Source organism: Gastrolobium bilobum, unplaced genomic scaffold, assembly GCF_033153095.1.
Source record: "Gastrolobium bilobum isolate Gb01-03AN ecotype WA unplaced genomic scaffold, APGP_CSIRO_Gbil_v1 utg4229, whole genome shotgun sequence".
In the NCBI taxonomy this organism is placed as follows: Eukaryota; Viridiplantae; Streptophyta; class Magnoliopsida; order Fabales; family Fabaceae; genus Gastrolobium; species Gastrolobium bilobum.
This window is the reverse complement of record NW_026898412.1, coordinates 1-72,089: the sequence shown is the minus strand read 5'-3', so window position 1 is coordinate 72,089 and position 72,089 is coordinate 1. Positions and strand designations below refer to the sequence as shown.

The 72,089-nt window shown below is 32.1% G+C and overlaps 4 protein-coding genes across 4 annotated transcripts; all 4 read left to right on the top strand.

Moving 5' to 3' along the window:
- Positions 1–3,335: 3,335 nt before the first annotated feature.
- Positions 3,336–5,593, top strand: LOC133315996 (peroxidase A2-like). The gene is made up of 4 exons (XM_061517681.1): positions 3,336–3,580; positions 3,757–3,948; positions 4,624–4,789; positions 4,888–5,593. The coding sequence occupies exons 1-4, from the start codon at positions 3,359–3,361 to the stop codon at positions 5,367–5,369; spliced, it is 1,062 nt and encodes a 353-aa protein (XP_061373665.1). The 5' UTR covers positions 3,336–3,358; the 3' UTR covers positions 5,370–5,593.
- Positions 5,594–16,708: 11,115 nt separating this feature from the next.
- LOC133315997 (peroxidase A2-like) lies at positions 16,709–18,594 on the top strand. The gene is made up of 4 exons (XM_061517682.1): positions 16,709–16,930; positions 17,113–17,304; positions 17,749–17,914; positions 18,009–18,594. The coding sequence occupies exons 1-4, from the start codon at positions 16,709–16,711 to the stop codon at positions 18,488–18,490; spliced, it is 1,062 nt and encodes a 353-aa protein (XP_061373666.1). The 3' UTR covers positions 18,491–18,594.
- Positions 18,595–36,720: 18,126 nt separating this feature from the next.
- Positions 36,721–40,840, top strand: LOC133315998 (peroxidase A2-like). The gene is made up of 4 exons (XM_061517683.1): positions 36,721–36,949; positions 38,051–38,242; positions 39,710–39,875; positions 40,238–40,840. The coding sequence occupies exons 1-4, from the start codon at positions 36,731–36,733 to the stop codon at positions 40,717–40,719; spliced, it is 1,059 nt and encodes a 352-aa protein (XP_061373667.1). The 5' UTR covers positions 36,721–36,730; the 3' UTR covers positions 40,720–40,840.
- A 20,996-nt stretch (positions 40,841–61,836) lies between these two features.
- On the top strand, positions 61,837–65,530 carry LOC133315999 (peroxidase A2-like). Its single transcript, XM_061517684.1, has 4 exons — positions 61,837–62,055; positions 64,238–64,429; positions 64,692–64,857; positions 65,043–65,530. Exons 1-4 carry the CDS (start codon positions 61,837–61,839, stop codon positions 65,528–65,530), a joined length of 1,065 nt encoding a protein of 354 aa, XP_061373668.1.
- The last annotated feature ends 6,559 nt before the right edge of the window (positions 65,531–72,089 follow it).

Sequence of the window (72,089 nt, the reverse complement as noted above, 5' to 3'; positions counted from 1 at the left end):
CATAATCAATATGGATCATTAAAATTACATATGATCTGGTGATGTAGAAATTTTATTTCTATTTCTTTTATTAATGATACTTATTTTTTTCTCATATTAAAATTTTAGATGACCTAGTCATGTGTCATAAATAGGATCACAAGGACCATTTAAGCAGAAATCTACCGACAATATAACAACTATAATTCGGATAATTCCAAATTCCTGTAATATAGAAAAATCTAGACAAATAATGTATCTTTATTCCCAGACTTAGAATTCATCCATGATTTCCTACGTAATTTGGCTCAGTGACAATTCTTAACATAATCAAACCTGTTAACTTTAACTTACAGCACATAATACAGATATCTAAAATACCTTATGTACTGAACTATGGCTATGCCAATACCCACATACATACTGAAATTCATAAGCATCATAAATAAATGTGCACAAGGTTATATATGCCTCTCAAAATAGATATCAAATATAAACATGCATGATCACTATTCATGCCTCAAAATAATTATATACAAGACACACATGTAGCTAAGTATATAATCCAGCTCCATCTCTAGTCACTATGCACATGCCTCTTGCCCTGAAATAATTGATCAATAGCTGCTAGAGTACCTGAAATGTAAATCTCCAAACGGGATGAGATTTTCACTATCTCAATAAATTCAAAATTTATATAAAAGTCTCTACCTATGAATTTACTTCCTACATGAAAAATTAGATACATACCATACATTATACAATCATAACGGGAGAGTGACCATTTTGCCACGTTTAGACAAAAAAATTACCAGAATGTCACGCCAACAGTAAATTTTGTCAAAATGCCACGCGGCATAATTCGCTACACAGTGTAGCGAATTATGTACGCAAGTAATTCGCTACACAGAGTAGCGAAATATGCCACGTCAGAGCCAAAAATGCCACATGTCAAATTTTGCAAAATTCGCTACCCTATGTAGCGAATTTTGCAAAATTTGACATGTGACATTTTTGGTTCTGTGCGTTCTGACGTGGTATATTTCGCTACACTGTGTAGCGAATTACTTGCATACATAATTCGTTACACTGTGTAGCGAATTATGACACGTGGTATTTTGACAAAATTTACTATTGACGTGACAGTCTGATAATTTTTTTGTCCAAACATGACACTTTAGTCACTGTTTCCAATCATAACTAATATCAGAGCATGTCAGACTTTATAACCCGCGTAGAAAATTGCTTTAACTTCTTGATATAATAAAAGCTTATTGTACACGGGCATAGCTTTTTTTAGTACTAGGCGTAGCTTTAGTTTAAAGCAGACCTTATCTTTGGTTGAATGCGACATACCATACCCACTAGGTCACTAGTCCACTACATAAACAAGTGAATAGTTTTTACTTTTTTATTTTTTATATATACATACCGGATGATACAAATGCAGAATTAATAACGTTAACTCCAATAAATTTTTTATCGAATAAAACAAATCTCGGTCCCGCCGCCTCCCACGTGCTGCTTCGTACGACACAATATTTATGTACATGTATTCATTCATATCGTTGAATGACAGCTGGCAAACAAGGACTGGACCGACAGGTCCAATTATGAAATTAAATCGTATATTTTTTTTCCGAAGTACTTATAATTGCTATGACTGAAGTACTTATAGGAACAAATCAGGGAAACTATTGTAATTTATTCCTTTCGGAAGTGCTTATGCTGAATTTTTCAAATTCAGGCTAAAGGATTTTAATTTTTTAAATTTTGTAAATAAATTCTTGGTAAAGTGATTAAACTAAAATTAATCACCATATAATTTACGGATGCGGATTAATATGCTTACTTTTACTTGGGAATTCGAAACGTACAAAAAAAAATGTTACTCAATACATAATAATAACATTTGTTGATGGGGATATTTAAAAATGGGTGCGAATTGCATTAAAAGTTAATGAGTGCTGATAAAGAACATATAGACAGGCTAACTATTCATTTATAGGCCATATATAACATAATCATTATAAATTTAAATTACAAATTCAAAATATAATATTATCACGATTCAATCAATTCTCTTAACACATTTGGCAGAACTAGCCAAAAAATATTAGCCATTACCAAAATCTTGCACCTTAAAATTCTAGCCCGTATCATTTTTTTTATTTGTTTTACATAGCTACTAAATTTTAATCCTTACCCATACTAAATTCTAAAAAATTAGAAAATTAGTTAGGGCCCCACAATATAGTAAACAACAAGACGACACTAACGAGTAACGACACTAATACATAACAAATGAGTGTCCTGTTCCTGACAAAGATTTGTTAAATAAATTGGCAAGTTGGTTAAGGGAAGGAATGTGAGAGACATCGATCATTATTTTAAGCCATTTAATAATCTAACTTTAGATGGAGTAATGAATTTTTTTTTACATAAGCTTTAAAAATCCTGAAGGTATATTCTTTGAATATGAAACTTAACTAACTATGTCTGTTTTTCCTATTTTAAGATAACAAACTCAACTTATATTATAAACCAGATTGCAGTTCAATTTAGGCTAAGTATATAAGATTAAATGGTGATGTCAGAAATTTAATCATTCACTCATAGTTGTTAAAATCTCGATTTATCACTATTATTTTACGTTTTCACGATTTTTTTTTATCAAAATGATTTTATCAATATTCCAAATGCTTTTATATTTTTATGATTTTTTACGATTTTTTTATATTACGATTTTACGTTTTACGATTTTTTAAACCCCTTCCAATTTTATTTAAAATCTCGATTTTAACAACATTACATTCACTCTGGTTTCAATTTCTCTCCGTATCTATATCTATCTGCTCGCGATTTATACATTCACCCCCCCCCCCCCCAATGGCATGATTGAATTTTATATTTTTTGTTATATTTTAATTTATTCATTTCTTCGCGACTAGATCGATTCAATATGCTTCCAGTGATTAAGATTTTAAATCCTTCCCAAAGACGATATTGAAAAGGATCAAACATATATTCTCACTCTGTCTGCTCAATTTTCTGACGCCAACTAAATTATTATCATTTATTCATGATTTAAAATTTTGAACCCCTAAGAAAGCGTTTGGTACAAGAATTTTGGCCGGATTTTCGAGAAACTGAATTTTTTTAAATTTTAAATTTTTGAATATTATCATAAACTGAATATAAAAATTATATTTTTGAAAATCAAGATTCTCGGTCAAAAAAAATATTTCTTGTCTAACATACTCCCCCTAAATGTAGGGACATTGCATTCATAGGCAATGTGTCTCTATAAATAGAAGCTCCTTATCTTTGGTGTATTGCAAGCGCCACAGGCTCGGAATTGAATATCAGAGACAAAGAAATGAACTCCCTTCGTTTCGAAGTGATAGCTCTGTGCTGTGTGGCGATTGTGCTTGGAGCACTACCCTTCTCCTCAGATGCACAACTAGATCCCTCGTTTTACAGTTCTACATGTCCGAATGTTCATTCCATTGTGCGTGATGTGATTAAAAATGTTTCAAAATCAGATCCGCGTATGCTTGCAAGTCTCATCAGGCTCCACTTTCATGACTGTTTCGTTCAAGTACGTTTGTTCACTTGATTATTTCTTCATCACTTTACCTTTAATTTGTTGTCATCATCAACTCTCTTTGTGTATATATATTCATTTTATAGCTAATAATTTCCCCTGTTTCACTTACTACAAAACAGAAACATTTTCCATTTAATTTGATTATATGTTATCCATGCTTGTGTCAGGGCTGTGACGGTTCACTTTTGTTGAACAACACCGCTACGATCGTGAGCGAACAAGGTGCTTTTGCAAATAACAACTCAATAAGAGGTTTGAATGTTGTGAACCAGATTAAGACAGCTGTTGAAAATGCTTGTCCTGGCGTAGTTTCTTGCGCTGATATTCTTGCCCTTGCTGCTGAAATATCTGTTGTTCTGGTATGTCCCATCCTAATCTATAGTACTGAAATCAATGTCTTGTAAAATGTTGAATGCCATTACTTTTCACTTTCTAGTTTATAAAATATAATACTCAAATCAAGATAAACTTTATCATGTTGGAGCGCGTGTTTTGTAATTGTTGATATTATCAAAATTGTAATCTTTCGTTACGGCAAATTGGTATATACATCGGAATCGATGTGCATGAAAGAAAGAACGCGTTCTCTTTAAAATATCACTTTCACTTTAGCTAATCGACAATGAGAGGTTTTCATGTTAAAAAGAAGAAGAGGGATTTCCTTTCAGTATACCTTTCTATTAGCATTTATAATTTGTGTCAACTTTGATTTTTAACTCACATAAGAAAGTAGCTTTTGCTTCTAAAGAATCACTTTTAGTTTCATCATTTTCAAAAATTCTCTGTTTTTATATATATATTTTTGGCCAATTTTAACACACATAAATTAATTGACTGTTTAAGAAGAGAGAAGATAAAAATGAGTTGATGAAATAGTTAAAACAAATCATTAGCAACTAGTAAGGAAAGTCCATTCGCAGCCATATGTGAAAATTAAATACTACTATATTCGTATAGGGTGTTGAATCAAAGTCTAAGTTGAAAAAGAGTTTTGCTTTTACATTATCCATTTTAAAATTTATAACTATTCGCAGGCAAATGGTCCTGATTGGAAAGTTCCTCTGGGAAGAAGGGATAGTTTAACAGCAAACCAAACTCTTGCTAATCAAAATCTTCCAGCTCCTTTCTTCAACCTAACTCAACTTAAATCCGCCTTTGCTGTTCAAGGCCTCAACACTACTGATCTAGTTGCACTCTCAGGTATGAAAAATTTGACCCTTCGGAAAATTAACCTCAATTCAAAAAAAAAAAAATGGTAACTCAATAAATATGTGATTGTTTATGCTTTATTTTTTCAGGTGCTCATACATTTGGCAGAGCTCACTGCAGCTTATTCGTTAGCCGATTATACAATTTCAGTGGCACTGGGAATCCTGATCCAACACTCAACACAACTTACTTGCAAACACTTCGTGCCATATGCCCCAATGGTGGACCTGGTACTAACCTTACCAATTTTGACCTAACCACACCTGATACATTCGACAAGAACTACTACTCCAATCTTCAGCTTCACAAGGGCTTGCTTCAAAGTGACCAAGAGCTATTCTCAACTTCAGGTGCAGATACCATTGACATTGTCAACAAATTCAATAGTAACCAAACTCTTTTCTTTCAGAGGTTTGCGGCATCAATGATAAAAATGGGTAATATTGGAGTGCTAACAGGATCTCAAGGACAAATTAGAAAACAATGTAACTTTGTTAATGGAAATTCTGCTGGACTTGCTACTCTGGCCACCAAAGAATCTTCAGAAGATGGCATGGTTAGCTCAATCTAATTGATCTAACAAATTAAAAGAATGTAACAAATTGCTGTCCATATATGCTGGATATGTAATGGAGAGATGAAAAGGTATCGAATAAAGAGTCGTTTAGGCACATACATGACATCTGCCTGTGGTGGATTGTGAGATGTTTGTACTTTGTACACCTTGGGTCACCTGTTACTACTCTGTTTGTAAGATTTGATTTCTTATGTTATGAGAATTATGTGACATATAATGTTGGGAAAAGATATATACTTTTTTTTTGTTTTGGTAAACAAAGATATATATACTTTTACTGGCATTTGACGAAGGAGAATTTTTTTTTTTTTATGGGAATATATTGAAAATTTGAATTTCATAGTAATATATGTTATTAAAAAATTATTTGGTAGACAAAAATATTTTAAAAAATGTGAGCTCAAGTTTCATGTTTTTACGTTTGGTTTATTGTCAATGATTCTCGAACATGTGAACTGATTTTATAAAGTTAACCTTTGATGAATTTAAAAAAAAAAAAAATTCTAATATGCCCCGTATGGGTGAAAACACAGTGTTGGAGATATATTAAACCCAAAATTTCGAAACCAATTCGACCGTTCTCAATTTTCCAAAATAGCTACGGCTTTAACAAGAGACAATATTTTAGTCATAAAAATATTAAAGCAGAGTTATTAATGTCTTACAAATTATTTAAAAAAAATTCACCAGATTTAAATTCAAGAATACCATCCACCTGGTGATTTTATTTCATGATATTCTTATTCATAATTTTAATTCCCAAAAATTTTATTTTCTTAGGAAAATTTTAAAGATTATTGTACCAAACGTCAACAACTAGAGTTCTTAATGCGAGTTTTTGTGAAATCTAAAATTTATCCCTTTATCAAATTTTCATTTAGTGGAAGCCTACGAAGCACCGACACTTCAAAATTTCTGACGTGTCGTGTCCGACATTTCCCGACACTCCGACACTTTCTAACACTCCAATACTCGTTGCAAAAACTAAAAAAAGATTCAAAAGTTATGTTGCGTATTATTTTGAGTTCAAATTATTAGATTTGTTATATTACGGTTACTATTTTATTGAGTTTAATATAAATATTTGAGATATCTTATGTTTCTTTACAAAATTGATGGGTATTATAAGTTTAGCTTAATTTTTTTATTAAATTATTGAATATTAAATATAATATACACTACATAAATTAAAAATATTATATAATATCAAAACGTGTCCTAACGTGTCGAAATTTAACATTTTTTAAAATTAACGTATCGAAGTATCCTATCGTGTCGTATCTCGTGTTCCGTGTCGGTGCAAGATAGGTGAAAGCTGCGCTATTTGATACCCTGCTGCGGACGAACTGTAACTACTAATTCGTATCACCAATCGTTATAATTTATATTGTTTTTTAATCTTTTGATAAGAACCGATATCACCTAATTATGGGGGTTAATAAAATATAATTCAAAAGCTTGAATTCAAACATGTCCGGCTACTTGATTTGATTTTAGCCTAATGGAGTAATATCTGAGCAACCGGGCACTAAAAGTCTATAGATTTATATTTGATCCTAACTGAAAGTTTGAGTATGTGGTTTATATATATCACATGGTTCTAGATGTTTTTCTTACTAAAAGAAGTTTAGCTGTCCAAGTTAGATGTATAAAGCAAGCATTTTTTCCACACTTTGTCCTTTCTTCATGCAAGCAACTAGCTACGCAGACAAAAAAGACGACCGACAAAAGAAGGTTTGATTTCATCCCAGACGATCTCGAGTCTCAGATTTTTTGCTTCTTCCAAGTATAGAAGTAATGTGTAAAATATTACGTGGTTTACGAGCCCTTTACCTAAATATTTAAGTTTCTTAAGTAACTAATTATATAATAAAACTCAGCGTAAGACAAAGCTCCCACATTCAATATTGGAGATTATTGGAAGCAAGATTTACTTGAGGCGCGCAAGCTTCCTAATTTGACTCATCATTAATGTCTTTAATAGGCTAGTTGTATTCAATACATGTGCACTAGCTAGTTGTCTTTTACCCTTGACATAAAAATGAAGATCTTTAAATTAACAGGAGTTTTATAGTTATAATTGAAAATTAATAAGATATTTTTTTAAAAATTTAATTCCTATATTTCATTGTATTATAATTTCAAAAAATGATATTATAAGAATAAAAGACACAAAAATTATTTTATATATATATATGAACCTTTATATATAGAGAAAATAAAATAAAATTATCTCCTATAATTTTAAAATAACATCATTTTGGGATTTGAAAAAAATATACTAGATATTTTAGAAATTTTATTTCTCTTTCACAACTTTAATTTTTTCAAAATACTCTATGTTTTTCTTTAAACCCCCAAATCATATAAACTTGAGTTTGAAAATTTAACTTCATCTTCCATAACAATACAAACTCTAAACCATTAAATTGACATGTCATTTGTCATCTTTAGCTCTCTTGTCCCTTATGTGCTTTTGGGTTTTTTTACTATTGTGCCCCTTATTAATTAAAAAATAACCAATTTGTCCCTCACCCAAAACATTCCGCCAATATGCTCCTGTTTGATCGTTGATTGAAAGTTTAATCCATCACTTCACGGGCGTAATCGATTACACATTCAAAAAAAGCTTTGATCGTTGACCCCGTTATGTAATCGATTACACTACAATAGTGTGTAATCGATTACTTAATGCCCAAAAACCCTATATTTATATGTCTCGGTCTTATTTCATTACACCAAAACCTCTCTCGTTTCTCATCTCTAATCCAACTCATTAAGAGGCTATTTCATTCCACAATCTCTAAAGCCTTAATCTTGTGTAATAATTGTCATTACACTTACATATTCCATTTTTTGATAAAATTCGAACCCTAGTCCCAATTTTTTGTAGAAGAAGAGCTCAAGTTCAAACACCTATGTTACACTTACCTACCATAATGGGAGGCATTTTGAAGGTTTCAATGGCGTCTAATTTGAAGAAAAAATGAAAATGATAAAAATCAAACGGGTCACTACATATAATGAGCTTAAGGGGAGAATTTACCAAAAACTGGGGCTACAAGGCAACCAATGCATTCACCAGTTGACAGCCAAGATAAAGACTATAGTTGGTAAGAATATTGTATACTACATTAGTAATGATATCTGTGATGATGAAGATGTGGAGTGTGTCATAGATGCAATTGCCGACCGAAAATTACAAAATTTTATTGAGATATATGTCGAAGTTGATTCTGGTCAGTCTTCATCTTTACCCATGTATACAAGAACTCCATAATATTTTGGTTAAGAAGATAGAGTTGTCAGTTTATCTGCACCTGCACAAGTGTTAAGTCAGATAACATTGCGGGAGAGAGATGAGGATGAGGAGCAGGAGGAGTATATGGACAACGATGAGGAGGGAGAACTTGAGAATGTTATTCAACTAGGTGACACCTCAGGTACTGGCGCAGATGATGATTTTGACGCTGACACGAACCCAGTAAACCTGAGTTCTCCGATTATGTCACCACTTCATGTTGACCCAATTAGTAGTGATAAGTTAGTAAATTTCAATTTTTATTTAACATTTCATATTTGTGTTGTTAGAGATTATGCCATTTTGGAATAAAAGCTAGCATTATTCCTTCATTAATTGGGTGCACCCTAATGATGAGATGGAGATGTTGTACGATGAAGATGACTTGTGTAACATCTTGTTCTGGACTAGTTTTTTAACTCACAATATGGTAATAAAAACGCATCTTACTTAATTAATATAGTGGAAGACTTACTAAAAAGTATCACAATAGCTTACTTGTACGTGACTCAAACTTTTTCTTTCCTTTATCTTCATATTATGTAAATTGCCATTCCTAAAATATTTTTCACTTATTATAACTGTACAGTCTCATAACTGCACAGAATCCATACTTGATAATCTTGTGACCATATCTAATGATCAAACCACTATCCGAACATAATAACAAGTACTACTTCCGATAGAGTCTATTGACAATGTAACAATTGTAAATTGGACTAATTAGGGATTAAGTCCAACAAAAATCTTAAACCTGATATATAGAAAAGTCCAATATAAAAAATATCAATAGTATCAGAATCCATCCGTAGATTCCTACAACATTTGGCTCCGCGCCAACTCTTATCTAACTTACCTGTACACATACATGCTTTTTACATATCACGTCCAAACATATAATTGCATAATCTCATATAGAGATATGTTTCCCAAAGCATATATATATATACATACATACTATATATCCATCATAAACAGACGTATATACAAATACATGATCCTATGCCATGCTCAAAACTATACAGTCATCCACTTCTCACGTAGCTTATCAAATTTCACATCCTTATATATCATATTATTCACTACTAAACCACATTCTCATCGTTCTTTTTCATACACACATGATCAAATACTTGATCCTCACTATTTTCTTGTTACATGGCCAAATGGCCTACAATAGAGTCTATGAATTTTCTTCAAACTTAAACTAGTTATTCATCACCTTTTCATCAACAAATCATCTAATAATTATGCTTTCAGATAGGCATTTTATCAAATACATAGTCTTCCCCATTTAAGCATGACTTGGCCAAATGGCCCTTATGTAGGTTCCATGAATTTAACAGGTTCTGCATGGTTCCTAAATGATTCCTTTAACATCACACCATTATATAAACCTCAATTCTCCTTTGCATTTCAACAAACACTTCATCTACACTCTTTTATCCATGTATGGTTAAATCGCATATAAACATAGGTAATCCATTTCAAGCTTATATCATCCACTCATGCTAGTTTCAAACAAACCAATCACTAACATAACATAAACCCCTATATAAACCCAATCAAATATCATCATCATCATCATCATAAAATCAACCCCGAAAAACATCAAAACATAAGTCCATATCCAAAAATTCAACCATTACAATTCAAGGACCATACCTTGAATAGCTTCTCAACCAATTAGAGCTTGTTTTCCAACACTCAAACTTTGAAAACAATCATCTTTTGCCTCATGAATAGTACCAGGTCACATGGAAAAGAAGGAAGAATCATCCACATAACAACCCTCTCTAGGTGAATAAAAGACTAGGTTATATTCCTAAGGTCAAGGGCTTTAATTTTCATGAAGATGGTTAAGTGTGTCATGAACTAAAACTAGAAGAAATGAGCTTGACAAGTCCTCACATGGAGTCTCTCTTTCCCTTTATTTTCAGCTGCTAGTCGATGGAGGCGAAAAAGAAAAATGGACCGACTTTGATGTCTAGTTGGCTTAATACATAAAACTTTGACTTTTCCAAGCCATTGACTTATAAACTCTCTCTAGTTAGATATTTAAATTAAGAACATTTTAGACCTACAAAATTTGCTAAACTATCTGATTAAACCATCAAAATCAAATTAAGGACAAGTTTTGCCTATTTGCAAAATGGTCCCTAAACTTTTACGTAATTAGAATTTGACCCATAAACTTTTCAAATAATTCCTTTTGGGTCCCTAATGACTTGTTTGGCATGAATTGTATCCTTATACTTGTTATCATGTCAGCTACATAATACTTGTCAAAAATTCCTTAAATACATACTTTATTCCTTAAACACTTGCTTAACTTACTTGTTTAACATAATTGATAGTAAGGGTTGTTATAATTTGCACGATGGTTGGCAATTAGGGGAGCCATTATCTGTGCAACAGGAGTTTCATTCCAAATCTAAAATGCATTATGTCGTGAAATTACATTATATAAAGTGTAATCATACCAAAGAATGAAAATACTTGGGCGATCTATAAGTGGCGTAAATATCACACTTATCTGAACCGGGGTCTTTCCCGAGATCATATACAACTGGATTCAGAGGTTATATGTGCGACCATTATGAGTATACATTGTATGGTGTGCAGTTACATATGGTTTGTTTATGTTATTTATTTAGTGAAAAAATATTATTGACAATATCGAGAACTTGCTTTGTTTTTTATAGGTATGTTAAAGGAAGATCCAGCTTTCAAACCAGTTCTGATAAAAGAGATGATACAAAATCTGAAAGGATACAATATAACCTACAAGAAGACTTTGAAGGCAAAAAAGAAGGGAACTGTGAAGTTATTTGGTGACTCGAATAAATCGTATGCATTCTTACCCAATTTGCTGACATGCATGATGCATTGTAATGTGGGTTCTGCCTTCAAGCTTGATACAGATGAATGTTTTGACGAACGTCGAGTTTATACCGACAAGACTGTCTTTCATAGGATTTTTTGGATATTTCACTAGTGCTTTAAGGCCTTCAAATACTGTAAGCCCATATTTCAAATTGATTGCACTCATCTATATGGAAAATATCAAGGAACTCTTTTGATTGTGATGTCACAGGAAGAAGATGGATAAGTGCTGCCAATTGCTTTTGTTATTGTTCCGCCAAGTGAGAAGCTTGAAGATTGCTGGTGGTTTCTTTTCCTTTTACATGATCACATGACACAGAGGCAAGGTATTTGTCTAATATCTGATCGTCACTCTAGCATCCTAAGGGTGGCCAAAGAACATCCTGGTTGGCAGCCTCCATTTGGCTATCACGTGTTTTGCCTACGTCACATCGGAAGCAACTTTAATACTAAGTTTAGGGATGTAGAATTGAAGAGAACGTTGATGAAACTAGGTATAAAATTTTATTAATATGTAATTGTTGTGAATTTTGATTTTTTGTATTGTAAATATTCTAATGCATTGAAACTCTTTGTTTTGCAGGATACATGAGTTCAAAGATTTATTTTGACATGAGATTTCAGCAATTTATCAACAATAACCCACAAGTTGATGCATGGATTGATTGGATTCTGGAAGAGCAATGGTGCAACTTTTATGATGAGAAGGGACAGAGGTTTGGTCACAAGATGACTAACCTATCCAAGTGTGTGAATAAGGTCTTCAGGGGTGCACGGATTACTGATAATGACATTGGTCAAGATGACGTGCGGCAGACTTGTTGAATATTTCGTCAGGAGATATGATGAGATCTAGAAAGATATGGTAGAAGATAGGAGAATATCAAAGAAGGTTGAGGAAGTAATATAAAAGAATGACCAATTGACAGTAACGTATTGTATGCAGGTTTAGGATAAGGATTTACAATTGTTTAAGGTTGAGGATGCATATACACACGATGTTGGTGACACAATGAGGGTGGACTTAATCAATCGCAAATGTCAATGCGAGAAGTTCACAGCACGAAGGTATCCCTGCAGCCACGTCTTCGCAATCTACAAGGTACAAAAGTTGAATCATTATGATTACGTTAACCCTGTATTCTGAACAATAAAAGTTGAACCGCTACGATTATTATCAACAGTCAAACATAAGTAGATTGATAGAATATTTTGGGTGAGAGATAAATTGGTTATTTTTAATTAACGAGGGGTAAAATGATAAAAAAAAAGTCTGTGCTTTTTTTACTTACAAACAACATGCCATGTGCCCGGCAACCAGGTTCTAGCATTTAGTGGTGGATAAGTTCTTGTTTCCTTCAAAGTCTTTATTTATATATTATAGCAAGACTTGGCTTCCATAATATATTCTGAAAAATGAAAAATATAAATAGATGACCATTGATTTAAAAATAAAAATTTAGAAATTCATGTGTATTATCTTTCAGGTACTTTTATTTTATAAGAATTTCCATAACTATTGATCTTTAAATCAAATATAATGTTTTAACTTCAAATTTATTAGAATTGAAGTAATATGCTAGGCTTGTATTTAAATTTTTTATACCCATAATCTCTTCTGTGGTAGACTTTGAAGTCTGTGAAATGTTTTAATGAAATAGTTTTTATTTCTCTTAAATTCTTATATATTAAACACATTTCGGGGATTGAAATTGATAGCTACACTCTGAATTTATCATTGGGGGATTGAAAAAAACTCAAAAATCAAATTAATAACTTTTTTATCTTTTGGAAAAATAAAAGAAGGAAAAAAAGACGTGAAATATAAATGTGGGAAAATGTTTTTTTTTGGTTGCAAAACATATATTGATGTCAGGCTTTATAACCAATTATGGAAAACGGCCAGCCTGATTATTTATAGTTTTACGATCCGTTTGGATGAGTTTTTTTTCTTCAAAAACTGTTTTTTTTTCAAGAAAAAAAAATACTTTTCGTTTTTAGTTCGTTTGGATATCTGCTTTTAAAAAGAGGAGAAGTCACAAAAAAGTCAAAAACTTACTTTTCTCATAAGCTAAAATTTTTAACTTCTCAAAAAAGTAAAAGTCAAAAGCCAATTTTTTTTTTTAAAATCTAAATATTTTTATAAAAATATAAATAACTTTAACTTTTGTAAAAAGTACTTTTAAAATAAAGATGTAGTAAAAATTACTTTTAGAAAAAGCTAAACCAAACGACCTCTTAGTGCCGTTTGGATGAGCATGTAAACAAGAATTTTCTTTGTCTTTCTTATTTTAGATGTGTTTTTCACAAAAATTTAAAGTATTTAGATTTTTTTTAAATATTTGATTTTTTTTAAAAATATATTTTACTTTTTTTTTTAAAAGCTAATATTTTTTACTTCTAAAAAAAGTAAGTTTTTAATTTTTTATATGACTTGTATATTTTTTTAAAGCAGACATTTAAATAGATTTTTTAACAAAAATATTTTTTTTTTTTTTTTTTGAAAAAGAAGAAGTAACTTTTGGCTAAAAAAAACCCTATCCAAATAAACCCTAAAAATGGTTAAAGGAAGCAGCGTTGGAACAAATAATGAGTAAACAACGACCAAAGGAAGACAATACTAAAAAATCAGATGCATGGAAAATTCACAAAAGTCCATAAACAATGTTCCAGGTCTTCGGTAACATAAAAGAAGAAAAAAAAAAAACTTGAATTCACGTGGGAAAACGCTTTTTTTTTTGCAATGAATATATTCATGTCAGACTTTATAACCCATGTAGGAAAATGCTTTTTTACACCACTTGTTGATATAATAAAAGCTTAGTAAGCATAGGCATGGCTTTACTTTAACACAGACGTTATCTTTGGTTGAATATGACATACCATACCCACTACGGAAAAAATCTAATATACATTATACCTACGTCCCATTAATACAAGCATAATACATTAGCTGTTTACTATATAAATATAATTTATAATTTCAATGAATGTATTAAATGCTCCCCACTAGGCCACTGGTCCACTACATAACACAGATGAATGGTTTTTCTTTTGCGCTCTATCAGTTCCTTTCATATAAGATAGTTATCTTATGTTGTAGAGAGAAAATAGGTGGGTCTCACCATTTCAAAAAAAAAAAAAAAAAAAGTGAGATGCGAAAATCTAAGTGAAAAAACATGAGAGAAAATATCTTATATAGAAGGAGAGTAATATTTCCCTTTATTTTTAACACAAATGTAGAACTACTAACGTTAACTCCAAGAACATTTATCTCTGTCCCGTCGCCTCCACGTGCTGCTTCGTACGACGCCATAATTATATACATTTATACATTCATACCGTTGAATGACAGCTTGCTAACAAGGACTGGACCGACAGGTCCAATTGTGAAATTAAATAGTATTATTTTCCGAATATCATCGAGTTTAATCACAATTTAATTATTAATTTAATCTTTTGAAATATAACAAACAATCATGATAAAATATCTGATCTAACTTGGACAAATTATTTTAAGTGACTTTCAAAATTACTTCATTTTGAATTAATGAAAGATATTTATCTAATTTTATTTATCTTTTATTATATGAATTTTATCAAAACACCCTTTATTAATTTTTCTAAAATTATGAAAATATTCTTCATTAATTCAAAACTCCATCATTTTGGGGTAGCTGGAGATAACTTATCTCAAGTGACTAGAAAAATACTTTATTCATAAAATATTGCTTACGATTGAAGTATTTATAGGGAAAAAGAAGAAGGAATAAACTATTGTAATTTACCGTGAAGAATCGACACTTCAAAAATTTTGATGTGTTATGTCCAACACTTCTTGACACTTACCGACACTCCGACACTTTTCGATACTCCAATACTCGTTGCAAAGACTCAAAAGGTTCAAAGGTTACGTTGCGTTGCATTTTGAATTCCAACTATTAGATTCGTTAGATTACAATTACAATTTTATTGAGTTTAATATAAACATTTGAGATCTTATGTTTTTTTTCAAAATTGATAAGTATTATAAATTTAGCTTTCTGAAGTACTTATGCTGAATTTTTCAAATTCAGGCTAAAGGTTTTTAATTTTTTTAAAATTTGTAAATAAATTCTTGGTACAGTGGTTAAACTAAAATTAATCACCATATAATTTACGGATGCTGATTAATATCTTTTACTTGGAATTTCTAAACGTAAAATAAAAAATGTTAACACACAATAATTGCATTTGTTGATGGGGATATTTAAAAATGACGGTGAGTTGAATTATAAGTTAATGAGTGTGTATAAAGAATATATACTGGCTAACTATTCATTTATATAGGACATATATAACATAATCAGTATAAATTTAAATTACAAATTAAAAATATAATATTATCATGATTCAATCAACAATGCTCTTAACACATCCCCACAATATAGTAAACAACAAGACGACACTAATATACATAACAAATTAGTATCTTGTTCCTGACAAATTGGCAAGTTGGTGATGGGAAGGAATGTGAAAGACATGCATATCATTATTTTAAGTCATCTAATACTCTAACTTTAGATAGAGTAATGAATTTTTTTACATAATTAAGTCTTAAAAATCCTGAAGGTATATTCTTTGAAAATGAAAGTTAACGATGTCTATTTTTACTATTTTAATTTAACAAACTCATCTTATAGACGATAGATTTTATAAGAGTTATGTTGTAGAAAAAATGGTTGTATAATGTTATAGAGATTCGTTTTGCGTGCTGTAATTTCTTTTTTTTTCTTTTTTCTTCAAAATAGTGAACCCTACAAAATGTCGTGTGTAGAAAAATTTATTGTGTCATGTTAAATGACAAATACAAACCCCGTAAACCATATCGTAGTTCAATTTTGGCCAAGTATATAAGATTTAAATGAGCATGTCATAATCGTTCACATTCACGTCAATCTCTCTCCATATCTATATATATATATATCTATCTTCTCGCGATTTATAAATTTTTTTTTTCTTCCGTAAATGGCATGAATGAAAATTTGAACCCCCGAATCCAGGGACATTGCATTCATAGGCCATGTCTCTCCCTATATATAGAATCTCCTTATCTTTGGTGTATCGCAAGCACCACAGGCTAAGAATTCGAATATCATAGAGAGTAATGAACTCCCTTCGTTTCGAAGTGATAGCTTTGTGCTGTGTAGTGGTTGTGCTTGGAGCACTACCCTTCTCCTCAGATGCACAACTAGATCCCTCGTTTTACCGTTCTACATGTCCGAATGTTCATTCCATAGTGCGTGATGTGATTAGAAATGTTTCAAAAACAGATCCACGTATGCTTGCAAGTCTCATCAGGCTCCACTTTCATGACTGTTTCGTTCAAGTATGTTTTCTTCACTTGATTATTTCTTCATCACTTTAATTTGTTGTCATCATCAACTCTCTTTGTATATAAGTATATTTATTCATTTTATAACTAATTAATTTCCCCCGTTTCACTTACTACAAAACACAAACATTTTCCATTAAGTTGATTATATGTTGTCCGTGCTTGTGTTGTGACAGGGCTGTGATGCATCGATCTTGTTGAACGACACCGCTACGATCGTGAGCGAACAAGGTGCTTTTGCAAATAACAACTCAATAAGAGGTTTGAATGTTGTGAACCAGATTAAGACAGCGGTTGAAAATGCTTGTCCTGGCATAGTTTCTTGCGCTGATATTCTTGCCCTTGCTGCTGAAATATCTGTTGTTCTGGTATGTCCCATCCTAATCTATAGTACTTAAATCAATGTCTTGTAAAATGTTGAATGCCATTACTTCTCACTTTCTAAAAAAATAAAATAAAAAAATAAAAATCAATACTCAATTCAAGATAAACTTTATCAGTTGAGACTTTTTTCATGTGGAGCGTTATCAAAATTGTAATCCTTCATTACGCCGAGTTGTTATACAATGGCTTGGTAAGATAAAAAGATAATGATTTTCCTTTAATTCACATAAGTGGCTTTTGCTTCTGAATAATCACTTTCCTTTAATTTTCATCTTTTTTTTAACTCTAGGCCAATTTTAACTCACATGAATAAATTGACTATTTGAGATCTAAGAGAAAATAAAAATGAGTTGATGAATTAGTTAAAACAAATCATTAGCAACTTTTGCTTTTACATTATCCGTTTTAAAATTTACATGTACTCGCAGGCTAATGGTCCTGATTGGAAAGTTCCTCTGGGAAGAAGGGATAGTTTAACAGCAAACCAAACTCTTGCAAATCAAAACCTTCCAGCTCCTTTCTTCAACCTAACTCAACTTAAATCCGCCTTTGCTGTTCAAGGCCTCAACACTACTGATCTAGTAGCACTCTCAGGTATGAAAAATTTCACCCTTCAGAAAATTAACCTAAAAAAAAAAAGAAATGGTAATTCAATAAATATGTGATTGTTTATGCTTTATTTTTTCAGGTGCTCATACATTTGGCAGAGCTCACTGCAGTTTATTCGTTAGCCGATTATACAATTTCAGTGGCACTGGGAATCCTGATCCAACACTCAACACAACTTACTTGCAAACACTTCGTGCCATATGCCCCAATGGTGGACCTGGTACTAACCTTGCCAATTTTGACCTAACCACACCTGATACATTCGACAAGAACTACTACTCTAATCTTCAGGTTCACAAGGGCTTGCTTCAAAGTGACCAAGAGCTATTCTCAACTTCAGGTGCAGATACCATTGACATTGTCAACAAATTCAATAGTAACCAAACTCTTTTCTTTCAGAGGTTTGCGGCATCAATGATAAAAATGGGTAATATTGGAGTGCTAACAGGATCTCAAGGACAAATTAGAAAACAATGTAACTTTGTTAATGGGAATTCTGCTGGACTTGCTACTCTGGCCACCAAAGAATCATCAGAAGATGGCATGGTTAGCTCAATATAATTGATCTAACAAATTAATGGCCATATATGCTGGATAATGCAAAGATTATAAGTTTTCTAATAAAGAGTTGTATAGGCACATACATGCCATCTGCATGTGGTTGATCGTGAGAGTACTGTTGTACTTTGTACACTTGGGTCACCTATTACTAGTGTGCTTGTAAGATTTTATTTCTTATGTTACGAGAGAATTCTGAGATATAGCATGTTGACAGAATTTATTGAAGATCTACTGAAATGGAAGATCTACTGAATTTAGTTCCGGAAAAATACTTTTCCCAACCCAAGAATGGAAGATCTACTGAAAATTACATTTATAAAAATTTTAATTATTATTTATTGCGGCAGGATCTTTTGACACCGATAACAAACTTTTTAGTTTGACACCTCATTTGAACCGTTGATTTCCTCTAATACGACTATGGTAATTTATCGGGTTACATCCATTAATTAATTATTAATTTTCAATAAATAACCGTCTTGACATTGGCAGAAATTAATGATTCGGATAGGGTTTCAAACTTTTTAATTTGACATCGAAGTCAAAAGATCTTATCTCTTATTTATTTATCAATTTAAATTGTATTTTAAATATTCTTTATAAAAATTTACACCATAGAATTCTAATTCAAACATAAAAATAAAGATTCATAATCAAATCAAAATCTATCATAATTGGAATTGAAATTATAATTCTAATGTTCTATCATTCAAAAGGATCTTAAGAAAACTCCTAGGGGCTGTTTGGTTCGGGTTTTCTTATGATAATCCCAGGCAATACAAATTAGAATTTTATGAAGCCAATGTTTGGTCCAACATTTTTTAAAACTTCCCCATCAATGTGAGTTGGCCAGCTTTCACAATTCTTTGCAAAAAGTAATGAGAAACACAGAGCAACATTTCTACTTTCAACAGTGAGAGGGCATTTGGTTGAAGATAAATTTTAAGAATACTAGAGAAATGTAATTACTAGGTATCCATAGGAAAAGTTGAATAGTGGGGAAGTTAAAAAAAAGTAGTTTGGTTTGACAAAATTTTACTAGGGAAATATATGACAAAAAGTGTGTCAACAGTGCTTTACCCGGGTTTTCTCAAAAAACCACCCTCAAATCGGGTTTCTAAACAGTGCAAATTACTATCTTTCTCAAAAAGCCATGCATTTCACATAGACGTGTTTTGGTCAAAAGTTGTTGAACCAAACATTGGTTTTCTAAAAACCAAACTTCATTTACCTAGGAAAATCTCAAAAAGCATGAAACCAAACGCCCCCTCAATGTAGTATTGTATGATAGGCAAATGGGATATGTAGAATTCCATATCTGACTGAACTATCCTTCTAATAAAACAGAGCAAGAATGTTGAAGGTTGCATACAGTGACTTTATAATTATTAAGGGGTTAGTTTTGTAATTTTATATCATTTATCCATTAATATTTTATCCTCAATCAAACATAGACTTCAATAACTTTAATCAATTTGCCTAGTAATATTTTGCCCAACCAAACAACTTTTTTTTTTAATTTTCCTACCTAACTCATTTTCCCTGCTGATACCTAGTAATTCCATTTTTCTAGTAAAAAAAAAATTCACCTAAACCAAACGCCTCCCAAGAAAAAATACTCAAATTTTATATAGATAAATAAATATCATATAATTAAAAATAGTAATTTAAAGATGGAAAAGAAGTCATTTCTTTGAAATATAAGATTAAATATGAAATTACTATATTTATATTGAAAGTCTCAAAACAATAAAGGATATTTCTAAAATTCGTTCATATCTCCTCTTGCCCCATGTACTGCTTCAAATGACTCTCTTGTATTTGTCTTCCCGCTCAGAAACAACAGACAGAAAAAGCCAATAATGTAATGGTGGATAAGTTCCTGTCTCCTTTGCAGTCTTGATTTATAAAAAAAAAAAAAAAGAAATATATTTTAAAAGAGAGAAATATAATTTATATTTTATAAATTATTAAATTTATTCATCTATTATAAGAATCTCAACCACTCATCTTTCAAGCAAGGCCTTAATGCTCAGCATTCTGTTACTTTACCTTTGGCTGTAGATAACTCCTTTTTCTTTCTTGGGTAAAACGAAGGTGAAAAAAATTCATGAGTTAAATGTGGGAATATGCTTTAACAAAAAAAAAAAAAAAAAAAAAGGAATATGCTTTTTAGTACATTCTTGTTTTTTTTAGTACATAGGAATATGCTTTTTAGTTAAAAGCTTATTGATGCCAGACTTGATAATCAATTCTGAATACAGCCAGCCTGTCTGTTTGTGGTTTTAAAATAGTAAAATGAAGCAACGCTGCAAAAGAAAATTAGAAATCGACCAAAGAATTTTATTTAAGTGGTATACATTTGATTTCACTTGAATAAAGTTTTGGATTCAAATTCTTGTAGATATAAAAAATATCCTTCGGGAGAGTTGGCTTCACAATGATATGATTATGAATGTTTTCGGGAGAGTTGACCAGAAGGATTTATCTCTCTCTTCTAACTATATGGTTCATGTTTACCATAAAGGTAGTCAATGAACAAGAAAGATTATTAAAAATAAAAAGCCTTAAATTGAAGTCAATTATATAGCACATAAAAAGCCTTAAATTGAAGTCTTCACAAAATAAATCTAAACAAATATTTACATTCTATTTAAGATTATTAAAAAGTGTTTACCAAAAATAAAAGATTATTAAAAAGTAAAATTTTGCTTTAGAAATTTTTTTTATATTTAAATTTTTCTGCAAAAATATTTTGTATTAATTTTCAAAGTTTTTATATGTTAAAAATATATTAAAGATAAATAAATTTTATTTTGATGATTTTCAAAATAGTAAGAATGGAATGGGTTCATTAGTAAGAATGAAGTTTTGAATTCAAATAGTTAAAATGAAACTTGAAACCAAATTAAGTGAATTTCTACATCTACACTGTCAAAATAAAATAGTAAACCTTTTTATTCGTAACTTTCTAAATACATACGTTACCCTTAAACCAGATCAATTACTAGAGTCTTAAGAGTAATGCTACCCACACCTTATTGTTAAGTAACAAAAGTTGTGAATGCTTCACCTCCCTACCTCTACATCTTCTCTGTTACGAGTAGTGTAATCACTTGTATATATGTTTTATGGACTTGTAATTTCTAATGTTGCATAAGAGATTCAAGTTTTCCTACAGAGAGAAAAGGGGTGGGGCCCATCTTAAAGAAAAAAATAAAAAATAAAAAAGTGATTAGCACGGACATCGAAGTGAGAGTGGTAGAAGAGGAGACTTCTCATGCAACATGAAAAATCTTTTTCCCATGTTTTATATGTAGTTCTGTTCATAGGTATTGTTTGTGCACGAGATTACTTTTCACATGCAAGATTACTATTCATGGTACTATTCATCAATATGCAAATAGTGGAATTTTTTCTATAAATAGGGACTTCCTCAATTGTTCTCTATAATAAAAATTGAATGCATTTTCTTTTTCTTTAGAATTCTATTCTTTTATCTTATATTTCCTATCAATTTTATAACACGTTATCCACATATAACCTTTATCATATCAAACTAAGAGATTTCTATAAAAAGTGAATTTTGTTTACGAGGTAAGTCGTATTTGGTAGGTATTCATTTATGAGTTCTTTTACCAATTTCTAATTCTTCTTATTCCAATTCCAATTCTTCATTTTCATTTTTGTTTCTGCTCCTAAAGTGGCAGTAGGAATTTGACAATGTATATTCTCATGTTCCTGAAGTAGTAGTGAGTGTCTTATGCTCCTGAAGTAGCAGTGAATATTTGACAACAATTTTTATTATTAATTTAAGGATTTTTTAGTATAGTGTTATGTCAAATGTTGAAAAGCCAAATCTTTACATCCTTGAAGTGAGTAGAAATAATTATAATTTTACACCATTTTGGTTCAAAAGCATTGCTTAAAGCAAATGCCAATTCTATGAAAGATTCTAGCTATTATGAGGGCTATGAGCGCATCCCGTGAAGAGGTGGTAGAAGATTCAACATTGGGTCAAATCATGAAAATAAATAAGCCAAATGAAAGTGGCTAATGAAATGAATATGACTAATTAAAATAAAGGCAAGAATTGTGAATCTCACGCCATTAAAAATACGCCTACATTATATACTTCCCGGATGGATTGCATATAATGAATGATTTTTCTTGGTCATCATTTTTATGAATGTACGTGGTATAGTTCCTAAAGAACTATAACTTTAAGCCTTAATTGAAAAGATCTAACTGATTTGATGAATAACTCCAAATAAAATATTAAAGAAAATATTTTTTATATTTTATGCCTCTTGAATATGCTCCAGAAGTAGTCATATCGAGAAAATAGGCTCATGAAGTTTCGCCAATGGGTTAAATCATAATTTTAGACATGGCAAAATTTATGGTTATAATAACAAGTGATCATAGATATGACTAAGACAAGTTCTACTAACTTGATTGAAGGCTTTAGAAGAGCTTGGACTATGTTACCTTGAGAAGCAATCAAGAAACGAGTTAACTCTCTCAACAGGAGCATGCTAGTGAAATAATATTTCTTCATAATTTCTATGATGATTTTTAAACCAAATATTTATGGCAAAAGTTCATTAGATCATGCAGAATTTTGAACAATTTTTGTGCCATTTCTTGAAGTGAATACAATATAATTACGTAATAATGGATGTGGTCATGGGCATTTCTGCAGCAACATTTGCAATAGCTCTAGAAGAACTGATAATTTATTTAGATGATCAATTTAATGAATTATCCGTCTAGTTATATGCCCAAATGATTGTGAACTTTAAGTTTAAACAATAATTAATTTGTAGAATTTTGCAAACAATTAAAAATATTATTATGTAACTAATTGTCCCTAAAGGACATCATGTGAATATAATGACTAATAATCTAAAGTACACAAACAATTTGTTCTTTGAGGAAAGTAAATAAAACTTCAAAGTGACATTTATGAAAAGATCAATAATAGACTAGCGACTTTATATTTCTATAAAAGTGGCCCCAGAAGTGGACCAAATATAAAAGAATTATCCAATTAAACTCTAGAAATATGAGGGGGGCAAATATGAAATAACGTTTGTGTTTATGTCATTGTTTTTAAAATTGACCATAAAAAAATGATCATAAACCTAAAGTTCACTAGCTTATATGCTTTTAAGAATACTTCCTTCATGAACTTGTACGTGGATGTGAACCTGATGTTTTCCATCTGTGCTTTTTTGGTTGTATTACATATGTTCTTATGTCATCTAAAGGTTAGACATTTACGTGAGTTTTTGAGACTCAATACAGAATCAAGTACTTGGAGCCCCTGATAGGCGACTTGTTTAATACATCATTCACTTATTAAATATTTAACGAGACGTATTTCCCAACATTAGGGGGAGAAAGCCAGAAGTTTAATGAATCCTGATAAATTATTTTGAAAGAAAAATCAAATAAATTATTTTGATCCATATACATGTATTGTAGAAATGGAAAAGTTCCTCATTCTCATTTAATTCATTTCAATGAATCGCATGTCACTATTTATATTACAATGTAAGGCATGAAGGAAGCTACAGCACTAATTAACAGATCCTAACTGACTAACAAACCATAACAAACTCAACAACTAACTGTTTGTCTATTATGATTGGTCCCACGTGGCTTAGTGTCATGTGAAACTCGGAAGTTGTTTTGTGTGGGATGCGTTGGGCCTGGATCCGTTGGGCCAGAATTTGATGACTCTGGTAAGAGCCCCCCGCAAGCTGGACTGAGTATATTCACCAGTCCCAGCTTGGAAATATTGGAAAGGAACATGGAGGAGTGGAGTGGCTTGGTAAATACATCTGCGATTTGATGAGCTGAAGATACAGGAAGGAGTCGAACTAGACCAGAACGTATCTTGTCTCGAGTAACATGACAATCAATGTCGATATGTTTGGAGCGTTCATGGAAGGTGGCATTGTGAGCAAGATACATAGCTGACTGGTTGTCACAATAGATTGAGGCAGTGTGCCATGATAAACCAAGGTCGTGGAAAATATGTTGGAACCATTGTAATTCACAAGATAGACTAGCTAGAGCTCTGTACTCTGCTTCTGAAGATGAGCGGGAGATAGTTGTCTGCTTTTTCGAACGCCAAGACACTAAGGAATCTCCTATGAAAACACAAAGCCTGTAACAGACTTACGGGTGAGAGGACAAGATGCCCAATCAGAATCAGCAAATGCTCTTATAGACAAGGAACCATGAGATGGATAGAATAGCCCAGTGGCTGGGGCATTTTTCAAGTATCGTAAAACCCGGTGAGCAGCGGTAAGGTTATGAGCACATGGAGAGGCAACAAACTGACTCAAATGATGAACAACGTACACAATGTCTGGCCTGGTTGTAGTTAAGTATAAAAGTCTTCCAATTAAACGGCGATAGACTGAAGGATCTAATAAGGGAGAACTTTGTATTTGAGTGGTATGGTCAAAACCTGAATCAGGTTGCGTGTCATTGATGTTGGGTAAGGTGTTGGAATCAGAAAGGGGGGGTAGGAAATATGGTAGGTTGGTTGTGTTATGTGGTAGGTAGTTTGTGTTATGTGGGATGGGTGATGGGACATGGGTTTGTGTTGGAATGGGAGAAATGTTGACATCTGGTATATGGTGTGATGGCTGTGTGTAGGGAAGAAAGGTGTCATAAAGAGGGTCATTCGAATGGCTTGTTTCATATGGATTTGAATGTGTGGGATGCGTGGTATGGATCTGTTGATATGGAAAGTGTGTTTCATAGAAAACCACATTCCTTGAGATGAAAATTTCTCTAGAGGTGAGATCATATAAGATGTACCCTTTTGTTCCTTCCTTGAATCCCAAGTACACTGCTTTGCGAGCTCGAGGAGTGAATTTGGTGCGATGAGAGAGTAAGGTTGAAGCATAGCATAAACAGCCAAAAACCCGTAGGTGTACCAACAATGGAAGCAGTTCATATAATCTGTGATAAGGTGTCTGATTGGCCAGAAGAGGTGAACATAAAAGGTTGATAATATGTGCAGCATGAAGAATGGCATAACCCCAGAACGTGAGTGGCAGGTTAGCTTGAAATAAAAGGGCACGAGCTATATTTAATAAATGTTGGTGCTTACGTTCTACTAAACCATTCTGTTGTGGAGTCTCAACACAACTGGTTTGATGGACAATTCCCTTTTTCTTGTAAAAATCATTCATTGCAAACTCAATTCCATTATCACTTCGGATTGACTTAATGGAAGTGTTGAATTGTGTTTCGACAAAGGCTACAAAGTTATGAATATGCTGTCTAGTTTCACTCTTGCTCTTCATAAGAAAAATCCATGTAAAACGTGAGTAGTCATCAACAACAGTAAGAAAGAAACGATGACCATTTATTGATGTAGTTGAAAAAGGACCCCAGATGTCTGTATGCACCAAATCAAACACTTTACTGGTTTTAGTCTCACTGGAACTGAAAGGAAGCTTTCGTTGCTTTGCTAAATGACATATATCACACGGGGTTACATGTATGGAAGGAATAAAAGGAAAACACAAAGACATTTTGTTCAGTACATCCTTTGAGAGATGTCCCAATCTTCTATGCCATAGAAGAGATTCATCTACATTGCTTGTTATAGTTCCACAGCTGCTATCTGCCTTACTTGAATGCTGAGGATCTTTATTGATTATCATGTATAACCCATTTCTCCTTTCAGCTGTACCAATCGTCCTCTGTGATGGCATCTGTTTAATGAAGCACAATTCAGCATCAAAGGTGAGTGTGCAGTTAATGGTTGTGACAAGTTTTGATACAGAAATCAGGTTGACATGGAATTGTGGAATATAAAGGACATCATGAAGAATTAAAGTAGGTGTTAAACGTATGGTGCCTGAATAATGAGCATAAATGTGAGAACCACTTGGAAGGATTACTGGTAAAGGAGTGATGGTATGAATTGAAGAAAAATCAGAAATGGAATGTGCAATGTGATCTGTTGCACCTGTGTCCACTATCCATTGAATATTTGGGCTACCTGTTAGTTCTTTCCTTTCTGCTGTGTTCATGCTGGAAATTTGAACCACATTGCTTACATGCGCTGTTGCAGGAACATTATCAAGACCATTGGAAGGAGACTTTTGTAGAAGTTCCATTAATTGTTGGTACTCATTTCTGGTCATGTGCATATAAGGTTCTGACCTTGAGGAAACTGCAACTTCTGATTGAAAATTCTGTGGATCTGTGCTTGCAACATTCGTATTAGGAGTTCTATTATTTGTACGGTAACCTGGTGGGAAGCCATGTAGTTGATAACATGTTTCAACTGTATGATTGCTTCTCCCACAGTGAGTGCATATGCGGTTGGTTTGAGATCTACCACCAAAGTTTCTACCACGTCCTCTACCAGTGAACCTTCCTCCATAACTAGGATTTCCTCTTCGATAGCTTGATGGTGTATTTGTCACATGGAAAATCGATGACTGACTTGTATCAGTGACATGACTGTCCAATTTGAACTGTCTTTCTTGTTGAGAAACAAGTGAAAAAGATCTATTTATGTTTGGCAGTGGACTTATCAACATGATTTGAGATCTTACAGAAGCAAATTGCTCATTCAATCCTCTTAAAAATCGTATAACTTGTTCTTGTTCACGATATTCCCTCATCCTTGTGATAGCTCCACATACAGATGGAACTGCACAGACACAATTAGGAAGAGGTTTAAGGTTATCTAATTCATCCCATACCGTTTTGAGATGTGTGTAGTAGTCAGTGACAGATCTGTCTCCTTGATTCAGACGAAAAGCTTCTTCCAGCAAATCTGATATACGAAACACATCTCCTTGAGAAAATCGTTCTTGTAAATCAAGCCAAGCATCACGAGCATGCTCTATCCATATGATTGATTTCACTATGGATTCAGATATGGATCTTTGAATCCAGGCCATCACCATTGTGTCACATCGTTGCCATGCTGCAAACGTAGGTTCATCTCGATCCGGTGCAGGAATGCTTCCATCAATGAAGCCTAGCTTATTTTTAGAAATCAATGCTACTTTCATTCCTCGAGCCCAGGAATGATAGTTTTCACCATTCAGAGGTGGTGAAACTAAAACTAACGCAGGACTCTCATTTGGATGTAGAAACAAAGGATGAGAAGGATTTGTTTGTGGATCTGGAATCACAATAAGGTTTGCCATGGTAATGATCGTGAATCTGGTTGAGAAGAAAAACGATGAAGAAAGGATGACTGGAAAACGAAAATCTTCAAAGCAGAGTACCAGAGCTCAGTGTGAGCTCTGATACCATGTAGAAATGGAAAAGTTCCTCATTCTCATTTAATTCATTTCAATGAATCGCATGTCACTATTTATATTACAATGTAAGGCATGAAGGAAGCTACAACACTAATTAACAGATCCTAACTGACTAACAAACCATAACAAACTCAACAACTAACGGTTTGTCTATTATGATTGGTCCCACGTGGCTTAGTGTCATGTGAAACTCGGAAGTTGTTTTGTGTGGGATGCGTTGGGCCTGGATCCGTTGGGCCAGAATTTGATGACTCTGGTAAGATGTATAACTGAACTTGAAGTTCAAAATATCATTAACTTGCAAACTTTAGCAAGACAAATGCCAAATGTGTTTATTGATCACAAATGAGTGACTAAAATGAATAATTCGCTTGTAGTGGAGAATTTAATGAGATAAAATATGTTTGAGTCTAGTTGTAACATCCCCGTTTGCAACCGATTAATTATCATGCATATGGTTCAAAACATTACATAATTAAAATACCTAAGCGGAAGACTTACTTAAAATTAGCAAAGTTACATTGTAAAAATAACGAATAAACTTTTTCTTTTCTATTGTCTTTACATATTACCAGACATAATTCATTTTTAATTTATAATTATTTGTACAGTCTCGTACACTTTACACTTAAATATCGAATGACCATTCTTGACAGTCAACCTTTATCCAAATACGATATCTTATACCATTCCGGATAAAACACAAGGATATCGTAACTGCTGTAAAACAGGTAGTCTGTGATCAATTCCCATCAATTATACAATACCTAAAAAATAGCAAAGTTCAATCCAATAATCATACAAAATATGGCTCCATGCCATTTCTGATATCAACGTATACATTATACACATAAATGCATATCCACATACATATAATGATCCTAAAATTCATACATACATATACGTCTCCCCAACATTTACAACATATTAACAAATACCAAAAAGAGACTATACACAAACATGACCACACGTCATGCTACTAAAAAAAGATACAGATATCCTCTAAACAAAGAATCAGAACATATGTACATATACCTAGATGTCAGCTAATTCGCCAGACACTCTAGTCTTGAGCAACTCCCTATCCCTTCGTAGGATCACCTGCTGCTAATGAAGTACTTGAAATGTAAGCCCACAAATAGTGCGAGATTTCAACAATCTCAGTAAACTCAAGGTTTATAGAGAATTATCCAACCACGAGTTCACTTACTGTATGAACGGTCAGATAACATAACACAGAAGAAATCGTATAGCATTATAACATAATTGCAAACTTATACTATATCTGGAAGCATAAGTCCTTCCTTAGATAATCCATATATCCTTTCCAAGAGCATATATCCTCAAGGAAAGTTTTACGATACTTACTAGTTTAATAGAATTTCTGAGAACAGACATTCTTACAAAACCAACAACCGTAATAAACACAATCTTAGTGAACGTAACATAACTAAATAAATCAAAATATAACATAGCAAATCATAGCAGAATTAAAACAAACAGAACAAACATAAGATCAATTAACATAACAAAATAATACATACTACAACGAAATTGAACACAACTTACCAAATCGAAACATAACGTAATAACTTAACATAATCAAACGGAACTTAACATAACCGAATATAATACTGTAACCGAACATAACATAACCAAACTTAACATAACAGAATCAATATTACACCTTAACATAGCAGACATAACATACGTAACTTGACATAATGTAACATAACACACTGTATCATATTAGAACGTACCTGAACCAAGTTGGACATAAAACTCATAACAGTCAAAACTGATTAAATCAATAGAATAGACTTAACCGAACTTAATTGGGACATAAGAAACATAACACATTAGAACAAATCCTAGCATAACATAAGAACATAATAGATCCGACTATATCAAATCACGTAATAACATAACATAACATAACTCTGAGTATCATAATACCCATGGAGCCATAACATAATCTCCTAGTAACATAGTACTTAGGAGTCATAACATAATCTCCTAGCAACATAGTATTCACAGTCATAACATAATCTCCGAGCAACATAGTACTCATGGAATCATAACATAATAGCACTGAACATATAACAAACAATTATTAGAACCCAAAGTCCTTACGGTAGTTAACATAATCCCTAGGATCATAGGGTCATACAAAGAATAACAGTGCCTATCAAAACATACATCATCAACGTATTTGTCAGACATAACAAACGTAATTATCATACTTATTAGACATACTTATCAGACTTGACACACAGAATCAAACATAATATATCATCTTCAATCCAACGTTATAACTTAAATATATAAATCTTGAATACACAATTTAATGTACACAAATCCTATTATCATATATGGCTTATCCCAACAGATTATACCCTAGCCGAAGCTACAACTGTGTACTTAACTTATAGTTAACACATTCAACTGTCAAACATTCTTATTAAACCTATATATATTATACCGATTCATACATGTCTTATAATCTTATCACATGCCTTATTCACATATCTTAATCATATACCAGACTATATAATACATAACTTATTCTGAAACATATTTCATAATCATATATCATAAATCATATGAACACAACTATGTTAAGTATCCAACAAGCCATAATTACAGACACACAGATATCAGAACCATGATCCCACTGGACCTTGGTGGAACAGAATAGGAGGATAAACCTCCTTAACCCACGAGCTTACCTGGAATTAGCTTTCCTTCCAACTTGCTTAGGTTCCAAGAAAACTATCCAAGCACCATTGATCCCCAAAATCACCTATTAAAGAATAGCATTGATCTTCTTAATTCAATTCTCACGATTTATAACTGATTATATACAAAAGAATATCATTAACCATCCATGACATATTACTTGTAAATGAAGAAATCTACATTCTTTTATGTATCTTTCGAAATCCTCATTAGATGGTTCAAATGATAAGACATACACTTTAAATTACCAATTCATGGCATCCAAACAAGTCTTAACTTTAATTTCATTAATTCGTAAAAATCTTACATAACAAGTATTAACCCATTTACTAGGTTAACTTAGATTTTCAACCCTAACACACTTATTACTCCTTTACTTATGCTTGATACATATTTCCTTATATTTTCTTAACTTACGAATCAAAATCTAGGTCATATAACCTAACCTTGGCCGAACCTACCACAAGCCAAAACCATTATTTAATTCGTCTTCATATAATCATAACATAACTAATTACTTCTTAATTGTCAAGCCACTTAACTTACATAAACATATCATAGACATCTTCCTTATACTTAAACATGACATAGCCGAAAAATCATCTTACATTCGGCCACTAAATCCTATCATTTTATATGGTTACTAGATTAACCCATTCAATACTTATTTGATCAAGAAGTCGTACTTAGTATCAATTTGCATTTCTTACAATTTTAAATTAGAGAAAAATATTTCTGCAGTTAATACAAATAAGTTATCTGCATTTACTCCCAAAACAACGTCGTTTTAGGATTGAAAAATTAAAAAATTATAATTATAAAGACTATAATAACCCTGAAATAAATTAAAATTATCAAAACATCATGATTTCTGCCCCAAAATCACGTCGTATTGGGCTTACTGCAGATAACTTATCTGCAGTGACTACAGAAAAAGTGAACCCTTAAAATTATTATCTTTAAACATGAATAATTCTTACAAAATGGAATCAGGAGCCTTAAATGCTTTAGTCACCAACTTAGTGTTCAATTTATAATATACATAACTGTAACCTCACAATTATACTTAGACATATAATTAAATCCACCAACCACACCACTTTCATGATGTTGGCCAAAATCCATATATATTGGTTCCATGAATTAGACACTTTTCCATTGATCCTTAAGTGATCCATTCATCACCATAAGACTTAACATACCCTATTCTTAATGACAAACCATATAAACAACCTCAAACCCTTTTTTTTTTTATAAAAAAGGTCGAGGCATCACATAAAGAGAAAATACTTGAATTTGTCAAACTTCCAACCATAGGATTATGTTATAGTCAATTTTAATTCATCTATAACTTATTAAAACATCCTTATAGCCTTATAAAATCCCTTCCATGTACCTTATAAAATCTAGGGCTGAAATACCCTAATATTTTTTACCAATCTTTCTTACCACTTGTCATCAATTTTCATCACTTAAAACATCATAAAACTATTTCAATTTTATGATTTCACATAGGCAATTATACGAACACATGGTCTACATATTTAAACCTACATAGGCTGATCCATATTGTGTTTTCAAGGATAACCTATTTTTCGATTTTTCAATCCTTTTCATAGAAGAATTCATCAACCAACAATAATGAGTCATAATCAAGACAAACCCCTAACATGTCATCATCTCAAACCTCCATGGAAAATCATCAAACACACACATAAAACCCGATTTCCATATTTATATAGAGCCGTGGAAGAAGATGTTTCATACCTTAAATGGCTTCTCTAGAAGCTAGAGAACATTCTCCAACAAGAAGACTTCAAAAATAACCTATTAAACCATCTTGGGAAGCAAAGGGGCTCCACCAATGGAGGAAAATATCTCTCAAGATAAAGTTTCTTACAAAGAACTCTCACTTAGAGTTTATTCTCAAGACCTTACTCTTCAATTTTCATTTAGAAGTCATGACCTAAATCTAAGTGTTTAGTTGAGTTCTAGCTTTCCCTTCATCCAAAAGGAGCTCTCGGCATTCAAGAAGCAATGGAGAGGAAAGAAATGAGTATATAAAGAGGCAACTGACTTGAAGCAAGGAAGTTTAAAAAAGTTACATGAATTTTGACTTTTCAAAGTTATATAAAATTCTATTGGTTATTAACTTTACAAACTTTGACTCATTTTTATCTATTTTTCTAGACATAAATAGATGAAACTAAGATCACTTAAAGTTCATAGAATTTTCTAAATAATTTAATTATAACATTCAATTCGAGTTTGAACCAAATCTTGTCTATTTACAAAATAGTTCTAAACCTTCACCATAATGGCATATCATACAAAATAGTCCTATATCATTCACATCATTGAGTATTAAATGACTTGCTTGGCATGAATGGCATTTTTACTCACAATATCATGTCCCTCACATGATTGATTTTCCATCAATTGCATAAAAGGCTTGTTTTAATCCATAATTTACAAATCTTTCTTGCCAAAGCTTATAAAACCTACTAATCATATGGCATTTTTAAATCTTAAAGGTATGAGTTATTATAATAGTCAACGCCGGAAGGGTGAATGACCTCCAGGGACTAAAGACATAACTCCGCGAAAAAATAAAAATAAGTCAGGCATCGCGTTCCTTGAAGAGGTTAATCCCGAAGAAGCGAACCCGGTGAAATAAGTGTAGCTGCTAATGACTACAATTCCTGAATAGGAAATGGCCAAATCTGAATGTCTTGGAAACGACGAAGATTTCGTTGATGCTCACATAAAAGTTGCAATATACTATAGTAATATAGGAGAAAAATATAATAAAACGATAATTGTCGTCGATGACTCATTTTCCTTCTCAATAGCTCTTGTTGTCTCAAGAGATAATTTGGATCCAGAAACCAAAACCATTCAAGAATGCCAGAAGCATACAGATTTGAATGAATGGAAGGAGGCAATTAAGGTAGAACAAGGGTTTTCGTAGAGACTCGACATCAACTATGATGTTTCTTATTCTCTCATAATGGATTTTATTACGTTTTGGTTACTTGATCAGTGTGGCAATTATGAAGCATCTTGAGATGCATTTGATGGACATCGTGACTACAATGTAATTTGACGGTGATATTTATATGAAAATCCTTGAAGGATTTCCTATATCACATGTGGGAAGAATGAAATTCACAACATGTTTAGCATCAAGCTGCAAAGATCATTGATGGTGGTCTCAAACATATTATTATCTCGGCACACAAATCGTGCATCTTCCAAAAATAGTTATTTTATTTCACCAATGTTACTATATAAGTGCCCCAATGATGATCAGTTCAATAGAAGTGAATGTAGATCCATTTAGATCAAACGAAACTAATGAGAAAGGATTAGGACCTGAAGCTCCTAATCTTAAGTGTCATAGGAACACTATTATACTCTGCAAGATGTAACAAGCCTAATATTGTATTTGTAGTAAAAGTTCTATCTAGACATAGTGTTATCCCTTAAGATATTGGAATGACTTTAATCATATTTTGGTTATCTTCAAGAACCTATCCATGATATGGAGATTTTACATTGGTAGAATATTTTGATGCAAACTATATGACATGAATCTCTTTGTGGAAGAAAATCAATGAAATAAAGCTTTTTGTATACAAGTGGATTGTGATAATTAAATTACAAATGAAGACTAGTGTCTGGCTCATCTCTCACACCTATGTCTTGAGGATTTTGATCCACTTGTCCCATGGGCAAACCAAGCTCTGGCACCATGCTTATTATCTAGTCGATCAATTACTTGACATTTGATGTAGACATTATCAACTGTCTTGCCTCCAGAGTCATGAGTCCTTTTTCTACTGCATGGTCTAAAAATGTTAGTAAACCATCATAAAATAAATTAACATTTAATAAACCTAATGGTTTTTTTATGAATGTTCATATTTGCCTATGATATAATGTTGGAAAAGGTTTCCAACATTCCTAATCCTCCAGGTAATGCAATGAAAGCATTGGCATATTGAAGCATATACCACATTCGCTTATGCATGATTTGTACCTATGGTATAAGCAAATGTGTTAGGATCATTTGAATGTTGTAGTCTAATGCCCATAACATGGCTTCCTCCTTTAGCGGCAGTCAGTGCAACACTTCTCCTTAAGCCTTGTAGCCTTCCTCCATAAACGAGGTTAATGCCCCTAGCAGTTATTTCTTTTGCAAGATCATTAGTTGCCTCATCATACACTTATACATTTCCCAATTTTGTTCCACCAATGACACACACACACACACACACACATATAATAGGGTTATATTGATAAAAAAATTTTTTATAAACTTACAAATTACATTATATCTGACCGGTAACACTCTACTAAAGAGTTTCTTACCGGTCATACATAGTGTAGTTTGTGTGTGTGTGTGTGTGTATATATATACATACATATATAACAGACTTTAAACTCCTTCTAAAGATGGTACTAGGAAAGATATCAATAACGATTATATCATACTCTTGCAATTTTCATTATCTGAATATAATTAATTTTACTTTATCTGATTATTATTAATTTTACTTATATTTTTTATATAATAATTTATGACTGCACACGTATGCGAGGTTACGACTTGGCATTGTTAAGAAAACCGGACCAACCCGGCCGGGTCGACCCGGGAATCGGTAAACCGGTCATATAACCGGTCCGATTGAAGCAACAGACCAGCCATGCATCAGAACCGGTGGACCCGGTCTGACCCAGCCGATTTTCATGAAAACCGGTGACCCCACTCGGTCCAAAAAAAAATCATAATGGACATATTTGAATATTTGTTTGTTTATTGACTTACATAAGTTATGTATCTATAACACTAATATTATCTCAATTATGCACTATGCAAAAAAATTTGATTTGATTTATAATTAGAGATGTCGTTTTCTGAACCTAAAGTCCCGTATCACGATCATTATATTTTTGTTTGATCCTTTATTGGATAATAATATGTGATTTATTATTTTTTAATTAAAATATTTGAAACTTTTATCATTTTTTTAGATATTTGAGCATATTTATAATTTTTTAATATAAATTATAAAATTGCATATAATTACCGGATCATGCGGTTGAACCAGTGACCCACTACGTCGACCGGGTCAATGACTGGGCCGATTTTGATAACATTACGGCTTGATGCCGAGGCGATGACGTGCACAAATGACATGAAGTATTATTAATTTTTCAATAGAAAAACTATGAACAGTCATGTTATTTATGCAAAAAAAATTTTTGAAAATATTCCAATCGGTTCATTGCTTCGCAACTAATTCGATTCGGGACGGGTCCAGGAATAAAGCTTTAAACATCTCCCAAATGTGGTACTAGGGAGATTCGAACACATGCTCTCACCCCCACCTGCTTAGCTCCGATGCGCTAATTGAGCTACCACCATTTGGTTTTATGCAAAAAAAAAAAAAAATTTACAATATATGAGTTGATATATTGTTTTATACTTACTCTTTATTTTATAGGATAATCTTAATTAAGTTTAGCTGAATTTTTCCACCTTAATTTTTAAATAGCATTTTTATTTTTTCTAGTCACGAATAAGAGGAATAATTCTCTGATGTATCATCCATATCAATATGTAATCAAGTTATGTGGGACGATGTTAACTGTTTATTAATTTAATAAATTAATGGTGATATATAACGATAAACAGTGAGAAATAATAATCGTTTATTTGCCTATAAATAATTAAGTTCGTCTTGGATGACGGATGATCTTGGACCAATATCGCGCGCTTACCATTTACTCCTTTTAATAATAGAAAAATATTTGTTATTTTAAATAATACAACTTTGTATTATTTTAAATTAAACGATTTGATTTTGGTGCAAAATTGATAATTTTTTATATTCTTTCTCCTTCATTTACTCTTTTTTCTAATTTTATGAAAAAGGGATAATGTAAAAAATTATCAAATATACACAAAAATAATGTCATTTCATTTTAATTATGTCATTTAAAATTATAAATATTTTTCTCATAAATATTATGAATAATTATTCCTTTTAATAAACAGTACCAACCATCAAATGCATTTAGGACATTGCATTCACTTGTCATTCACCTCCTATAAATAGAAGCTCGTATCCGCTTGTTCTCGCACCATCCTCATAATTGCAAAAATTAGAAAGAAAAAATGAATTCCCTTCGTGTCACTGCTATAGCCTTGTGCTGTGTGGTGGTTGTGCTCGGAGCACTACCCTTCTCAGATGCACAGCTAGATCCCTCGTTTTACAATAGTACATGTTCGAATGTTAGTTCAATTGTACGTCAAGTGCTCTCAAATGTTTCACAATCTGATCCTCGCATACTTGCCAGTCTCGTCAGGCTCCACTTTCATGACTGTTTTGTTCAAGTATGTATTCTTCATCTCGTTCCTTAACTCCTTTAATACTTGGTTCCACTACCAACACTTTTTTTCCTTCCATTTTTAAGTTAATCTTTCTTATTTTGATTTTTTTTTAACCGTTTTATTGATTATTCGATTAATCTAGTTCAAGTTACTCAAAATTACAAGGATGGAAAATTCCCCCTATCATGTTTTCAATATAGCACAACTTAAACTCGAAATCACTGGTTAAGTTGAAACAACTCGTGATAGTTAATTTTTTCCATGTCAATTACACAAAAAAGAAAAAAAAACAATTTATAAACTTTATTTTTGTTAGATAATTAAAAAGTATGGATTGATGGAAGAAAGAGGGTCGGAAGGGACATGATCCTCTCCCTCAATCCTCAGAACATTTCTTTAGAAATTTTAAATTTTTTTATTTAAAAAAAAGGTAATTAACTTAATGATTTGACCACGTTCATCAATTTTGGTGAGACTTTTGGCACTCCAAGCAATGAATCCTGTGCATCTGGCTCCACCACTCTTTATTATGTTATGTCAGTAAAAGTATCGCAGTTTGAAATGTTGAAATGTTTATATCGAGGACAAATGAAGCGTCTGGTATTTACGTATTTGGTATGAAACGAAAGGAAACTGAAGTAAGGAATATTTATTTATCATGTTTGATATGAATATTGTGAACAAAGTACCGGCAAATTTTTTTACGCGATATTTTCCTTTTGAACAAGGCAAAAAAAATTTCCACTTAACTTTTGATATTTTTTTTCCTTGATGTTTGATTTTCAAAAAATAACATTTGATTCACTTTTTTTAAAAAAAAACAACATTTTAATGATGACTCACTTGGCATATTCAAAAAATTAAGAGTATTTTGATAATTTCATTCAAATTTTCATCAATATTATACCATCAATCAAACATGATATCAGTAAAATTAATCTAATTTTTTCAAAATAAAAAAATTCCTACGAAATTCTTAACAATATTTTTTTCTCGATAAAAAAATATCTGCCCAGGAGAAATGAATTCTTACTTTGGGCTGAAATCTCTTGTTGATGAGAATTAACGCCAATGGAGTTGAATAATGTGCCATGCTTGTAACAGGGCTGTGATGCATCAATCTTGTTGAACGACACTGCTACGATTGTGAGTGAGCAAAGTGCAGGGCCAAATAACAACTCGATAAGAGGTTTGGATGTTATCAATCAGATCAAGACAGCGATAGAAAACGTTTGTCCTGGCATAGTTTCTTGTGCTGATATTCTTGCCCTTGCTGCTGAAATATCTTCTGATCTGGTATGTCTCCCATTCCTAGCTACCATAGAAATGAATTTCCACTATAACGTTGAATTCCATTACTAGCTATCTGGTTTATATAAGACATAAAGGAGAATCTTTTAAAAAATAAAAAATATTCAAAAAAATATAATATAAAATTATTAATATAATCTTCTCCCCGTAGTTTATTAGATTCATGAATTGATATTTTGTATTGTATCATAAATTCTTTATCCAGCTCATGACAAGTTTAATTCTTATCGTCTCGTTTTATTATTAAATAATTAAATTAATTGTGTATTATTCATTTTTCAAATTTTATATATTTTTGTAAAAGAAAATATAATATAAGATTATTAATATAACATTCAGTTTTTTAACAGTTTAGACTTTTGATTTAAAATAATAGTCCTACATATTTGATCCTGTAGAATCTGACCAAATATTATCAAACTGGAAAATGAATATTGGATAAGATGAGTCTTGTCCGTATATTCCTCACAGACGATTATTTATTCGGTTTGACTATTAGTTGATCAATTCATCTCATAACAATAAGTGATTAACTGTAAATTAATGAATGGTTAGATTAGTTTTAAAATCAATTAATTAGCCATTTGTGTAGAGGCTGTGCATTATTTGACTATTTGTCGGGACAAATAAGTATTAAAATTGTGATCTTTAACCAAATAAGAATAGCTCCATTGGCGCATCAAAGTTGAGTACATGGATAACAGCATGTGTTCATCTTTTTTATTATTATTTTTGTGAGGGTTTTAAAGTCTTAATCTTGGATCTGCCCCGAAGAAGATTACCTCACATGAAGAATATATGTGATTTATCAAAAAATAAATAAATTTATGATCCTTGTTCCTCTGCACCAAATAGTTGTGCAACGACTTTTGTAATGACAACAGTATGCATCACATTCGTTATGGGAAAGAAAAGGACACATATTATCTTTACCATTTCACTTTATACTTTTTTTTTTTTTTTGATATCCTAACATTTCACTTTACTTTTATTAAGAATAGGAATTTTTAGTGGGAAAAAAGTTGGGAAAAAATCGAGCGAATTTCTTTCTCGATGTTTTATACAATAGTTTTAGAATTTATGCCAAATTTGAATAGAAATTGAACAAAAAGGGATTTTTATGTATTCTTAAAATTTACTTTCCTTTTATTTTAATTTTCATCCTTTTTCAAAAATAAAAATCATTGATTTGTTTTTGGATCAATTTGATGGTCTCCTCTAAATTATGCTATTACGTGTACTATTTGACAATTTTAAAAGAATAAAGAAAAAAAACTGAGATGGAAGAATTAGTAGAAATAAATCATTATCAAGGATACAAATAAGTTTTTAATTATATATAGAATTTTAATTTTAATGAAAGGCATGCATGAATTGTCTTGTATATTTGTTCAAATTTTTTCTTTCTATTTTTGTCCTTCTCATATAGTACAAAATACAAATAATCGGCAGGCTAATGGTCCTACTTGGGAAGTTCCATTGGGGAGAAGAGATAGTTTAACAGCAAACAAAACTCTTGCAAATCAAAATCTTCCAGCTCCCACCTTCAACCTAACTCAACTTAAATCCGCCTTTGCTGTTCAAGGCCTCAACACTACTGATCTAGTTGCACTTTCAGGTATGAAATTTTTACTTTTCAGGAAGGAAAATGTTATATTGACAAAAAAAATTTCTTACAAACTTATAAATTACACTAAACTCTGACTAGTCATACACTCTTGATTAAAGTCTCACTAGTCAGATTTAATGTAATTTGTAAGTTTGTAAGAGAAAATTTTGTCAATATAACTCCTCCCTTTCAGAAATACACTTATTCTTAATAATTGATATAATTGTATCCAATGACTCACATAATTAATAAATTAAAATTAATAATTGTAAGTATGATCAATGATCAACAATGATAGTGCAACTTACGTAATCCGTCTATCAATAAATTATGGTATTGCATATTTGTGATTAAATAAGTTTCATTTTCAGGTGCTCATACAATTGGCAGAGCTCATTGCAGTGTTTTCGTGAACCGATTATACAATTTTAGCGGTAATGGCACTGCTGATCCAACTCTAAACACAACCCTCTTACAATCACTTCAAGTAATATGTCCCAATGGTGGAAATGGGACTAATCTCACCAATTTGGACCTAACCACTCCTGATATATTTGACTCCAATTATTATTCCAATCTTCAGCTTGAAAATGGTTTGCTTCAGAGTGACCAAGAACTGTTTTCCACAAGTGGTGCTGATACCATTAACCTAGTCAACAGTTTCAGTAGTAACCAAACTCTTTTCTTTGAAAACTTTGTGGCATCAATGATAAAAATGGGTAACACTAGTGTGCTAACTGGATCTGATGGAGAAATCCGAACACAGTGTAATTTTGTGAATGGGAATTCTTCTAGTTTGGCTACTCCAGTCACCAAAGATTCATCAGAGGATGGCATGGTTAGCTCAATCTAAATAAGTTAACAAAGGCTATTGTGAAAAATGAAAAGATTTGAGGTAACTAATAAAGAGTTCAATAGGCCCATAACATGCTATGTGCATGTGATGGATCGTTGGAACCGTTGTACTTTATGTTTTACGCTTAGCTCTATATTATGAGAATAATGAGTACTTTGATCGACATTGATCTGTTTGTACTTAATAGTTAATATTCATGATCTCTCTATTTCTTTAAAATCTCCTGTTATGGAAATTTCATTTTGGAATAATTGTGAAGCCGAAAAACTTGACAAAAAATTGTTCCACCATCGTTATTCCAATTGCAATTTCCAAACGTATGTTGAACATTTTGTCACTTGTGAACATCAAAACAAACGAAGGGCTACATATTGAAGTGATTGGGAAGGGTTTGGATTCAAGCAACTAATTGACTAATTAAGTTACAAAAGAAATGGATAATGCAAGCAATTTTTTAAGTGATGTGATGACGAAAGCGTACACATGGGGCAACAACTGAGTTGAAAACGTAATTAACTACAGTTTTTATTTCAATTCATGATGTGATTCCTTTGTAGATCTATTTCCTGAACCCTAACGTTTTTAAAATCGGAATCTTACCTAAAATTTGTAGATCATATAATCTCACTGTGTTTATGTTCTTGCTCGTCGATCCTATGCAATCTTGATTATGATCGATTTTATGTGCGATTTGAATCGGCCAAGGTGAGAAAATTGTACGATCCTACGTTTTATCTTGCGATTTTAACAACACTATCAAGAACTCAAACCATGCAATAATTAAAATTGATGTTGTTAATTATAAGAGAAACGCATTAGTTAGCAAGAATCAATTTGAGATTTTTATTCTTCAAATAAGATTAATTAAACGTGAAAGTTATTGTTAATTTTATATCAAAATACCAAGCATTAAATCACATTATTACCTCCAAGGAGATGCATCTACGTGAAGATTGATATGAAGTTGTGGGTTTCCCGATGAAACTTTAATAATTGTATAGGCTGCTTCATCCACCAAAAAAAATAATTGTATAGGCTGCTTTGGGATTTTGGAGAAAATAATATAAAAATTATATGTTATTACTTTAGAATTTGTTATAATAATAGTAAATTTAAATTAGATCATAAAATATACTATGTTTTACACTTCCATTTTAATTAATCATTGATTTAATATTATTAAGTATTTTAAAATATACCTATTGTTAATTATTAATTTCTTTTAATCTTTTTTGCTGGTTATTAACTAATTCTATATTATAGCAAATATTTTAAGTTTAATCTGTCACCACACAATATGATAATTGATGTTTTGATAGATAAAATAAGGGGAAAATATTTTTCCAGTTAATGCAGATAAGTTATCTGCATTTATTCCCTAAACGACGTCGTTTTGGTATTGAAATCTTAAATAATTATAAATATAAAGACTATTATAACACTGAAATAAATTAAAATTACAAAAACACCATGATTTCTGCCCCAAAATGATATCATATTGGACTTACTGCAAATAATTTATCTGCAATAACTGCAGAAAAAGCAAATCATATAAAATAATGGCTCAAATATCTTCTTAATCCACATAAATATACTTGAATTTTAATTTTAGTTTTTTTTTTTTGGAAGAATGGGATTTCTAAAATTTAAATTTTGATTTGGGTCTTTTATTTTATAAAAGTAAATCTTTCGATCTTTATTATTATTATAGATATGTTAATGCGAGCCAAGCTGATTCCTTACTTATTTAAGTAACATGCTACCCATTTACCAAAAAAAAAAAAAAAGTAACATGCTACCCTTTCACGGTATTCTTTATTACCGTGTCGGACACATTTTAAAAAAATAAAGGAAAATAGGGAAAAGAACTGATTAATAGAGAAATAAGCCAAGCAAACGGAGTGTGAGATGATTGATGGGTTAAAACCTAAATTAAGTGGTAATTAGCATTGGATGAATTAAATTAATTAAAGTTGAATTGAAATTCACTGGGGCAGTTAGCATTGAATTGAATTAAATTAATCAATTTTGAATTTTTTTTGCTATCCTAATCAATTTTGAATTTAACTAAAGCTTGAATATTATTAACAATAGGGAAATAGCTTGATCGCTTGCATATGATCTCGATTTTGAATTACTTATGAAACAATTTTTAAATAACTTATACGAATTCATAACATGGAGCGAATGGTATTCAATCAAAACGAAAATAAAAATAAAAATCTCAGCATTGTTTGCACCACCCTTACCAAGGAAATAACTCTTTTAAATTATATAAGTTAATTAGTTTATAAAGTATGGAAGTAAAAATGTATTTGTTATGGGCTCTTACTTTAGTAGGCCCAGGAAAAGGAAGTTAATATAAATAAAGGAAAGAGGCATTAATTATTACGAATGTTAATGCGACAACAACAACATGGTCACAAGGCATTCAGAAGAGGTAAAATCTATATGTATGAATATTCTCTCTATTACTGTTATATTATCATGATTGCGCAGACACACCACCACTTTGACAAAACGTCATTATTTCAGTGCACAATAATCTACCCTTAAAGGCATCTGATTCACATATACCTTATAGAGTGCTTAGATCCAAATAGACTACTCATTAATCTCTTACTAGATATCTTTGTCCTAAGGACATAACAGTATTAAATTTTAAATTTTAGTAGATTAAAATTACGATATATTCAAAATTAAATTAAAATAGATACATACATACTTAATTATTTTAAAAATAAGTTTAATTTAAAACAAAAACCTGCCCCGTTAACAAATACACTACATCGTGCAAGTGGGTATCAGCTTGGAGCTGCTAATTATACATATAATTAATTAATTGTTTAAGGCACAAAATCTCAGATGAGTTAGATCCTTTCTCTCTGTCCTTTCCATTTTGGCATTTTGTCCATTCCGATATGTTTTCCCTCAGGTGTGGCCGGGAAGCCCGGAGACTTTTGGTAGGGTAGTTGGTGAGATAGGTTTGTTCAGCCTTTGTTCCCCTTTGGATCTTTAGACCTAATTTATTTATATTAAGTGTGTTTTTATACTTATGTCGTAGGAGAGTAATTATTTTATGTTATAAAAAAAATTATAAGTGGGACCCATAGCTAAGAAGAGAAAAAAAAAAAGTGGTGGGATCCACCCCTCTTTTGTTTGTGTAGGAAAATTGTTTATCTTATATAAAATTTTGTATGAGATAAACATAACCTTTTTTATATTTAGTTAAAATGTTAGCTTTAACTTAATATTTTTATATTTAATTTAATTAAATAATAATTGATATAAGATTATGACTAATTAAGAAAATTCAATATATATGAAAGTGAAATGTGAAGGAATCAAATTTTAACGATTAGATTATTTATGAATATATGATTAAGAAAATATAAAGTTTATGACTTTCGCTAAATAAACATATGACCTTTGAATAATTTTTATTATTCATTTAAATCAAGATTATTTCCTCTCGCTTTTAAAGATATTTTTAAAATAAGAAAAAAATGCTTACGCTATACTATTTAATGTGTGACACATCTTATATAATATTGAAAATAATATTAAAACATGATAACCCATAAAATTTAAATAATGCACACACTAAATAAGATGAAGTAACATTTTTTTCCTAGTTTCATGAGCACATACGAATCTCTGCTCTCAGTTGACAACAGCAATCTAATTAAATAAATTGGTGAGTTATGTTCCCCAGCAAGAAATATTAATTAATGTAATTTGATCCATCTTACACGGATCTTGTAATAAATTATCGTGCTTCTCAACTCTATCCGAATTGGAATTGGATCTTCTAATATGAAAAGAAATATAATATGATTATAATATATGGAAAAATCATAACCATACAAAGATAAATCAATGCATATATTTTATAACTATTTATTTCAATATTTTTTCTTTCTCTTCATTTATTTTTAGTGACCAACATTTGATGGTTATAATTCCAGATAAGAGGATCCAGATCCAGATCCATAACCAAATAATGATGTTTAATTAGTGTGTATGGATTAGAGTCTTGCACATAATGATGTTTTCTTTATCGATATTTATTCTAAACTTTTTAAATATAGTTTTTGGTTTTAAAATTTCTTATGTTTTAGTTGATAAAATATCTTCTATACACAAATAAATTAAAGTGTGGGGCCAAAAAAAAAATTTCTCTCTTTTCTTCTTATATAACCCCACATTACTTCCAAATACTTTTATGTATACATGTAAGAGATAATTTTAATTCATACAAAATTTTAAACCCATAATTTTTCGTTCAAATAAAAATATGCAGCGTATTTTAAGAAAACTTTTGGGAAAATTTAAAAAAAAAAAACCTTTATGCTTTGGCTTTGAATTACTTATAGTCATATGTTTTTTACTCTTAATCATTTATTCCCCCATGGTTTTTCATCCAAAATCATTCTTAACACCATTAGAAACTTAACTAATCTACTTATTTTATCTTTCTTAGAATAAGAAAATAGATAGATGACAAAAAAGAAAAAATAGGACCAAATAATTTGGAAACTTAGAGTAGTTACGGAAAAGACTAAAAGTAAACAAGAAAAAAAAAAAAAGCAAATATGTTGAAAACTTACACCAATGACAAGAAAAGAATATAATTAAGTCACTAGATTGGTCTAGTGGTAATAATGAATTTGGGTAGGTTGTATTAGGTTATGTGTTCAATTCTCATTTGTATAAAAAAAGAATATTAATTAAAAAATAAAAATAATCTAAATCAAAAAGAAGAAAATAGACTGAAACAAAAAAAGAAAAAAATAAGACCAAAAATAAAACAAAAAAATAGAAGAAATAGTTTCCAACAAGTTTAGTTTTAATTTGTTTTCTATTTTTTCTTCTTTTTTGTCATCAGACTATTTTCTTCTTTTTGATTGAAATATGTTTGATCTTTTTTTCTTCTTATATTTTTTTTTCACTTTTAGTATTTTCTATCATTGTTAAAAGAGGAAGAAAAAATAAGATAAAAAGGAAAACAAATCAATGGTGGAAATTTTCAACATATTGATGCTATTTTTTTTGTGTATTTTTTTGTCCACTATTTATTTTTATTTTTTTATTTAGACGTATTTAATCCTTTTTTTCTATTTCTTTTTTGTCTTCATTTTATTTTCTTTTTTAGACTATTTTCTTTCTTTGTTTCTTTTTTAGTTTGTTATGCTACTGTTATAAATTTACAACATATTTGATCTTATTTTTTCGTCTTTTTTTCTCCTTCAATCTATTTTCTTCTTTTTGATATTGTCATATTTGATTTTTTTTTCTTCTATTTTCTTTTTTTGTCTTTTCTGTAAGTATTGCAAGTGTGTAGTATATTTGGTCTTATTTCTTCTTTTATTTTATTTTTTTCTCATAAGTCTATTTTTATTTTCTAAGAGTAAAATAGGGTGATTAGTTTAGTTTCTAACTGTGTTAATTATTAATTTGGATAAAAAAAACCATAAAAAATAAGTAATTAAAAACAAAATATAGGAATATAAGTAATTCAAAAAGCAAAAACATAGAATTTTTTTTAAATTTCTCAAGACTTTTTGTTTAAAAAGTCCGTGTAAGATGGATTTTTGCTCTGCTGCTTCCTCGAAGTCCTTGCCAAGCAAAGATGCAGCATGTTTTAATAAAAAATATTTTTTGTTTGAAACATCTCTAATTCTTTGTATTGATGGCTTATTTGAATGAGTTTCTAAAAAATGATTTTTTTTATATGATTCTTGAAAAAATTACTTTAAATAAGTAATAATTATTTTATGTTTGGATACGCAATTTGAAAAAATTAAATTAAATCTTTGAATAGCCCCTCTACGTTGTAAGAACCTTTTTGTCAAAAAAAACTCAAAAATTAATTTTTGAAAAGAAGGAGAAGACAATTTATACTTTTTCCAGTGCTACATCTTTTAAAAAAAATTATTATCCTATGCTAACAAATGTCGAAAATACTTATTTAATAAAAAAAGAAAGGTATTTTTTTTTATCGATTATAAACTACAATGTGAAACTAATGACTCGAGTCATTATTTGATTATATAAACTGATATTCCAAACCGCCAAACCCCTCCCCCCACCCCACCCCCAAAAAAAAAAACAAAAAAAAAGTAGTATCATAAAAAAATAATTAAGTTTCAAAAAAGAATTAATGTTCCATATTTTTTTTTATCTCTCTTCTCTTCACATGGTTCATATGGACCTGATCAGACCAATATAATATGGGTTGGCCAATGTGTATCGAGCCTAATCACACACGGTTGAGGTGAGAAGACTTTGGGTTGGGTTGTCTGTTTTCTGGGCTTGTGGTAGTTGGAGCATATGTGATGAGTATGATTCTCTCTTAGCCGATGATCCTGGCTGGGGTACCTGCAATGACACTCTGACGCTCAAGTCAGTATCAGAGTCAAGTTTATGTGATATTCTTACTGAATTATATTATCATACCTGGGCATGTACCCTGTGTTTATATAGTGAATTTGATGCCGCCTTTGATAGGCGGTATGACGTCTGATTGGATATTTGGGCTGCAGGTTCAGCTGGTGCTTCCTTAGCCTTATCTCATTATGTCAGACTATCTTGATAGAGTGGTGGCAAGATAGTGAATCCGATGCCGCCTTTGATAGGCGGTATGACTTCTGATTAGTTATTTGGGCTGCAGGTTCAGCTGGTGCTTCCTTAGCCTTATCTCATTATGTCAGGCTATCTTGGTAGAGTGGTGGCAAGCTGGTGCTGTTTTCTGTTTATTTGTTTAGTAGCGCGATGGATCTTTATTGGTTCCTTTGATCGCTTCCTTATCTCTGAAGTTATGTTGGTCGCGGTTTAGGCGCGATGGTATCGTCGCGCCCTCCTACGCGCGATTTTGAGGACATCGCGCCTTGTGAGTTTGGGCCTTGTTCTGTGGATTTTGGCCTTTGATGAGCCTATTGTATTTTATTCAGATCAGGACCCAATATACTTTTATATATCAGTAGGAGATAAAATTATTTTCTACAACTTGAGAAACATTAATCCCTTAAAAAATTAGTATTTTTCAATAAAATTCATTTTTTATTCAAATAGTTTTTTCAAACAAAATTTTCGTTACCATCCAAGACAGTGTTAGAGTAACTTGAAGTAGTTATTATACGATTATTTTCGGAGAGGGACGATATTAATTATCTATCCTCAAGGAGTTTGAAAGTCTTCAAATAAACGTCCGCAAGACTTTTAGAAATGTTTTGAATGTTGTTTAAGCAATAAATAATTAATAAGAAAATTAACAAGTTCAAATACAAGCGGTACATACATACCATGGAAGCTTCTTATATAATGTTATAATAATCAATATATCGAGAAAGTTATATTTACAAAATTTTTGTTTACAAACTATACTATATAGTAGGGGTATAGTACATTCTAGCACACAATATATTACCCGTAGTACATAGTGTAGTTTATAAGAGTTTGTAAAAAAAAAAAATTGTGAATATAACACTTCCCATAATCAATAACTTTGACCGTTCTCAATTTGGGATGTGTCAATTGCAGTTTTGAACTGCACCTCTTCTAGTTAGTAATTTAATGGTTATAAAATAGCATATCATGTTTATTTTAATTTTAATATTTTATCATAAAATAATAACTTTTTAAAGGTTAAATTTTTTTTACAATTTATTAAAAATGCAAAGGATTGTCATCTCCGAATTTCTCTACCTCATTTGTTGTATCCCATTCATCTTTAATGTTATGTCATTCATATAGAATATTTAGTTTGATTTCGGTAGGGCACAACATGTGCATTTATTAGGATCGCAATATCTGCATAAATTAGAGAAGGAGAGGGTCTTTTTCTTTCTTATAATGTTTATTTCCATCTTTTTAAAGTAACACTAATATCATTTAGTGTACTATAGTTATCATTCTTTATAAGAACTTTTCTATAAACTTAAACATGTTACAACGATCTTTTAATTATTACATTCAAATTTATTTTCTACTTCAGCCATATTTTATAAGTAGAAAAGGAGAAGTTCAAAAATGGCTGAATTAATGTATTCCTTTGCTTTAATTTAAATCAATGAGAATATTACGAAATTTACAAAAGTAAAATAATCCGTAATATATGAATAATCAATAAAGGTAATTTAGGTAGGAATCTTTGTTTTATAAAATGTTTCTAGTACGATTATTTTTGGCATATTCTCTCTCGACCGGAAAACGGATGGAATGATATATAAAAAAAGGTTCGTTTTTTCTGCAGAGTTACTGCAGATAAATTATCTGCAGTAAGCCAATACGACATTGTTTTGGGACGGAAATCATGATTTTTTTGTAATTTTAATTTATTTTAAGGTTATAATAGTCTTTATATTTATAATTTTTTAAGATTTCAATACCAAAACGACGTCGTTTTGGGAATAAATGCAGATAATTTCTCTGCATTAACTGCGGAAATATTTTTCACATAAAAAAATCAAGATAAAAGAGTGAATGACCATTTTAAAAACAAATAAAAAAACATATATATATCAAAATAAAAAAATAAAAAAAGATTTACACAATAAATTGGCACGCTTATTGTTTTTCCCGAATAATCGTTACTATTTTGTCTTATTCGATAATTGATAAAATCCAATTGAATTCTTTCAAAAGTTTGGCTAATTTTTTCACCCTTCGTAAATCTGTTTTGTGTACATTATGTTAGAATAACCTTTTAGGATTTAAAATAAAATCCAAATCCAAAATCATACAATTCATGAAAACACAATTATACATTATAATGTAAGGAAAAGGAAACACAATTAATAACATTTGGCCTTAATCTTAGATGAAAAATTAATGATGAACACCTCGAAAGAGTTCCTCTATAATTATATGATCTCGATCCTATTTGGAACGTCTCCCGTTGTGATAGAAAGATTAAAGTGAGAGTATAGTGGACCATTCCATAATGTACTTATAGTACATTAACATTCCTAATCCACTCCTCAATAGATTGGGTCATGCCCATTTCAAATCAAAAGATCCACACAGGAAAACTGTAAGAACTCGCACCGTTAATTAAGGAAGTTAATTAATTAATTATGTGAAATTAGGAAATAATTTCATAATTGACCCTAATAATTATTATGATGCTCTAATAATTATAGTAAGTGAGTAAGAATGCTGAAAGTCGCTTTTCGGAGAAAAGTGCAGTTACCGGTTCTGTTAGTCGGTATAAATGCATACCGAAAAAGTACCCCGAAAAATTATAATAAGTGCATGATAATTACTCGAATAATATGTAGGACTTGTAAAACGAGTTTCAAGTCAAAATAATGAGAACTGGTGCCAGAAACTGGTACTGGCTATGAAAAGCGCGTACCGGAAAGGTGCTCCAAAAATTATAAGAAAAATATGATAATTCTTGTAAAATTGAGTAGGTTAAGAATCCAAAGTTTGAGATTAAAATGCTAAGCGTAGCAATTAAAGCTAATATTGTGTGTTTAAGGCTTAAGTGACTATAAATGCAACTTATGCACAAAACCCTATGCCATATTGGCTTCCTACGTGAATGCTCAGCTGCTGAGTGTCTCCTCCTTTGCTGTTCATCCCTTCCTCTTCACCTTGAGAGCCAAGAAGTCATCTTTCTTCTCGGTTTCTTCATCAAACACTTAGTGGAGTGTAGGGTGAGTGGGGAGAGTGCTTTTGTTCTGAGTTTTGTCACTGCCTTGTGAGGTGTGAGGGGCTGAGTTGGTGGTTTTGGTTGTGGGAACCTTGGAGTTGGCTTCTTGAGCTTCAAGGTGTGATCTTTTGGTGCAAGAATCAACCTTTGGTGTGGCATTTTCGTGCACCTTCTTGGTCTGCATTGTTGGGGCTGTTTGGAGAGCTCCATGAGCTTTTGCTTTTCTGTTTTGAACCTTGAGTAAGTGGTTCTACCTTTGATCTTGAGTTTAATGGGTTAAAAATGATGTCTTGGTATGTTTAATGAGTTAAATAAGTAACCAACTGTCATATGAACATAAATGAACCTTAAGATGCATGTTTAACCTTCTGGAAGTGTTAAAAATGAAACCTTGGAGGGATATCTTCGCGAAATGCAGAAATTGCATTCTGTCGCGAAATATCCGGATATTTGACGTGAAAATAAAGAAAGTCAAGAACAAGCAAGAACTTGCAATTCCAGAATTTAAAGCAAGCAAAGATAATGAATTTGGTTTTGAAAATCAAGAAAAAGTGTAGTTAAGGTTTCGATTTCCCCCAATATCCTTCTTATGTTATGGATTAAACAATCAAATTACCGCCCTTAATAAAATGTCAATCGATTCCTCTAAAGTAATTAATGTTCAATCCCTGGTTACCTTAATTCTATGTAATTTTGAAAGAATCCTAGTTCTCCAGTTGTTCCCCAAGAAAACATGCATTGACAACAAGAATCTAAAGATTGCATAATTACCCTATGTCTATCCCTAAATCACAAGGATTATGATGAATTTATCACGTCAGGGTTCATGCACCAACATCCATATTGTCATATAATTCTCCTAAATCAATCTGCAAGGAGTAAACTCATAGAAAACATTAAACAGAGATAAATTCGTTCAATTATAAAATGAAAAATTACAGAGACAATTTAATCCATGAACATAACAATTCAATTGGGTTCCATCTACCCTTAACTATGTAAAAATCCAGCCTAACATAGCGAAATCAAAGATAAGAGAAAGTAAAAAAAAAATCCCCCAAACTCCACTGGTGTGATGGCGTGAAGAATCCTCAAAACTCCCAACTTGTTCTTGAATTCAAATCGTTCCCGATGCTCCAAAGCATGAAAGACATGTTTATGTCTCCAAAGTAGGGTTTTCTTTTCTCAATTATTCAAAAGCTCCATTGTTTATGAATGAGCCCCTTATTTATAGTGATAAAACCATATCTTTGAATTTCCCATAAGATCTTCTATGGAATCTTTACTATAATCTCCAATCATATCTTTAATCAAATCTTTAAAATCTTCTCTTTTATATCTAAAGGAAACAATTTCCTAAAAAATATTCAAGAGAATCTTCAATCAACAAAACAAATCTACTTGAGCTCTCCAATTTATCTTTTTATTGAGCTAAAAATTATAGCAAAATATAAGAATTTTTATGAGAATATTACTTAGAATAAAATAATATTTTAATTTTAATTCTCATAACTTTTAATTAATTTTAAATCAATTTCATGCTCATATTAACCCTTAATACATAATAAATTGGAGACACATCACTACTATTAATAATTTAGATCAGAATCTTGAATTCAACATCGTTAGATCAGAATCTCAAGAGGAGAGAAAATGAAAAAAGTTAGTTGAGATTCTGATCTAATGGTGTTGGAGAGTGATATGTAAGTTAAACATGAAAAAAAGATATATTGAATAACATATCCCAACAACGAAACCAACATTAAACTTTAAAAATAATTTAACACATTATATTAATAATTTTTTCCTGTCATATTACAAAAATCTCAATACTTCATACTACGAGAATATATATATATATATATAGCAGCAGGATGTTTTGACATCAGTATCAAAAAAAAATTAACCGTTGATTTCATGAATCTAACAGTTATAATTATTGAGTTATACTTATTAATTAATTATTAATTTTGAATAAATTATACTGTTAGATTGATGAAAATCAATAGTTGAGATTTGATGTCAAACTTTTTAGTTTGATATCGGTGTCAAAGGATCACATCTCATATATATATATATATATATATATTGGATTAATGTTTCAAATATTTTAGAAAATAAATTTTGTCTCTTACATATACATAAAAGTGTGTGGGGTCCATATTTTTTTCTCTTTCTCCTCCTCACGTGGCCCTAGAGCCGACAAAACGGGCTCGGCTCGGCGAGCCAACTCACCCAACCCGCCAAACGGGGCGGGGCGGGCTGAGTTTTTCAACCCATCTCAAAAGCGGGGCAGGGCAGGGCAGACTCATTTTTTGGCGGGTTGATGGCGGGCATAGGCGGGCCGAGGCGGGTCAGTGTAAAATAGGCTCGGACTGGCGGCCCAACTCGCCAAACGGGGTGGGGCGGGCTGACTCATTTTTTTGCGGGTTGATGGCGGGGTGGGGCGGGCCGCCCACTTTGTCACCTCTACATGGCCCTACATAGGTCTCACACAATTTGATGTGTGTGTAAGAGATAAAATTATCTTTTTTTTTTTTTGTATATCAGAGATAAAATTATCTCGTACAACATAAGAAACATTAATCTGTTACTTCTTATTTTTTGAATCCTATATTTCAAGTCATGATTCGAATTTGGGTCGTGATCAGAACGGGTTTTTACAACTGGGCCGATCATGTGATCTTCCTCTACACAAATGGCCTGGAACCGCCTTGGGTCAGAGTATCTTGCAGTTGAGCAGCTTTAACCCATATGTAAGAACATGCACCGTTAATTAAGGAAGTTAATTAATTAATTATGAGAGATTAGGAAATAATTCCATAAATGACCTTAATAATTATGAGAAGGCTTAAATAAATATAGAAAGTAATTAATAATGCTGAAAGTCGCTTTTCTGAAGAAAAGTGCAGATACCGGTTCTGCTACTCGGTATAAATGCGTACCGATGAAGTATCCCGAAAAATTATAATAAGTGTGGGAATATTACTAGAATAATATATAGGACTTGTAAAACGAGTTTCAAGTCAAAATAATGAGAACTGGTGCCAGAACTTATATTGGCTATGAAAAAGCGCGTACCGAAAAGGTGCTGCGAAAAATAAAATAAAAGTATGAAAAATCTTAGAAAAATGAGTAGGTTCAGAATCCTAAGTTTGGGATTAAAACGCTAAGCGTAGCATTTAGCGCTAATACAGTGCGATTAAGACTTAAGTGGCCTATATAAGGCCATGACACACATTTCTAGGTCAGATTTTGTGCCTCCTACATGAAATTCTGAGAGCTTGGTTGCTGCCACCCTTCTCCTTGGTCACCTTGCATGAGAAAAACCTCCAAACCACCTCCTTTCTTGGATTTCTTCACCTCTAAACAAGGAAACACTTGGGTGTGAGCATTGGTGAGGGTGAAATGTGTCATCTTCTGAGTTGAGGGTGCTTATCTTGTGTAAGGGGGTGGGGTTGAGTTCTTGGGTTGAGTTGTTGTAGCTTTGTCTTGGTTGTGGGAGCTTCAAGTGGTGACCTTTGTGAAGAAAGGAACCACCTTGAAGTGGATTTTCGTGGATCTTTGGTTGCTGCTCTGTGGAGTGGCATTAGAAGCTCCAAATCACTGCCTTTCACTGTTTTGAGAGCTTGGTAAACATACTCAACCTTTGATCATGAGTTTTGATGGTTAAAAGTGGAGTCTTGGCATGTTTAATGAGTTAAATGAGTAACCAATCAGTATATGAACTTAAAAGAGAGTAAAAATGCATGCTTGAAGGTCTGGAAGTGTTAAAAGTTGAACCTTGTATGAAAAACTCTTAAAAATTACATTTTTGGCTTACTGTCGCAAAATCTCCCCATATTGGAACACCAATATCCGAATATTGATATCCGGATATTACTCTAGAAATATCCGGATATCTATATCCCGATATTCTTTTGGCAATATCCCGATATTTTGGTTTGGACAGCAACAAACCATTTTTAGTAAAATTTCGATATCTTGAGCTACAAAGCTCCAAATTGAGTGTCGTTTGGACCTATGTGAAGCTAACACATAGGGCTACAACTCTGTTAAATTTAGTAGCTATTGGATAAGTGGTTTCATTGAAATATCAATTTTAAGTCGCGTTTTGGTTGCTGGAAATTCCGTTTGCAGCAGTCACCTTGCGTAAAACATAACTGGAGTTATACAACTCTGATTGAGACATATAATATGTCGTTGTAAATATGGAGATGTCTAGTTTAACATATTAAAATATTAGAATTTTTGGTAAAGAGCTGCAATTAAAGTTTTAAAAAGAGTAAACGCAGTTTAATGCTTAAGGCTTTGAGAAAACCTTGCAGTAAGCAAAAATGAGAAAGAAAGCGTATTCCTTTTGACATGAAATTATAGAGCATGAGTATTGATGATATTTCTGGTATAAACAGACTGTGATTGTGCTGTTTGGTGACCTTGAGTTAGAGTGGACTTAGGCTGGGATTGATTGCTTAGAGATAAGCTTTTGTGTCCTCGGTTTAGCCATTGTTTGTTCCACCATGTCCCATGGGGGGATGGTTTATATGCATGATGTTGTTTTCATGTACTTTTTTGTGAAATGCTATTGAGTTGTTAAGTGCAATTGCTTATGATATGTATGTTGTGTTTCGCCTAGACAGGAGGCCATGGGGTGGTCCTGTGGGCGGGTACAGCATGGGCTTGTACCGGTGTTGGTAATAGACGTATTCCTGCACTTCTCTGATCAGTAGAATAGCTATAACACAAATGACATGATTATCTGCTGCATTGCACTGGTTTGTAACTTATATTGAAAGACTGCTTTTAGAACTTATATTGCACATGTAAGTGAGTTTGGGGTGGAAGATTCTTGAGGACCCCTTGTCTTACTGAGATTTCTGTTTAGAGATCTCACCCCACGTTTGGGGCACATATTTCAGGTTCAGGTAATGCGGGGGTTGAGACCTCTAGCGGCAGGAGGCCGGAGCTTAGCTGATATTGCTGTTTATATAATGATTATGCTTGGATGCTGGATTATGCTTGTTGCTATTAGCTTTATGATTATATTGCTTTTGTTGTTGAGACCTTGTTTGGCTATGTTGCCTTATTTGGTGAGCATGAGGATTGTCCATGTCACATTGATTGACTATGTCTTAGTTAGATTTGAGTTGTAATAATGTATCAAGATTATGTCCGGACTACGTGTTGTAGTTCTGTGATTTTAGATACTCACTGTTAATTATATATTGAGGTATTTCAGTTAGCTGTCTTTTGCAATTTACACACAGGCAATGTTTTGAAAGAGGATTTTAATAATCAACTTGGCTAATAATAATGACGTCATAATTGAAAAGAAAAAGATATTTCGCATTTTTAATTAAGTGTGGCTTAATACGATGACATGTTAACAAACCGGGTATACACGGGGTGTTACACCATGGGTCTTCAATGGAACAAGATGGGGGTGTATCTGCAAGACACTCCGACGCTCAAGTCAGTTATGGTTCAAGCAGGTTTCATTATGTAGAAGAAGACGTGTACCTTCGTGTTAATAGGTATGTATTTATAGTGTAGAGATGTGCAGCTTGGAGGGTGACCAGCTTTGCAAGTGGTGAAGCATACTTGGAGATGAAGTATTCAAAAAGATAAGGCTTTTAATGTTGAGAAGCTTGTTGTCATGTAATTTTTAATGTTATGGAGCTTTGCTGAGATAGCCTTGGTGATAGAGATGAGGTTTGCAGTCTTCTTTGACTAAAAGCTTTGCTTAATGGTAAAGTCCTTTGATTTGAGCCTTGTATTTTGAGCCTTATATTTGTATAATATTTATCCAGATCAGGTCGTGACATAAATTTTTTTTATTTTTGTGAATACCAACTGGATCCGTAACCCAGATGAACCTATCTAATCCGATTTTAGGTTTGTTGCTTTTCACTCTTCCTAGGAATTGTTACTTTCAGTATTCGAATCCACTTTCATTTGGCAGGTCAAATAAAATTATAATTTAATTAGGTAAAAGTTATAATTGCCCTAATATATATCATGTTAGTTATGTAAGTTATAGTAGCTTTTTATTTTGTTTATTTAATGTTATAACCAGTGTCATTAAATTCTTGGTTATTGACTGAGTCCGGTATTAATTACATCAATGACACATTCATTTAACGAATGGTCTTGTACTAGTTCAAACAATTAAACTAGATTTATATAAAAATTTATTCTTAATATAATAAAAAAGGTGGTTCATCGGTTTGATATTTCCCGAAAAAACAGACTCATTCACAACCTAATTTTTTTTTTTAATAACACCATAAAACTCCATTTGTTTTCAATACAATAGAAATCATATACAACACCTATTACCCACCCCTCTCACCACTAGGCTAGCCCTAGTAGCTTACAAAACTCCTTTTTTTCTTCTTCTTCTGAGTACATACTATTTTGAACTCTTAGGTATTCTTTCCCCACTTAAAGTTTTGATGAACTATATTTTGCTATTAGATAATTAAATGAAGGGTTTTATTAATCTCATGTCATAGAGATAAATTTGTGGATTTTACCACTTGAAAAATAAAAAGAAAAGAAAAGTAAGATGTGGCACAGTTATCGAAGGGTAGAGAAATTTATCACATGTAGTACAAGAGTAGTGCTTTCCTTAAATAATTCCTTAAATAATGAATGGGTTCGTAAAAGGGAGCATGTTGTTAATGAAATCCCACAACGGCACGTCTTATGTCAAAGAAAAAATAAAGAGGTTTCGAATGTCGAAAATTTCTATTGGGAACTAGAAAAACGTTAATTAAAGAAGAGAAATTGAATCCTACTTCTATTTATTTTTATTTCTTTTGCTTAGATTGATTCTTACTTTTAGTTCATACGTAGCTGTTGAGAAGGAATACCAAATAAGTTCAATATTATGTGTATTAATCCATGCTTGTGACATGCAAAGGGTTATGAAGGCTTATAAATTTTGATTTTTTATTATTATCATTTGTATAAAATGGATTTTTTATAATATTAATAAATTATTAGAAGTAATATATAGTTAGCCCCTTCTCAAATTAAAAAAAGGAAACCATATCCACCACACAACAACGACTATCTAAACTCTCAAAGAAAAACCACTAAGCATTTGGATCAATTGGCACTGGATTGTTCCAGCTTAACCAATGATTTGGGTTTAAGTTTGGGATACGCACTTGTGTTAAAAACTTTTGTCATTTTTATGATCTTACCCGGCTCGAATCCAAATTAGACAGCGCCCGTTGGCAATTGGATACTTAGTGGTTTATACAAAAAAAAATACTTAGAATTTTTGTGCGGAGAATACAAAAATACTGGAGGGTTAAACTGGTGTTTACATAGAAATAAGGCAATTTTTGTGCGAAGTGATTAATTCTTAGTATGCATATGTTTAGGGGGAGTATATGATTACATGATTTAAATATCTTATGCTATGCTTGTTTGACAGCGTCTGTATTTTTGTTTATTAGTTTCAATTTGAGTTTAAATTGCCATCATCACAAAGGGGGAGATTGAAGACCTCTTAAGCATAATGGAATACATATTTTGATGATGACAAAGGGTTTACAAAAAGTCTCAAATTGAAGATGGAGTTTGAAGATACAAGTGGTTAGGTATTTTTAGATATTTTGTTACACACTAATTATATCATATAATATCTACCTAAGCTCCATTGCATACCATTACATTATATACATTTCATTTTAGAAATAGAAATTAAATTGATTTTAGAAATAAAATAGTTTTTAAAATAAAATGAAAAATAGATTTTACAATTTGATAAAGCAATCAGGTTCAGTACTTTGAAACAAAATATATGGTCACGTGAGTTCTTTTAAAACAATATAATATATATTAGTAATAACTATTGAAAACAAAAACAAAAGAAAGCTATCAGGTGCAAATTCATTCACGTGATTTTTCAAATCAAAAAAGTAGCATATAAAAAGAAAGCAATAAAAAAAAGGGGCATCACTTTTACAAATCCAAGAAATAAAAGCAGCGTCTCTGTTCATCTTTCTCTTATGCGTATTCTGGAATGCTTACGGCGTCTTGCAAAAAGAAAAAATCGATTTGAAGAAATCTTTCTCTCGTTATTCTACTACTGCACACAGAAGCGAAAATCATCTTTCCAACTACTGAGTTCATCACTTTGTTTTACACGATCGTTTTGAGAGAAAACAAATTTTAGAGAGTCTCTTTCTTCAAGAAAAAGAACCTGGTGCTTCGACTTTTAAATGTTGGTTCATAATTTTTGTTGACCACTAGTCCTTCTTGCTACGCATAGCTCTGCATCTTCTAGTGGGAGTAGCTTGAATCAAGTAAAGAATTTAGGGCTTCATTGTGGTATTTTCTAATCAACTCAAATCTTTTATGAATCTTTGATTTGAAGCATTTTATCTGAAATTTCCAGATCTATTATTTCATAATGCTTTAGGGATTTTGAGTTGTTTAATCTGAATATTAAATTCTTGAATTGTTCTAGAAATTTTATTGTTGGAATATTAAATCTGAATTTTCTGTTTTAATTGAAGTATATTGTGATTAAAATTCAGATTTCTTTTGGTTTATTATTAAAAGATTTATCTAGAACTAATTCTGAATTTTATGTGAAATTTTGAGATAAATTTCAAATCTGATTTTTCTGGTTATAATTGTGATATTCTTTTTAAATCAGATTTCTTGGTGTCCATTGATTAGAAAAATAATTGTGTAATATCCAAGCTCCTTTGTGCATTAATTTTAGAGATTTTAATACATATGTCATTGGATTAATTTTCTGCATATGGCATAAATTTGTGGAGCTTAGTTTGATATTACTGTGATATATTTGGTGTGATAGGACACTGTAATTTTGGTTTATTTCACTTGTTACAATTCTGAAAATTCTGTATTGTTTGATAAAGTGGAGTAGTTGCGTGCTGTAAATCTGTCCTAGGTGTGTTGGTGCAACCGTGTGGGTTGGCGACCTTGTGCTTGGCTTGAGAGTGTGTCTCAAGGCTTGGAGCCTCAAGAATCCACTAGGGAGAGTGGAGGTCTTGTGTGAGAGGAGTTGGTGAACTCCGTAGGTTCGGCTTGAGAGTATTCTCAGAGCTTGGAGCAGTGTAGGCACTAGGAAGATTTTTGATATCTTGTTTGATTGCATGTGTGACGCGTGTTTGTAAAACTGGTACACTTGTGATAAATAAAATATCTGCAGCTACTTCAGTCTGGACGTAGCACCCTACTTAGGCTTAGTGGGTGTGAACCAGGATATATCGTGTGTCCATTGTCTCTCTCATTTAATTTCCGAATATTTTGTTTATAGACTGACAGTTACACTAATTCTATTATAATTGCTGCGTTTATACTCTATAAATTGCTAAGGTACGCTTTCTGTTACTACATTGTTCTTAGCATTGCGAAAAACTATTTTGGGCATATAGGGATTGAAGAAAAATTGTGTAATTGTTTACTGAATTTAAAAAGATTTTGAAAAAGTTTAGAACACCTATTCACCCCCCTCTAGGTGTTTCGTAAGCGTCCTGTGTAAGAAGCCACTTGCCCAACACATATGGGTGACATAAATATATAGGATCCATAATTTAAACAGAAAAAGAAAAAAATTGATATAAAATTCTATGAATATATAGCATAAAATAACTCTTTTATGTAACATGAAACTATTATTTTTTTAATAATAATAATAAGAACATTGTCGTAAACACCTTATGTAATTGAGAAATCCTAGGCTACAAGAAGGAATATGCCTTCCAGCTCGTCAAGCATATGTCGGTGTGATGCTTTTCCGTGAAAGTCAGTTTGCTCATTTCAGGTTTTAACTGTCCAAGAAAAGGAAGCAATAATTAAACAAATAATGGACAAGAAGACCAAAAGAAGTCAATTCTCAAAATGAATGCGTGGAAGAGTTCAGATATGGACAAAACATGTTGAGATATATAGTTCTATATTAGATGTATGCGTAATTAATGTAGAGTTTATAAGACCTTGAGCATTCTTACTATTTGAGCTAACTTTTGGAGTGGTGTATATCAAGGTTCTTTACATGGTATCAGAGTCTCGTCGTCCCCCACTTTCTCTTATGGCGTTTCTTAGCACAGGTAGACTGGGCTTCTTGCATTGTTCACTCTTCAAGTCCAATGGACTCTTGTGTGAGGGGGCGTATCTATATAGTTCCACATTAGATGTATGTGCAACTAATATGGAGTTTATAAGGCCTTGAGCACTCTCACCTTTAAGCTAGTTTTTGGGTTAGTGTATCGCAATATTCTTTACAAAACATCTCATCACATGTAAGACAACTTGATATTAGAGCTTGGTAAGCACAGCGTACTTTAATGCAAGACTCATGCCAAGTTGAATAACTAACTCCACCACACTCATGAATAAAACCGAATTAATAAAAGCCATTAAGGTTAACCTAATGACGAAAGAGTGTGAGTTATTATATAAAAAGTTGTGTCTTTAATTTTTCAATGGATCAAAAATAAAAACCGAATTAATAATAAGGATAGGATATTTTACCTATTATTTTTTTGTCTATCTTTGTCTATCATTCTTCAATACCATTAGATCATAATCTCAAAAAGAGAAAAAAAAAAGATAAATGTAAATTAAGATAAGTATTAGTTAACAATCTGTGCTGATTTTGCAATAATAATATATGGGTTGATTAAGAATTGCAACTGTGTACTTGGCTTTTATGGGGTCCATATAGTAGCAGTTCACATTGCTTGAGCACGATATATCTATCATAAACACCGAATTATATTATATTATATATATATATACATATATATGGCTTATCATTTCTCAAGCTATCGGAGATAATTTTATCTCCGGTTAATAAATCATAATTGTACAAAAATAGATCAATGATAATGAAGGAAGAAAGAGAAAAAGAGAATCATAACCATTCAAAGGTGAATCAAATAATATAAGGAAATAAATAAACAAAATGAAGTAGTTTTAAAGAGGCCGGAGATAAACTTATCTCAAGTTTCTGGAGAAATATTTTTTCCATATATATAAGATTATAAATAATGTAATAAACATAAATAGAGACGGTTATCTTTACTATCAATTTAGGCTTATACTTTTATAATTTATTTGATTATCATTGGATCAACTTAAAATTAAAAGTTGAAAAAGAGTAAAAAAAACAATTGTCATTAATTTTAAATTCATCCAACGATAATCAAACATGTTGTAAGTGATAAGCCTAAATTAATCGTAAATAATATAACCTTTTACGTAAACAGATCTATAATAAATCGTCTTTTTACACTAGTTGATAATGACCTGCTATTTACCAAAGAATTTCTCATAGTTTTCATCCTCGTCCTTATCGATATTCACAAGCCAAGCCATGCCCATTTGTCACTATAAGTAAAGGCTCGTTGCAACAACAAACACACAAAACAAAATCAAATTATTTTTAGACAAAAAAACAAAAAATGAGTTCTCTTGGTCTAGTAGCGACAGCTATCTGTGTAGTGGTTGTGCTTGGAGGACTACCCTTCTCCTCAGATGCACAGCTAGATCCTTCGTTTTACCAGGATACTTGTCCCAAGGTGCATAAAATTGTACATAATGTCCTAAAGAACGTTTCAAAATCGGATCCACGTATGCTTGCAAGTCTCGTCAGGCTTCACTTTCATGACTGTTTTGTTCAAGTATGTACTGATTCATCACTTACCCTCAAGTTTGATCCCAGCTTTTTTTTCCCCCTTGTCTTGTCATGTTGATTCTTTCATGCTTCAAGTGCTCAAAAACGCATCTTCTATTTTGCTTTCTAACAACGTGTTTGATTTTTTTTTTCTTGGAACCTAAAGTTATAATTTTGGCAAAAGTTACAAAAGTGTCCAAACTACGTCTCGAAGCTCTTCAAGTAAAAAATAGCAGTAAAGCCTCTTTTGCTCCTTAACAAAAAAACTATCTCTATTTTCGTCCCTTACAAAAAAAAAAAAAAAAGTTAACTTTTGATTCATCTACAATTTATGATCCCTTAGAAATTTAATAAAAATTCAATTTAGTCTCTAAAAATTAACTAATATGTTTTTTTTTTTTTTTTGTAAGAGACAAAAGTCGGGATCATACTTTTTATTAAGACCTAAAAATGACTTTATTCAAAAAAAAGAAAAAAAAAAAAACGAGATATGAACAAAATATGGTTAGAATGGTAATTTTACAACTCATTCATTTGCGAAGACTCGTCAAGTTATAGTGATTGTGTCTTTCAAAATATTTTTTGTCTGTATATATATGCATTGGACACTAAACCAGTCTGTCAGACCCATATCTAAAGGGAGCGACTCTTCCAAAAAAAAATACATCTTTTAACAAATTCAAATTAAGAGTATATAATACTCTACGTAACGGAACCACTTTCAATAATACTCAACCATTGAAATTGGAGTATATAGGATAAATATATTGAAAAAAAATTAGATACCCTTAAAGAAATTTTTTTGCTCTGTAGCCAATTAATGGGTATCATGTTAGTTACATGTGAGTTATAATTGTTTTTCTACTCTATTTTTTTTAATGCTGTAACTGACCTAGTTCATAATTAATGGTACAAAACAAAATAAATCTCTTACTCCACAAATGGGATTGGATCTTCTTAGACGTTAGCGGAAATGGATCCTCAAATATATATATATATAAAATATTGTAATATGAAAAATTACAACCATACAAAATTGAATCAATAGTTATGATTTGTTAATTATCTATTTCAATATTTTTTTTTCTCTTTTTTTATTGTCATTGATCCATCTTTGTATGATTATGATTCTCCATATGACCATGTCATGTTTTTTCCACATGAAAATATCTCAATTCGAGATTAGCTCATGTAATTAAGAAGTCTCTGTAAAGAACAAATTCAACCCAAAAACTTAAGCTGTTGGGTGAGACTACATTAATGGTATTATATATCTTAACATGTCTCCTCACACGAGAGCCCACTGGGCTTGAAGGGTGGACAATGCACAGGTCCACCTACCTGTGCGAACAAAGAAAGTCCACTTGAAAGAAAGTGGAGGCGCTGAGGATCGAACTCGGAACACGAGGCTCTGATAGCATGTAAATAACCAATTCAACCCAAAAGTTATTTACATGGTATCAGAGCCTCATTACCCAACAACTTAAACTTTTGGGTGGGTTGAATCGATTCTTTACACTCTCACAATCAATAATAATGGGAGGATACATAAAGAATTTCTCAAAAACAGTTTCATTCACAAAAGGATCCATAAATCTCATTTATGAACTTTTTTTTTTCTTCTAAAGTTTTAATAAACTATATTTTGCTATTAGATAATTAAATGCATGGGTTCGTAAAAAGGAGTTTTTTGTTAGTCAATAAAATCCCACAACTGCACGTCTTCATCTTATGTTTTTCCAGTATTTTTAGGAGAGATTTAAAACCTTAATCCCGAACCCGCCCCGAATCGAATTAGTTGCGAAGCAATGAACCGATTGGAATATTTTCAAAAAAAAAAAAAGTAAAAGTAAAAAGATTTGGAAAGTCGAAAAAATCTATTGGGAACTAATAAAATATTGAGAAGAGAAATTGATTCTTATTTTTAGTTCATACATAGTTGTTGGGAGGGAACACCAATTAAATTGATTATACGGTTGGAAAAGTGTGTGTGATTTTAAAGGATGTAAAGTTGTGTCATTTTAAAAGAGAGAAAGAGATAGATAAAGGAGGAAAGAGACTTAACAAAAAAATAAAGGTGTGGGTCTCACTTCTTTGTGAGAGTGAAAGAAAAGGATATAAGTTGTGTCATTTAAAAGATTTAAAAGGATAAACATTTTTGCCTTAAATATTATCCATGATTGTGACAGGGCTGTGACGGATCAATTTTGTTGAACAACACTGCAACGATTGTGAGCGAGCAACAAGCAGCGCCAAATAACAACTCAATAAGAGGTTTGGATGTTGTGAACCAGATTAAGACAGCGGTGGAAAATACTTGTCCTGGCGTAGTTTCTTGCGCTGATATTCTTACCCTTGCTGCCGAAGCATCTTCTGTTCTGGTATTTCTCATCCTATATTATAACATAGCATTCTCATTTTATGCTATATGGTTCAAAAGAAAACGAAAGAAAAAAAAAAGGTTTGGATTCTACTTCAGAAGGGAAAACTAAGACTGTTAAATTAACTTCCAATAGAACTAAAATTTTAACTTCAAAAGTTGATTTAATTTTAGAGAAAATCTATGAGTAACATTTAAAAAACGATTGCAATAGTTTCATTTTTGAAATCAATAAATATTATTTTGTTCGTCTTACTTTTCAGGCTCATGGTCCTTCTTGGGAAGTTCCGTTGGGAAGAAGGGATAGTCTAACAGCAAACCGAACTCTTGCAAATCAAAACCTTCCATCTCCTTTCTTCAACCTAACTCAACTTAAATCCTCCTTTGCTGCTCAAGGCCTCAATACTACTGATCTAGTTGCACTCTCAGGTACGAAATTAATAATTTCCAATTAATGTTATTATGTTGCAAGTATCAATAATGCTAAAAAAATGTAACGAATTGGAAATATTGTTGAAACCAGTTCAATCAAAATTCTGAATCTTAAATTTGCATAGTTTGACTCTTCAAAAAATTCTCTAACAAAAAATAGTACATATATGCTTCAATTTCAGGTGCTCATACATTTGGCAGGGGTCATTGCGCTTTTTTCGTTAACCGATTGTACAACTTCAGCGGCACTGGCAAACCTGATCCAACACTCAACACAACTTACTTACAAGCATTGCGCATAATATGCCCCAAAGGTGGATCCGGGACTAACCTCACCAATTTGGACCCCACCACACCTGATAAATTCGACAAGAACTACTACGTTAATCTTAAGGATCATAAAGGCCTTTTTCAGAGTGACCAAGAACTGTTCTCAACATCAGGTGCAGATACCATTAGCATTGTCAATGAATTCCGTACTAAACAAGAAGTTTTCTTTGAGGCCTTTAAGGCTTCAATGATAAAGATGGGTAATATTGGTGTGCTAACGGGGAAAAAAGGAGAAATTCGAAAACAATGTAACTTTGTTAACAAAAAATCTGCTGAACTAGACATAGCCATCGTTTCCTCCGAGGAATCATCCGAAGAGGGTATGTTTAGCTCAATCTAAAAAAATTACGATGACTTATGCACTGGAAATGATGTAATTGAAGGGAACTAATAAAGAAGCTATAGGCACATTATTCATATAGCATGTGCCAGCGGCTAGCTATTGCTGTGTGTGGATGTGTAAGATCTTTCTTGTATTCTGAATCATGTAGTGTTCTCTATCCATTTATCTCTTTCTGTCTCTGACTTGCTCTGTGTTCTTCTTCCATTTGCAAATTGAATAGCTCCAGTAGAGTCTAGACGGTAGAGTTAAACATTCAATGTTGTTTGAACCCGTGTCATTAAGGGGTAAGATGATAAAATTAAAGAGCCCAACAAGATCATAGAAAACGCTTTAATTAATATTGGAAAATGTTCAATAAAAAAATTCCCAAGTTAAGATTTATGATTCATTTATGCAAAAAGGTGTTTCTTTTTGTTACATGAGATAAAATTATATTCAGCTATCTAAAATGATATTGTTTTGTAGTTTAGAAAAAATATAACGGGTATTGTAGAAATATTATTTTCCTCTAGTATCATTAATTTTATTAAAATGCCCTGTAATTTTTTTATAAATTTCAAAACGATGTCATTTTGAAGTAGTAATAAATAATTTTATCTTGAGAAAAATAATCCCTTCTCACCATATGTTATTTCTTGAACACAAATTTACTAACAAAAAACTATCTAGACTAAAATAATTTGAAATAATCAAATAAGTTTTTTTCATTTAAACAAAAATACAACTCAGTTTTAGTATTTTTCTAAGAGATTACAAAGAATAGTTTTACAAAAAATAATAAATTATATCATAAAAAACCTTTTTTCACAAAAATTATCTAAATACAGCTTTGAGAGAAGTGTTAAATACCTTTTTTTATTTTAAGTATTCAGATTCGAATATTGGATCAATACTTAGGAGAATTCATTCTCACAACTAATGCACCGGTTTAATTAACATCAAAATTAATCCAATAGTATTCTTGTCCGATTAAAAAACAAAAGACAACTCAATGAGCGTAGATCAATTGGCAATACAGGCTGAGTAGGTGGAGAAATAATGATTCTCACCAAATATATCTTTGGGAAAGGGCAAGGAGCTTTAACTGCGACTAAGGGTTGTGATGTATAAGAAGACCTAATAGTATAAGTTTATACTATACGTTATGATATTTTCAGTTGTTTGAAGTAATCATTGTATAGTATAAGCTTATACGTCAGGATTTCTTAATACGTTAAATCGATGTATAAGTTTATCAAGCCTAGAGGAGTGAGATTAGACCTGATAAGGAATCTCATCCCAAAACATTAGCTAGGAGCTATTTAGGGACAAAAAAATTTCTATCCCTAATTTCTTTAAGGACGGATTTATGCCTTTTAGGGATGGAATTTTTCCGTTCCTATAATACCAGTTTTTTTAGTAGTGGGATGATGTATTAAATTAATCTCATTTTCCCCACCATTCGGCCCCTTTCCCCTTATTTTCTCTCTTTCTTCCTCATCGCCCTCCCTTTGCTTTGTGATTGCTTTGCCGGAGGCCCCGACACGAGTTTCTTGGGCTGAGAAGACGGTGGCTAGACGTAGTTGGCTACGAGCTTGCAGGAATTGGAGGAGGATTTGCCATAGTTGAGATCTCGCTGAGCTTAAGCCATCTGGAGGAGCTCGACCTTGTCGCTGTCAGACATTTCAACAGTCTTTCTTCTTCTCTCGTGTGACTGTGAACATGAATAGGATGCGAGAATGAGAGAATGAGAATGATTTTTTCGATTTTAAATTCGAGTCTCTGTGTCTATTTTCTGCAAATAAAAAAACAAACGAAAGGAAGAAAATTCAAAGTAAAATCTTTCAATTTCAATGTAATTCAATAGGTTTCAAAAAAAAAATTAAAGGATCTGAGGCACATTTTATTTCTTAAAAAAATAGTATACATTAATAGTTTTTATTATAAGTTTTTTAATTTAAATTAATATTTATATAAAATGATAATATTTGTATAAGTTATGCTATATGTATGTGTGTGTGAGAGAGAGAGAGAGAGAGTGTGTGTGTTGTTGCTACTCACGGCAAGTGCACCGATCGTACAAGTAATATATGATTAAGTAAGAGATCGTTCCCACGAGGATTACGGTTCAAGCACCAATTCACTATCGCAACTTAAGTTGGACAATCAAAGTTGTATTCGGAAACAGGATTTGGATTGTAAAATTGAAGTTATTAAATATCAAAGCTAACTACTCGCAAGAATTAAAAACGTGAAATTAAATATGTGATTTAAGAATGTAAAAGAACGTAGCTAGGGGTTCGATTTCATTTAATCTCCTTATTATGATTCGAAGTCCTTCTTTACGTTAACCGTCCTTAATATCAATCTAACCAATTCTTTCGCGTGTTATTAGGGCTCAATCCCTTGTTACCCTAAAACCTTTACAAACTTGAAAGAACCCTAGTTCCCCGGTTATTCCCCAAGAATGCAAGCATTAAGTTCAAGAATCTTAAGGTTACGCAAATTCTATGTCTATCCCTAGAATCATAGCGTTTACGATGAAGTTATCAGATATGGATCACACACCAACATCCCTATTGTCATGCATTTACCGATGATCATTATATAAGATTCAAGCCTATATAAAGCATTAAAAACAGATAACTTCATTCAAGATAAAAAGGAAAATTAACGTACGAATTGTTCAAAGCATAATAAATCGACTAAAATCCATCTAACCCTAACTTCTTAAAGAACTAGCCGGACATGGCAAAATCAAGAACAAAAGAAAATAGAAAATCTCCCCCAAACTCCATAAGTGATTGGTGGATCTTCAATATCTCCAGTGAACACTTGACGTTGATCCGTCTCCGCCGCTCACGAACATGAATCTGATGTCCTCCGCGTTCCTTCAGCCTCCGAGCACCCAAGAGTTGTTTAGCAATGTAAAATTTATGTATTACTGTTCCCCAATGGCCCTTTTATTGGCCAAGAGTTCGTATCCTAGTAGAAAACTCGAATGGGCCTAAGTTGGATCTGTCGGGGCGCTTAAGCCTGTTGTAGCGCGCTTAAGCTCCCCAGGACAGTGATTTTTGACTCGCGTTGCGCGCTGAAGCTCTCTGAAGGGCGCTTAAGCGCGCTCCTCGCGACAACTTTTTCTTCTTGTGGCGCGCTTAAGCCCTGAGTTGGGGGCTTAAGCGCCCAGAGGCAGTAGCTATTTGCGTTTTTAGGGAGCTTAAGCTTCTGAATGGGGGTTTAAGCTCCTACTTCTAACAACTTGATAAGATCTTCAATCTTATTGTTTTTGATCTTCTTCTATCATCTCTTGATCTTATCTTTTCTAGTTGTGATCTCTATTTATCCAATCTTCATCTTTGACTCCTTTTGTCAACAAATCCCTAAAAAATAGCAAAGATGATTCCATTAAACAAAAATTCAGATAATGTTCATGATTATTATATTAAACCCTAGTTTTTGACTTATTTAACTTGATATTTTATATTAATTTAGTCTATAAAATAAGATAAACTAAAGGTTTATCAAACAATTCTCAGATTTGAACATTGCTGTCCTCAGCAATTAATTAGAATAAAACTATGGGAAAGTTTGGAGACGACTAGTCATGCTTAATGAATAATAGACAGAAAACTGATCAATAATGAGATATCAAAGTATTCAGATTTATTAAAAATCAATGACACATCAATTTCAAGCAAACAATCATAATTCACCAGTCATAAAATCATAACATGCGTTCTCAAAAGAAAGAGTAGTACCATTTAATTTCCACAACACCCTCTCACTGGATTTTTATTTATTCACTCATACTCAGTGTTTAAAGGTGTGTGTTTCACTCTTACTTCACTAAATTAACACTACCATAAGCTTGTTTATATTCTCACTCTCCACGGTCTTACTAGTATACAAAGTCAATCAAGAGGTCTTTGTTAAGGTTGTAACGTGGCTTAGGTAAAAGGAAAGGAATCATCTGGGTAAGTGGCTTAAGATAACTTATCAAAATTCAACTTCAAAGAGGAACTAGTTTAACTGTTCAACATATAGTAAACAGATTTCTCTTATTTTCCTCCTCTTTTCTTCTTCCACTTATTCATATAATATAAGTCTTTTATTTCTTTTCCTTCTTCCTTTTGTTTTTCTTTTTCTGTTTTTGTACAGATAAACAGTTCAACCTTTTTCTTTTCATTTCCTTTTTCCACCACTTTGTGGCAATTTCCCTCTTTTCACCTTTTTCTCCCATACACTTAGAGTTTGATTTTCTCTTTTGTTTCAATCTTATCCAGTTCCTCATTTAATTTTGAAAATTAATCAGTTCAGGTGAGGATGTGTATGGAATGGCTATTCATAATGTACTGTCAATGAACAAACAGGCCTCGGCTCAAAAGGGCTTAATCTAAGAATAAACCTTCAGGGTGGCTATTTGGCTATCTAGCTTTTAAAAAGAACTGCCTCTATCATTTCAACAATTGTATACTACAGACCATTTCAAAGAGAAACAAAACAAGTTCTAGAGTGATTCAACAGTAAAGTTCACACAACAAAAAAAAAATCTGTTTAGGCTCAAAAGCTTACGGCTAAGGATGTGAGACTTATTTTTCCACTCTCTCTTTGATTACTCTAGTTATTCTTCTCTTATTCCAGTGAACTATGAAGCATGCTTGACTGACGCTCATTTATGTACGAAAATAAAATTTATTTACATCATTATACTCTTGATATCAACTATCAACCAATTTCATGTAATTATTCATTATGCATCCATATCAAGCACAATGGAAAACCTCTTAAGATCCACTTAATTATTTATTGACTAAGATGGAAGGGGTCTTAAAAATAATTTAAAAAACTTAAATATTAAACTAACTAATATATATGAAGACCTTAAAATAAACTAATACTAAATCAAAATAATTCTAAAATAAACTAATACTAAATAATATAAAAATAATGAACTATAATATGAAAATAATATTAAGAAACTCCCCTGAAACACTGCATTTGTAATTTGGATATTTCTGTGTACTCCGTGTAATCATGAGTTTCTCCTTCCGACCATGTGAAGTTTATGGTCTGATAAATTGCGTTGGTATTCATTCCCAGATTTAAATCTTGCTGTCCTCAGCAATAAATTTAAATCTAAAAAGAATCCTAAGCAAGATATCAGAAAAAAATGATATTGTACTCTGCACACTTGTCACAGATAAAGAAACTACGTCAGCATGTCATATATCCAAAAAATATCAGTCATGTCAGGTCAGTCTCAATATACCTCCATATCAACATGCACTAGACTAATAGTAAAAACAGCAAAATAATAAAAAAATAAAAGTCTGAAAACAGATAAACTGATATGAGGATCAGTCCTCCTCCATATCAGTGGTGGGTGTGTCGTCATCTCCTGCATCCTCCTGGTCGGCCTCAGCAGCAGTGGCATCATCAATGCGGACTGTATCATCCTCAACAGCAGTGGCATCATCAATACAGACTGTATCATCCTCAGCAGCAGCCGTCTCAGTGTCAGCAGCAGTGGCATCATCAGCAGTGGTCGGGCCTGGGGCCTCCTCATCGGATCCAGCATATGCTGGATATGCGAATGGTGATGCCTGTCTGTCCTGCTGGCGACATAGCTCGACCATCTGTGCACTCATATAATCCTGAAAAGCCATCTGTCTGCTCTGAGAGTATCTAGCTCTCCTTTGCATAGATCACTGCTGACGCTGCAGTGACTGCACTGCCTCCCATATAGCAGGGATATCTGGTTGTCGTGCCCGTCGGGATGGTGCTGCTGGTGGTACTGGAGGTGCTGGAGATGATGGGGGAGTAGATGGGACACCCATGGTTGTTCGGATGAGAGCAGCATTAATAGGGGGCACACTTCCACTAGCCTGGGCTCAGTGGGTATCTCTACTCCGACCCGATGACACAGGGTCTGGATGAGAGAGCTGTGTGCAATGGCAGCTTTTGCAGATGTCTGGTGTGCAAAGTCGTAGATACCATCTGCTAAGATTGTCGGAAGATCAACTGTGCCCCCAGTCATGATGGTGTGTATAAGTGCTGCTCTCTTTACCTGCACCTCAGATGTGTGGGTGGTGGGCAAGATGTTATTAATGATGAACTGGAACCATACTTTGGCCACTGGCTTGAGCTGGTTAAGATGCAACAATTTTGGACGAATGTTGTTTTTCATCATCTCCCAGTTTTCTCCTGGAAGGGAAATGGTATCCAAAATAAGTGCAGCTTCTTCTATAGGGTCCCATATCAGACGCTGGGTCACTTCTAGCAGGTCCATACTCAACTTTATTGAGTAACTGTCTGTACTCACATCTTGATTCCTGAATGAGGCCCTGGTTTCTTGCATAAAGGATGAAGTGTCTTCCCTGAATGCATTGGTACTTTGAACATAATCTGATGTGGTTTTGGATAGTTGTGCAAAGGCCTTCTCCCACTCTGATTGTTGTGGAGGTTGTTGTGGTGCTAGCATAGGAGGATTTAGCTGATGATTCGAGCTATAACTGAATCCTGGATGTTGATTTTTATTTCTCCACCCTTGATTCTGGTTATTGCCGTATTGGTTCCT

What these genes read in the sequence shown, in the direction of transcription:
- LOC133315997 (XM_061517682.1), top strand. Translation starts at nt 16,709, where the DNA reads ATGAACTCCCTTCGTTTCGAAGTGATAGCTTTGTGCTGTGTAGTGGTT. An exon ending in TTCATGACTGTTTCGTTCAA is followed by an intron (nt 16,931 to 17,112) that starts GTATGTTTTCTT and finishes GTGTTGTGACAG; the next exon opens with GGCTGTGATGCATCGATCTT. An exon ending in TGATCTAGTAGCACTCTCAG is followed by an intron (nt 17,915 to 18,008) that starts GTATGAAAAATT and finishes TTATTTTTTCAG; the next exon opens with GTGCTCATACATTTGGCAGA.
- LOC133315999 (XM_061517684.1), top strand. Translation starts at nt 61,837, where the DNA reads ATGAGTTCTCTTGGTCTAGTAGCGACAGCTATCTGTGTAGTGGTTGTG. An exon ending in TTCATGACTGTTTTGTTCAA is followed by an intron (nt 62,056 to 64,237) that starts GTATGTACTGAT and finishes TGATTGTGACAG; the next exon opens with GGCTGTGACGGATCAATTTT. An exon ending in TGATCTAGTTGCACTCTCAG is followed by an intron (nt 64,858 to 65,042) that starts GTACGAAATTAA and finishes CTTCAATTTCAG; the next exon opens with GTGCTCATACATTTGGCAGG.
- LOC133315998 (XM_061517683.1), top strand. Translation starts at nt 36,731, where the DNA reads ATGAATTCCCTTCGTGTCACTGCTATAGCCTTGTGCTGTGTGGTGGTT. An exon ending in CTGAAATATCTTCTGATCTG is followed by an intron (nt 38,243 to 39,709) that starts GTATGTCTCCCA and finishes AATAATCGGCAG; the next exon opens with GCTAATGGTCCTACTTGGGA. An exon ending in TGATCTAGTTGCACTTTCAG is followed by an intron (nt 39,876 to 40,237) that starts GTATGAAATTTT and finishes TTTCATTTTCAG; the next exon opens with GTGCTCATACAATTGGCAGA.
- LOC133315996 (XM_061517681.1), top strand. Translation starts at nt 3,359, where the DNA reads ATGAACTCCCTTCGTTTCGAAGTGATAGCTCTGTGCTGTGTGGCGATT. An exon ending in TTCATGACTGTTTCGTTCAA is followed by an intron (nt 3,581 to 3,756) that starts GTACGTTTGTTC and finishes TGCTTGTGTCAG; the next exon opens with GGCTGTGACGGTTCACTTTT. An exon ending in CTGAAATATCTGTTGTTCTG is followed by an intron (nt 3,949 to 4,623) that starts GTATGTCCCATC and finishes AACTATTCGCAG; the next exon opens with GCAAATGGTCCTGATTGGAA.